The sequence below is a fragment of the Zingiber officinale genome, chromosome 10B, assembly GCF_018446385.1.
Source record: "Zingiber officinale cultivar Zhangliang chromosome 10B, Zo_v1.1, whole genome shotgun sequence".
Taxonomy (NCBI): domain Eukaryota; kingdom Viridiplantae; phylum Streptophyta; class Magnoliopsida; order Zingiberales; family Zingiberaceae; genus Zingiber; species Zingiber officinale.
In genome coordinates this window covers 33,401,826-33,473,914 of record NC_056005.1, presented here as the reverse complement: position 1 = coordinate 33,473,914, position 72,089 = coordinate 33,401,826, and the positions used below count along the sequence as shown (strand labels likewise).

At 36.7% G+C, this 72,089-nt stretch overlaps 3 protein-coding genes and 1 long non-coding RNA gene across 4 annotated transcripts in view; 1 reads left to right on the top strand and 3 right to left on the bottom strand.

Annotated features, from left to right (window-relative positions):
- The window catches only part of LOC122029069 (myosin heavy chain IB-like), an 11,007-nt gene extending 3,011 nt beyond the window's left edge, over positions 1 to 7,996 (bottom strand). Inside the window, exons 1-2 of the mRNA XM_042588027.1 lie at positions 7,881 to 7,996; positions 7,199 to 7,275 (exon numbers count right to left, since the gene is read on the bottom strand). Coding sequence (XP_042443961.1) covers positions 7,199 to 7,275; positions 7,881 to 7,996 — 193 coding nt within the window. The remainder of the gene's footprint in view (positions 1 to 7,198; positions 7,276 to 7,880) is intronic.
- Positions 7,997 to 36,012: 28,016 nt separating this feature from the next.
- LOC122029333 (ankyrin repeat-containing protein At5g02620-like) lies at positions 36,013 to 39,349 on the bottom strand. Its single transcript, XM_042588278.1, has 3 exons — positions 38,394 to 39,349; positions 37,476 to 37,885; positions 36,013 to 37,226 (listed from the first exon to the last, which is right to left on the bottom strand). The coding sequence occupies exons 1-3, from the start codon at positions 38,800 to 38,802 to the stop codon at positions 36,351 to 36,353; spliced, it is 1,695 nt and encodes a 564-aa protein (XP_042444212.1). The 5' UTR covers positions 38,803 to 39,349; the 3' UTR covers positions 36,013 to 36,350.
- Positions 39,350 to 48,338: 8,989 nt separating this feature from the next.
- Positions 48,339 to 49,934, top strand: LOC122029837 (polygalacturonase-like). The gene is made up of 4 exons (XM_042588967.1): positions 48,339 to 48,842; positions 48,928 to 49,217; positions 49,294 to 49,522; positions 49,599 to 49,934. The coding sequence occupies exons 1-4, from the start codon at positions 48,375 to 48,377 to the stop codon at positions 49,815 to 49,817; spliced, it is 1,206 nt and encodes a 401-aa protein (XP_042444901.1). The 5' UTR covers positions 48,339 to 48,374; the 3' UTR covers positions 49,818 to 49,934.
- Positions 49,935 to 61,447: 11,513 nt separating this feature from the next.
- On the bottom strand, positions 61,448 to 62,699 carry LOC122028619. Its single transcript, XR_006124887.1, has 2 exons — positions 62,635 to 62,699; positions 61,448 to 61,650 (listed from the first exon to the last, which is right to left on the bottom strand). It is a non-coding gene; the product is annotated as an uncharacterized LOC122028619 (long non-coding RNA).
- Between the last annotated feature and the right edge of the window lie 9,390 nt (positions 62,700 to 72,089).

Here is a 72,089-nt window from a genome sequence, read left to right as displayed (position 1 = left end):
TTTGACTCCATGGAGCATCTTTTGGTTCACTTGCCATATGAGGCCAAAGTTAGAGGACCCGTCCATTTTCGGTGGATGTATCCATTTGAAAGGTAGAGTGTCTTATTTGTATAATTCGACTGATTGAATGAAAAAAAATACTTCTTATATATATTTAATATAATTTTATATATCTTCAACAGATTCTTATATCATTTGAAGAAAAAGGTGAAAAATAAAGCACGAGTTGAAGCCTCTATTGTTAATGCATACATTGTGGAGGAAGTCACCACTTTTGCATCATATTATTTTGAACCTCATGTTCAATGCAAAAGGCGAAGAGCGGGCAGAAATGATGAGGGTCCTATTGATCCAAATGTTATCTCATTTTCAATTTTTAACTACCTTGGTCGACCAAGTGGACCATGTAAACAAAGATACTTAACTGGTAAAGAATGGCGGGCAGCCCAAACATATATTTTACTAAATTGTCCAGAAGTATCGTCATATTACGAGTAAGTATATATTTTTATTGTTATTTTTTTATTTTTTCAATTGTGTGTGTAACAATATATTTTTTTGAGTAGGATATTTACCAACTTATATTCTGAATTATCGACACAAGAGTTCGATCGATTTTGTGAAGAAGAATTTGCTGCATGGTTCAAATCATATGTAAGTAAAAAATCTATAATTTGTTGATACATATGCATACTTTTAACAATTTGTGTTTTGACCTTAGGTTCAAGCTAATCAAGCTCACCTTGAGCAAGAATGGCTAATCCATCTGTCATGGGGTCCAAATTCATGCGTACGCACTTGGCCAGCATATTTCATAAATGGATATAATTTTCATACTCAAGACTATGGAATGTGCAAGAATACCATGAATAGTGGGGTGTGCGTATCGTCATCCAATGAAGGAGGTGCAAACAATGATTTTTATGGTTTGTTGGATGAAATTATAGAAGTAGAATATCCGGGACCACAAATGAAAGTTATATTATTTATGTGTCGCTGGTTTGACCCTGTTAGAGGGATGAAAGTGCATCCACATTATAATTTAGTTGAAATAAATCATAAGAGATTTTATAAGAGATATGAACCATTTGTGTTGGCACAACAAGAAATTCAAGTATTCTATTCTTCATATCCGAGTTTGAAACGCGATAAGATTGATTGATGGGTTGTTTGTAAAACTAAAGCACGAAAAAAAATTGAGGCACGTTGGGAAAACATTGCATATCAACAAGAGGAAATTTCAAACACCTTTCAGACTGAGGAATATATTATTCCAGCTTTACGAGATCCCAACGGTGTAGTAATCAACGTGGATAGAAGTGAAATTGATGATGAGGAGGAGGAGGAGGAGGAAGAGGAGGAGGAGGAGGAAGAGGAAGAGGAAGAGGAGGAGGAAGAGGAAGAGGAGGAGGAGGATGATAATGACAATGATGACTTTGATTTATGATGATGGGTAAGTTTTGTTAGCTTATTTAAAGAAATTTCCCATATTTTATTGTATATACTGTCTCTTTTATAATTTGATTTACTTTATCTGTTAACACATTGTATTTGTTCCTACAGGTAATCAGAGGTCACATTTCATAAATTTCCCCTCCACCCTTTTCCATAATCTTTACATAATAATGGTAAGTTTTAAATTATCCTTTGTTATGTATCAGTTCTGTAATTACCTTTATTAAATTATTGAAATTTCCAGCATATATTTCGACGTGGTGGACGTAGACAGCGACCACAGGACCAGACACGTCCATCACCTGCCAGTGAACCTATGCCACCCCCTACTCAGGCAGGCCCATCCCATGTGTCTTCTCCACCGGCATCATATTCCCCCGCCAGTGTACCTATGCCACCCCTTCATCAGCCGGGCCCATCGCATGTACCTTCTGCACCGGTTTCATATTCACCACCACAAGTACCTTACCCAGAGCGATTACTGTCCACTCAGATCCTCCTGACTCAGCAAGAAACTCATTTGCTGAGTTTAGGAATGATAGAGCTCCTTTAGTCCCCATCGGTGATTCGTAAGTACTATAAAATATTTTATTTGCTAGACATATCTTAATTATTTAACATCGTTATTTTGTAATTTAATGCAGCTTTGAAAATCCGGTACTAGTTGTTCGAGAAATAAATAGAATCGTGAACAACCATTAGGGAGGGGAATCTTTGACATATTCAAGCACTCCATCGGCCACAAAACAACTTTGGTGGAGCGAGTTCAAAGTATATTTTCTTGAGTTTACTTCAATTTTACAGTTTTTATATAATAAAATAAATTTCTATTTCAGCACTTAAATAATTGGGACCCGAATGACGAAATGGAGATACGAAGAATATTTAAAAAGAAATGTGGCGATCACATTAGACATGTACTAAGTCACGCAAAGAGTCGGAGGAAAAAGCCAAACTTCATCACTCAAGAAAATTGGGAGAGGATCACTTTATTTTGGGCAACGGAGGAAAGTAAACAAAGGAGTGACCTGAATAGAATGAATCAATCTCACAATTCTGGTGAATCAAGTGCTATATATGCGGGAGGCTCCATTAACATAGATGAGCATAGACGGAGAATGGTAATTGTTTCACTCTTTCACAAATTTTTAATATATATCAAATTATTTCATTATTTGAAATAATATTTTTAGACCAGGAGAGAGGGAAGGAGCCTTCTTTCATTGATACTTTCACTGCACTTTTAAAAAAGGGATAACACATGGAGTGGGGCGAGAGCAAAAGCAGTCAAGGTTGGATTTAATATTTATTTTACCTTAATATATGATTTAAATTTAATTAGTTACCTACCATTATTGTCTTAATATTATATGTGTTTCTATTATATCTAATTAATATCGTATGTGTTTTACAAAACAGGAAAAATATGATCAACTCGAGCTAGCCCAAACATGCTCACAAGCTGGTAACGATAGTCAGGGGTCTGAGGAGTCTGTTGGCAATAATTTGAGTTTATGGTTAGAGGCCAGTGGAGGACCAAAAGGGGGAAGGATATTGGGGATGGGTTCCTTGAGTAGAACCCAAAGATTAGTTGGAACTTCTTCCTCCACATCAGCACTTACGACCCAAATAAATACCTTGACTGATGAGGTTAGTCATCTGAAGGAAATAATATCACAAAGAGACCAAGAAAGGGTGCAAAGAGATAAAGAACGGGCTATTTTGGAGAAATATATTAGAGATATGCGCCGACAACAAGAATTCATCATGCAACACCTTCAGTTGAGCTCCGTTCAAAGTCAGAATCCTCCCAATGACGATGATGATGCCTACGATGATAACGATGATGGCGGTGATGATTTTTGATAATTTTAATAATGTATGATGAATTTTTTTCTCATGTTTACTGCTTTACACATTAATCAATGGTTTTTTAACTTTTCAACTCTGCCATTTGTAGGTTAAGTCTTGCACTATTCCACTGTCAATGTGTAACGACCCACCTTTCTACACTACTACTACTCTCTAAAGGTGACCGTTACTTGACTACTAACTCTACTTAACAGGTACGCTACTTAACTTCGAGAAATCCCTACCGAAAAATTTCGGCAGAGTCTCCCCTGTACCGGTGACCCCAAACTGGGATACAAACACTATATACACAGCCACAGGCGGCTGGAACATATTTTTCACAACCACGCAGAAATAATAACACGACACTAAAAAGAAACTATTCTAGCAATAGGAAACTATATAGCTCCAACAATAGGAAATAACTCAACTAACAATGCGGAATAGACTCAATTAATCAACATAGACAAAGGAAACAACTAATACAATCTCTATCAACTTAATAACTGAAAGAAAACTCAAAAGGAGTCTTGACAGTTTCCTTAGCAAACTCATGATCTCTCCATAGTCCTGGCATCACACACCGTCACAGCATCTCCTTGTCGCCTTCCTTTCATACTTTAGCTTTTCCTTTATCTGCAGTAGGAGGAAATGCAGTCTATAAGCATAAAGCTTAGTGAGCGCTATCTACTTACAAAAACTCGATATGCATGTATATGAATAAAAATATGCTAAAACTGAATGCTAACATGTAAAGCTACTCATGCTCATAAATAGCAAAGGAACTAACTGAAAAGCTAACATGTAAAGCTAATCATGCTCATAAATAGCAAAGAAATCTAACTAACTGAAATACTAAACATGTATAGCTAATCATGCTCATAAATAGCAAAGAAATCATACTAACTGAAATACTAAACATGTACAGCTAATCATGCTCATAAATAGCAAAGAAACTAACTAAAAAGCTAACATGTAAAGCTAATCATAGAACTATCATGTGTATCAATAAGAAACTGAATTGATACCTAAGCTAAACTAATTAATGCTAAACTGAGTCTAACTTTTATTCACATATCTAATTTGTGAAGTTTTGAAAACTATTTACATAATAGATTAAAATAATAATCATGCTGCTGATGGGCCCGGCAGTGCGCGCATCCCTAACTAAACCCGGGATTGCAAGTTCCGAGTCTAGTAGGGTTTACTAGGTTATCTAAACCTAGGGACGACTGTGGGAGCCCAACCCAATGGATATCTATTCCAGTACAGTGCCATTGCTGAAAATAAAATACTGATTTCATAGCTAATTTTCTTATCTTGCTTTTACTAGGTTATCTGAACCTAGAACTAGGTTATCTGAACCTAGAGGCGACTGTGGGAGCCCACCCATTGGACCGTAGTCCCATATAAGCTGAAGCAAGACTAAATAAGTTATTTTAAATGCTTCTACTGCATTAACTGAGCTATTAAAATGCCTACTGTAGCATTATATTGAGCTAAGCATTTTATCAAGCACTTGGTGTGCACTAGAACACACCCTGCGTACTGAAAATCTGTATACAAAGCTTAACATAAATCTGCATGCAAAGCTTAACAAAAATCTGCATATTAAGCCTATCACAAATCTGCGCTAAAATGCTTAATAAATCTATGACAAACTAAACTGAATGCTTTAAATCTAAACCTGCAATACAATTGGAAAACTGCAATGCCAAACAAAACTAAAACTGGAATACTAAACATAACTAAAACCAAAACAGTAAACTCCAAGGCTGTTCATGTCCCCTTTTGTGGCACAAACTAATTTGAAACTTGTTGGCATTTAAGCCTTTGTGAAGCTTGCTGGAATCTTAAACAAACCTATGTAAAACTAGTTCAAACTTGTACTTTTATAGAGCAACAAAAACAAAACTGCAGGTCTAATTACTCTACTAACTAATTACTCTATTAAAGGTTCTAACCGAATGCTAACCGTGAGGAAGAAAACAACTACAAGCTCAAAATTTATCCCAAGCTATCTCATGTTCATCGCCTACTGCATATACCAATAAGACTAACACACTTCTGTTCAGTATTGTGGCAAGGAACCAAAAACCTAGCTATTCTGTATACCCAGTGCCACGGCAGGGAAAACTCAGACCATATGCCAACACTATGCAATTCGTTTCCCTTCTTTGAAAGTCACAGCATATCTTATTAGGTCAAGGAGGTGTAAAACAATATCAAGAAACATTTTGAAACTCTTTTCCATATCTGTATCGAGACCCAAAGGAAAACTCACGGCAATAGCATAAAACCAAAATCCCTAGCTAAATTCTGAAACTTGTAGGGCTCATGTGTAAACCGAACATACCAATTAGGGTAACAAACAGGAAACCCAAATCAAACGCTGAATTGCTAACATCAAAGCTTGAAGAAAACTAAATCCGAAACCTCAATTCACAGCGACAAGGCAGAAAATCCCGGAACAAATCAAAGAAGCTCAGTGAACAACTCCTACTGCAGGTGAGAAGCAACTCACCTCGCTGTTCTTGGACTTACAACCGGAGAGGAGAAATCTAGGGTTTCGGGTGAAGCTTGAAGATCTCGGCGGCTCCCTTGAGTTCCCGAGCTCTCTTCGTCGCGGTGACCACGCACAGGTGAAGGCCGACCGGAAGAAATCTTCGTCGGTCACCGGAGAGAAATCCTAGGTCCAGCGTCGTTTTCGCCCGAGAGCAGAAATCGCCGCGCGCCGTCGCGAGGGAAGGGTGAGGAGAAGTTTTGTTTCGGGAATAAGAAATTAACCCTTTATAACCTAGGTTTTAAACCGAACTATACCTTAAATCAATTTGTTCTCATATCTGGTTAACAAATCGAGCACAGCTCGGTTGGTCGGGCCGAGTTCTGCTTGGGCCGAGGAGCTCGGTTCGAAACCCAGCTTCTTCAACTTATTTTCCTTCTTATTATTCTCCATTACCATGTTCTACATCATATACATTTCATCTCATTTATTATTAACAAAACGTTTCCAGACCAGTTGGTTGGCTAAGTCCGGATTCGGGTCCGGGGTCTTGGGTTCAAAATCCGGCTTCAACATTTTTTTGTCACAACTTCTTTCTTTTGGTAAAAATACCAAACGACCTCCAAAAATTCCATAAAAATACTCTAAAAATTTCTAAAAATCTCTAGAATTTTTCTAAAGCATTTCTAAATTTTTATAAGGACTTTTAGGACTCCAAATCATGAAATTTGGGATGTTACACAATGTATGAGATGACTTATCTTTGACGTAGATTAATCTATATGACTTTTAGTTGTGTACTAGTAACAAAATTAAAGCATAACTAGGCAATATGAATGGAGTCTCTAATAATCTGACTTTATTTTTGTCCTGATTTGATAATGTTGTTTGTGCAGGTCTCAATTTGGTGTGATCTCAATGTAGTTGAAGACAGCTGTATTTGTTCACTTCTTTTCGGTATTCCTAAATTCATTAATATGCATTTACTGTTCTATATCTAAAGTTAGCTTTAAATAATTATGTTATAGTTGTTTAATTATATAAAGTTAACTTTAAATAATTATGTTAAAGTTAGCTTTAAATAGTTGTTTAATTGTGTGCCTTCTTTTTGATAAGCTGCTCTTTCTTGTTTTGTCTTCAATGATAACGATGCATGAAAGTTCTGAATTTGATCTATGTACGGTCTCAAAACTATATAGATACATAAAAGTTCTATATTTCATCTAGAATTACATCGTACTATTCTTAATATTTTTGCAAAGACTTGTTAAAATTGTGCTAAAATTATTCATATGAAATTGTCAAATAATTAACACAATGAAATGAACACTTATTTTAAACATCCTTTAGTTTTCATTAAATACCAACCAAAGACAAAACTATACATACTTGTACTTTTGATGGATTTGGTGTTGCAATCTCCAGATGTTCGATGGATGCCGCACTCGGTGGCGGCGGAGGTGAGGCTTACGATTTCTGTTAGAAAAATATGTTTTTCTTTTGATTCACCTTGCTCTTAGAATTTGACTGTATAAGCTTGGAGAGCCAAAATGGAAGATGAAAAATTGTTTTGATCTTGTGAACATGAATTCATTATCCTCTAATGAATTCAAGTTGATAATTGATTGACAAAGACCTCACTTAGCCAATGGAGTGCGAAATAAATAAATTTCATGACCTTTGAACAATGCATGCATATCATGGGTCTGTTCTCAAAATGTGTATGATTAAAAAAATATGATAACAAATCTTAAAAGAACTGGTGCCCTGCATGAATACTACAAGTATGATATGTCCATGTTTACACAGTAAAACATTGTGTTAATTAATGTAAACTGTGAGATCTCGGAAAATTTAATTAATAGGGTTATTTGAGAAATAGCCTTATAGAATTTTTCCGGAATTTTTAGAAATTTTCTGGGAATTTTTCGGAGCTCGTACGACGAGTTTTGAGGGGATCAATTCCGGGTACGGATAAAGCCTGTTTGGGATACCCGTTTAAGTGAGGAAAAGTTTGTAATTATAAATTCTTTTCCTTTATTTTTATTTCCCTTCCCAAATCGCCGATCACCGAATCCCTTCCCCTCTTCCTTTTCCCCGATCTCCTCTCTCTGTTCTTTCTGTCCTCTCCCTCTTGCGGACAAGCGACGGCGACGGGACCAGCTCCGGCGATTCCTCTGCCGGCATGACGCCTGGTAAGCCCAGATCCAGCCGAGACCTTTCTCATCCTAGCTTCGATCTCTTCTCCTCGCCACTGGTTCTTTCACGGGGATGAGCCGACGCCACTGATCGAGCGAGATCCACCCGATCGCCGGCGAGGGTTTGCTTCCGGAGGTTTGAGAGTAGGGCTAGTTCCACCTGAGCCCTTCTTCCTTGTGCAACCGTGCCCTAAATCCCTTTCAGCGGCTCCGATCAGTCGTCGCAGCGTCGACCAGCCGTGCCCTAGCTACGATCCTGGAGGCAAGGATCGTTTCCTTGCTGGCAGTTCTTGATCTTCTTCCTATTGACCTCACGGGGTCAGATCTTGATCCTCTTCCTTGAGGTTGATTTGGGCCACAGATTGGGCAATTTCTGTTGGAGACAGCCGATTGGGGTAAGGTAGGTTGTTATTTTGGTTGGTGTTTGGATCAATGATCTGTGCTTGATTCCTTCTTGGTCTGGTTGATCCAGTAGGGTGATCTTCTGTGGTATTCTTGATTCAGCACCCTTTGCTCCGGCAGCTACCTTCCGGAGAGCAATACTTCTCAGGGTGGATCAACAGAAGGGAGGGCTAAGCGTGAGGTATGGTGTAATTTGATTGTTCTAGAGGAATTAGTTTTGATTGGAGGTGAAGTAGTGTTCTGTGGTAACCTTGTCCAACAGATCACCTTGGCTTTCCAGCCAGCTCAGTTGGTTTCCAGCAGCTCATTTCGTTCCAGCAGTGGCTGTAAATTTAGGTAAGGATTAGGTATGTTGCGGTACATGATTAGTTGTAGATCATGGTATGATTTGAATACTAGATGGTTAGTATATCATTAGTTGATACATGTTGTATTTGGTTGCTAAAGTGTAATTAGATTTATTTGCCTAGATAAATCTAATGGAATAATTAGGGTTAAGATAATTAACCCTAGTCAACTGTTAGATTTAATTTAGATGATGATACATGTTATGATAGATATATTTGCTTAGATTTAATCTAATGGAATGATTAGGGTTAAGACAATTAACCCTAGTCAACTATTGGATTTAATTTAAGTTTATATATCTGATCTAATTGGTGATTATGGTTTAGGTAACTAACCCTAATTGACCGTTAGGTTTAATTAGATGATTAGGGTTTTGCCCTAATTTAGGTTTAGAGATTTTATTTAGCTATTCATTTGGATTTAGCTAAATAAAATATATATATTGTTTGTTGACACAGGATTACGATTCGAGACAGGCGTCTCGACGTTGAATTTGGGATTGTACCTTCTATTTGAGGCGGGTACCCTTTGACTTATCTTTTGATACTGTCTTATGATATGTATAGTTTATATATAGTTACTAGTGATAGGTGGTAGATTTATTTCTTCCCTGGTCTTAGCTAGTTGATACCTATCGCATGCTTCATCTGTTAGTTGCTTTACTTCAGGATTGGATATTTACCTCTTGCCATGTGTATATATGTTCATTGAGATGCATATCTATAGTGCTCTACTCTACTGGATTGGTTGCTTACATGTGTGATACATGCTCTTGGATTCATGTTACTTACATCATTGTTATATGTGATGTCTTTGGATTTATGCTGTTTTTATCATGGTTATATATAGATGCGTTTACCTTTTGGACACACACATATATGGAGGAGGCTATGTTCAGGTATGACATCTTGTAGCATCATGCACCATACCGCATGATTGCATGCTGGGCGATGGACGACTCCATTATTGTTGAGCTCGTCGGCCGGCTACAGTAGTGACACAGCACTCAGGGTGTGTATGGCAGGTTGCTCGGTGGTGCACCGCCGGGGTGCTCATGGGTAGCACGACACAGCGGGGTTGCAGCCGGGATCCCTCCCCGTCATCGCGTACCGGGAGTTGAGAGCATTGCGCTCCCTCACTATGTTTGAGGTAGGAGGATAGGTGTACTCCGACAGCATCCCGTCCACTCGGTCACTCTTCAGGGGCAGTGATGGCAGAGTGCACGGTGTCACAGCCCTACCCACTCGGTCTCACCATTGTGTGTGAGACGGCTGACTGGTTGACAGGGGTGACCATGTCATATTGCATCATATGCACATATTGCATTTATTGTGATTGTTGCATATTGGATGATGCACTTGGGTGACTGCATATGATTGACATGCATACAGGATACATGCTTATTTGCTCTGACTATCTTTTTCTGTGTATGTCCACAGTCAGTTGCCCAAGCCTCGCAGGTGAGTACAATTTATTTCAGTTATGCATTTTCTTATTATTCTTGCTATAGACTGTACTTTATGCCTATTGCTGGTTATTACAGTTTATTTCAGCTATGCATATCTGTTATACTGTTAGGAGACTGTACCGTAGGTTGTACTGTTAGAAAACTGTACTGTAGGCTCTATGGTTTAGTGTACTATACCGTAGGTTGTATGGTTAGAGAACTGTACTATTGATTCTATGGTTTAGGAGACTGTACCTTAGGTTATTACTGGTGGATATATATTGTTGTACATGTCTATTGGTTTACCTGCTGAGTTCTTTGAACTCACCCCGTTGTTACTATTTTTCAGGTTGAGGCCGTCGGGAGATATTCCAGTCGCTAGCCCCATTATCGCGAGGATTTTCTTTGTCGGATTATATTTTGCTTTTGCATCTTATATACTTGTATTGTGGGTTTGTATTGTGGACTTTATGTCGAACCTTTGGGTTTGCTGCTTTTGTTTTCCGCTGCAGATTTTCACACTACTTCGTGGATTTGTTTTCTTCGTTGTAGTGGAGTAGGATGTGTACGTATATCTTCATTGGTTTTATATCGTTCTTCCTTATTAAACTGCGTGGATTGATTATATGTTGAGCTGTGTGGAATATTGATATAAACTGCGTGGTTTGTTTCTTATTTGTATTGTATTGTTCCGGCCGTGTGTGGTCGAGGTATAGAGATATATGTATAGTGAGATTTATATTGTCCGCCGTACAGTGGAGATGCTGCCGAAATTTCTTCGGACAGGGACTACCTGGGGCGTGACAATTTATTTGGTATCAGAGCATGGGTTACGATGCTCTGTGTTTTCTTTTTATCTGATACCAATTTATTTGGTATCAGAGCTAGGCTCACGATACTTGCTCTTCGTTTTGGATTTTCGAGGTTTATCTGATACCAATTTATTTGGTATCAGAGCAGTTCTGATACTGGTTCTTACGAGTTTTGCGTGCGTATCTGGATATTTCGGTATTTCGGATTGTACGGATTTTCGTCGATTTTCTCGTTTCGGAATTCCGAGGTTTTATTGGTTCTATTTGGGGCTAAGCAGCGACAGGATATCTCCAGACGGCCAATAGGTAATTTAGGTAATTTTTCAGTTCTTATACCTGTAGTGATATCTGGGTAACATTTTCTTTACAGATATGCCACCTACACGTGTACCGGCACCGAGACGTGGTCGCACACGTAAGAGGGCGATAGATTCTCCTGAGACAGAGTCTTCAGAGAGATCCTCCTCAGGTCATTGTGAGTACAGGTGCTTATCGGACCCCGATAGCTCCGACTTCCGAGGTACCTACCTCGACTGTACCATTAGTGGTATTACCTTCAGTATACCCGGCACTCCCTCCAGTCATGCCTACTACTGCGTACTTGAGGTACGAGATGAGGTAGAGATATGGTGGGACACGCAGCACTCGATTATAGGCGAGCAGTATTTTACTTGGATGAGATTTAGGGAGGCATTCGAGAGTCAATATTTTCCTTGGGCGTATCAGTTAACACGTCAGCAGGATTTTCTGAGTCTTCGACAAAATAACCGCTGAGTGATGGAGTATAATGCCGAATTTAATCGGTTGGCCAGATTCTGTCCTGAGTTAATTGTCGAGGATAGATCTCGTATGCTTCAGTTTGTCCAGGGATTGGACGGGCATCTTCAGGTGAAGATTGCTGGTCTCGGTATAGTATCATACACAGAGGCACTGGATAGTGCGCTTATGATTGAGTCTACTCATCGGAGAGTGAATGCAGATAAGAAGAGGAAGCAGACTGATCGGACTTCCGGACAGAGCCCACAGACTCGGGCGGCGATCGAGGGTCAGGTAGGGGCGACCGGAAGTCGGGGCGATCTTCATCGGGCGTTCGGTCTTCGCGGAAACAACCCACCGGTGACACTTGCACCGTCGGATCCGAGATCACATCACTGTGCATGCACCTTGGGACGATCGGTTGCTATTATTATGCTGAGCACTTGAGGCGAAGGCTCGGCATGTAACCGGATTTATTTGGGAGGACAGGTTTGGTCGATCTGGGGCCCCAATCTTATCGTCGTGAGGACAACTCCCCTGCAGCGATTGCATATAGCATGCAGGCGGGAGCATTCCCTTGTGGAGAACCCAGTATTCCACCTTAGTGTTCTCTATTATTCGTCAAGAAGGAGGATGGTACTGAGGTTGTGCATCGATTACAGACAGCTGAATAGAAATAAGTACCCTTGCCCGGATTGAGGATTTATTTGATCGGCTCAGACATCATTGTATTCTAAGATTGATCTACGATGCGGATATCATCAGTGAGAGTTAGATGACGATATTCAAGACTAGATACGGACATTACGAGTTTTGGTAATGCCATTTGGGCTTACCAATGCTCCAGATATTTATGGATCTAACCGTATCTTCGGAGTACCTAGATCGGTTTGTTATTGTGTTTATCGATGATATATTGATCTATTCGCGTTAGAGGAGGAACAGCGCAACATCTTCGCATAGTCTTGGAGACTCTTCGGCGAAGTTCAGCAAGTGTGCGTTTTGGCTTCCTCGGTTGGTTTTCTAGGACACGTGGTGTCTAGCCGAGGTATTTCGTGGATCCTCAGTAGCTGGGAGCAGCCGAAGTCGATCCAGGAGATCCGTAGTTTCTTGGGCTTGACTGGATATTACCGACGATTCGTTGAGGGCTATGCCATTGACACGTCTGACTAGGAAAGGCGTGAAGTTCACGTGGTCGAGGCTTGTGAGACCGACTTCCGTGAGCGGAGATTGCTCCGGTTTTGGTTTTACCTTCGGTGATGACGGATTCGTACTTTACAGACGCATCTCTTGAGGGTTTGGGCGCTGTTTTGATGCTGACAGTAGGGTAGTCTCCTATGCTTCTCGTCAGTTGAAGGAGCATGAGAAGAACTACCCAGTACATGATTTAGAGCTAGCCGCTATTATCTTTGCTTTGAAGATTTGGCGACATCATCTTTATGGTATTACTTTTGAGATTCTTACTGATCATAAGAGTCTCAAATATATTTTCACCCAGAAGGAGCTCAATCTCCGACAGAGGAGATGGATGGAGTTCCTGAAGGATTATGATTGTACTATTAGCTACCATCCGGGTAAAGCTAATGTGGTTGCTGATGCACTGAGCAGGAAGTCCAGAGGGACTTTAGCTTGTCATCGAGTTACAGTCATGGACTTGATTCAGGGATTCGCCGAGTTGGGCCTTGAGGAGCAGGGACGGACAGAGCAGGGTATTCTTGTTACCATGGTTGCTCAGTCGTCGATCAGGATGAGGATTCGAGAGGCCCAGGCCGGAGATCAGCATTTACAGTTCATTAGCAGCCAGATAGCTTCCGGACAGCAGACCGAGTTTACACGAGATGACGAAGGTATTGTTTATTTCCGAGGCAGATTATGTGTACCTCAGTCTCACCCGGTCATGGAGGAGTTACTTCAGGAGGCTCATCGTTCTAGATTTGCTATCCACCCAGGTGGGACTCGTATGTATCGCGGTTTGAGACGTTCCTATTGGTGGAACGGCATGAAGAAAGACATCGCAGATTTTGTAGCTAGATGTCTTGTTTGTCAGCAGGTGAAGGCTGAGCACCAGAGACCTGCTGGTTTACTTCAGAGGATCCCTATTCCAGAGTGGAAGTGGGAGCATATCACTATGGATTTTGTGGTAGGATTGCCTAGGACTCGACGAGGTCATGATGCGATTTGGGTAATCGTTGACCGATTAACCAAATCCGCACACTTTTTAGCGATCCGGAAGACTGATTCTCTGGATCGATTAGCTGAGTTGTACTGTCAAGAGATTATCAGATTGCATGGAGTTCCGTTGAGCATTATATCTGATAGAGACCCACATTTCACGTCTCGATTCTGGCAGAGTCTGCAGCAGGCCTTGGGCTACGGCATTCCATCCGCAGACAGATGGGCAGTCAGAGCGGACTATTCAGACATTGGAGGACTTGCTGAGGTCTTGTGTCATGGACTTCGAAGGTAGTTGGGAGGACCACCTGCCATTAGTGGAGTTCGCCTACAATAACAGCTATCATTCGGCTATCCAGATGGCACCGTTTGAGGCGTTGTATGGTAGGCCTTGTCGGACACTCGTCCTCTGGGAAGAGGTTGGGGAGGCTCAGTTGGTAGGACCTCAGAGAGCTCAGCAGGATGCAGGGTTCGCACTATCGACGGAGGATGTCGAGGCCCAGGGCCGTCGGAAGAGTTATCTTGATCGAGACGGAGACCCCGGAGTTCTCCATTTGTGATCACGTATTTCTTAGAGTTTCACCCACGAAAGGGTGAAGAGATTTGGTCTCAGAGGTAAGCTAGCTCCCGATATATTGGACCATTCCGGATCTTGGAGAGGATTGGAGCGGTAGCTTCCTCATCTCTAGTCGGCATTCATGATGTATTCCATGTGTCTATCTTGAGGAGATACGTATCCGATCCGGCACATGTTACGTCGGATATATCTGTTCCTATTCAGCCTGATGTTACTTACGAGGAGGTTCCGGTGCGGATTCTGGACCACAGGGAGCGTCAGCTACGGAACAAGACTGTCCGACTGGTTAAAGTCGGATGGCAGCATCATTCTGACGAGGAGGCTACATGGGAGCTGGAGGATACGATCCGAGCTCGATACCCCCATCTTTTGACTTGAGGTATGTGGGTTAGAGTTTCTTTCGGCATTTATACTGTTTGGTTATATTTTAGTGTTTGCTGTTAGTTATAGCGAAATTTGGGGACCAAATTTTTATTAGTAGGGGAGGATGTGAGATCTCGGAAAATTTAATTAATAGGGTTATTTGAGAAATAGCCTTATAGAATTTTTCCGGAATTTTTAGAAATTTTCTGGGAATTTTTCGGAGCTCGTACGACGAGTTTTGAGGGGATCAATTCCGGGTACGGATAAAGCCTGTTTGGGATACCCGTTTAAGTGAGGAAAAGTTTGTAATTATAAATTCTTTTCCTTTATTTTTATTTCCCTTCCCAAATCGCCGATCACCGAATCCCTTCCCCTCTTCCTTTTCCCCGATCTCCTCTCTCTGTTCTTTCTGTCCTCTCCCTCTTGCGGACAAGCGACGGCGACGGGACCAGCTCCGGCGATTCCTCTGCCGGCATCGACGCCTGGTAAGCCCAGATCCAGCCGAGACCTTTCTCATCCTAGCTTCGATCTCTTCTCCTCGCCACTGGTTCTTTCACGGGGATGAGCCGACGCCACTGATCGAGCGAGATCCACCCGATCGCCGGCGAGGGTTTGCTTCCGGAGGTTTGAGAGTAGGGCTAGTTCCACCTGAGCCCTTCTTCCTTGTGCAACCGTGCCCTAAATCCCTTCCATCGGCTCCGATCAGTCATCGCAGCGTCGACCAGCCGTGCCCTAGCTACGATCCTGGAGGCAAGGATCGTTTCCTTGCTGGCAGTTCTTGATCTTCTTCCTATTGACCTCACGGGGTCAGATCTTGATCCTCTTCCTTGAGGTTGATTTGGGCCACAGATTGGGCAATTTCTGTTGGAGACAGCCGATTGGGGTAAGGTAGGTTGTTATTTTGGTTGGTGTTTGGATCAATGATCTGTGCTTGATTCCTTCTTGGTCTGGTTGATCCAGTAGGGTGATCTTCTGTGGTGTTCTTGATTCAGCACCCTTTGCTCCGGCAGCTACCTTCCGGAGAGCAATACTTCTCAGGGTGGATCAACAGAAGGGAGGGCTAAGCGTGAGGTATGGTGTAATTTGATTGTTCTAGAGGAATTAGTTTTGATTGGAGGTGAAGTAGTGTTCTGTGGTAACCTTGTCCAACAGATCACCTTGTCTTTCCAGCCAGCTCAGTTGGTTTCCAGCAGCTCATTTCGTTCCAGCAGTGGCTGTAAATTTAGGTAAGGATTAGGTATGTTTCGGTACATGATTAGTTGTAGATCATGGTATGATTTGAATACTAGATGGTTAGTGTATCATTAGTTGATACATGTTGTATTTAGTTGCTAAAGTGTAATTAGATTTATTTGCCTAGATAAATCTAATGGAATAATTAGGGTTAAGATAATTAACCCTAGTCAACTGTTAGATTTAATTTAGATGATGATACATGTTATGATAGATATATTTGCTTAGATTTAATCTAATGGAATGATTAGGGTTAAGACAATTAACCCTAGTCAACTATTGGATTTAATTTAAGTTTATATATCTGATCTAATTGGTGATTAGGGTTTAGGTAACTAACCCTAATTGACCGTTAGGTTTAATTAGATAGGTTGAGATTGCTGATTAGGGTTTTGCCCTAATTTAGGTTTAGAAATTTTATTTAGCTATTCATTTGGATTTAGCTAAATAAAATATATATATTGTTTGTTGACACAGGATTCTGATTCGAGACAGGCGTCTCGACGTTGACTTCGGATTTGGGATTGTACCTTCTATTTGAGGCGGGTACCCTTTGACTTATCTTTTGATACTGTCTTATGATATGTATAGTTTATATATAGTTACTAGTGATAGGTGGTAGATTTATTTCTTCCCTGGTCTTAGCTAGTTGATACCTATCGCATGCTTCATCTGTTAGTTGCTTTACTTCAGGATTGGATATTTACCTCTTGCCATGTGTATATATGTTCATTGAGATGCATATCTATAGTGCTCTACTCTACTGGATTGGTTGCTTACATGTGTGATACATGCTCTTGGATTCATGTTACTTACATCATTGTTATATGTGATGTCTTTGGATTATGCTTTGTTTTTATCATGGTTATATATATATCGTTTACCTTTTGGACACACACATATATGGAGGAGGCTATGTTCAGGAATGATTAGTATCATGCACCATCTGCATGATTGCATCTTTGGGCGATTGACGACTCCATTATTGTTGAGCTCGTCGGCAGGCTACATGAGGGCCTGCCACAACGTGTCTATTGCATGGGTAGTGGCACAACACTCGGGTGTGTATGGCGGGTTGCTCGGTGGTGCACGGGTGCTCATGGGTACGACACGTGGGGTTGCGGTAGGGATCCCTCCCGTCATCGCGTCGGAGTTGAGAGCATTGCGCTCCTCACTATGTTTGAGGTAGGAGGATAGGTGTACTCGACAGCATCCGTCCACTCGGTCACTTGAGCGTGGTGGCAGAGTGCACGGTGTCACAGCCCTACTCGGTCTCACCATTGTGTGTGGGATGGGGCGTGAGGGGTGACCATGTCATATTGCATCATATGCACATATTGCATTTATTGTGATTGTTGCATATTGGATGATGCACTTGGGTGACTGCATATGGTTGACATGCATACAGGATACATGCTTATTTGCTCTGACTATCTTTTTCTGTGTATGTCCACAGTCAGTTGCCCAAGCCTCGCAGGTGAGTACAGTTTATTTCAGTTATGCATTTACTTATTATTCTTGCTATAGACTGTACTTTATGCCTAATGCTGGTTATTACAGTTTATTTCAGCTATGCATATCTGTTATACTGTTAGGAGACTGTGCCGTAGGTTGTACTGTTAGAAAACTATACTGTAGGCTCTATGGTTTAGTGTACTATACCGTAGGTTGTATGGTTAGAGAACTGTACTATTGATTCTATGGTTTAGGAGACTGTACCTTAGGTTATTACTGGTGGATATATATTGCTGTACATGTCTATTGGTTTACCTCTGAGTTCTTGAACTCACCCCGTTGTTACTATTTTTCAGGTTGAGGCCGTCGGGAGATATTCCAGTCGCTAGCCCCATTATCGCGAGGATTTTCTTTGTCGGATTATATTTTGCTTTTGCATCTTATATACTTGTATTGTGGGTTTGTATTGTGGACTTTATGTCGAACCTTTGGGTTTGCTGCTTTTGTTTTCCGCTGCAGATTTTCACACTACTTCGTGGATTTGTTTTCTTCGTTGTAGTGGAGTAGGATGTGTACGTATATCTTCATTGGTTTTATATCGTTCTTCCTTATTAAACTGCGTGGATTGATTATATGTTGAGCTGTGTGGAATATTGATATAAACTGCGTGGTTTGTTTCTTATTTGTATTGTATTGTTCCGGCCGTGTGTGGTCGAGGTATAGAGATATATGTATAGTGAGATTTATATTGTCCGCCGTACAGTGGAGATGCTGCCGAAATTTCTTCGGACAGGGACTACCTGGGGCGTGACATAAACTATGCATATCATGGGTCTTGTTTCCAATTATTCTTGTTACATGGCCATATCGTATAATTTTTAAAAGCTTTCTTGTTACACTTGATCTGGTTTATTTGTTTGTTATTATGTAGGCAAAGGAGATTTGATGGGGATCAAAGATTTTTGTGGCACACGAAGATGACTATATGTATTCTTAGTTTTCTTGGATGGATGATGGACTTTTAAAACATTGGGTTGTTGAACTTTGTATCATATTTTCTAGTAGCTTGGATGGATGATGGATCTTGTAAACTTTGTATCATATTTTCTAGTAGCTTGGATGGATCTTGTAAACTTTGTATCATATTTTCTAGTTAGCTTGGATGGATCTTGTAAACTTTGTTGAAATGTAAACTTCATGGAATCTTTATATTTCTTGAATTATGAGTTGATGTGTTGAAATGTTAAATTAGGATGTGTTGAAATGGTAAATTAGGATGTGTTGATGTTAAATTAGGATGTGTTGAATGCATATTATTGTTATTTGAATTTGTTTATGTATTTATGGATTGTATTGTAGAAATAAATTGAAACTGGAAAAAATATTTGATATAGGGACGAATTTGGCAACGAAAATTATTTGAGCCAATTCTATCGTAATTTGGGACAAAATTATTTTCGTCCCAGAATTCGTCCCAGAATCTGGGACGAATTTTGTGGATTCGTCCCAAAATTCGTCTCAGAATTTGGGACGAATTCTGGGACGAAAATTTACCATACAATTTTCAAAATAGTGGACATGTTTTTGTTGCCAAATTCGTTGCCATATTTGCAACAAATTTATTATTCGTTCCAAATTTAGGAACAAAAATGGCAACAAAAAAAATTTTGTCACCGAATTTGTCCCCAAACTTGTTGCAATATTAGGGACAAAATTGGCAACAAAATATAATTTGTCACCGAATTCGTCCCCAAATTTGTTGCAAAGATAGAGACAAATTTGCCCATGTGAATTCGTCCCCAAATTCGTTCCTAAGTTTGCAACAAAAACAATTTCCTTTGCAAATTTGTATACTTTTTTGCAACGAATTTGGGGACGAAAATTTTATTCGTCGCCAAATTCGTCCCCAAATTCGTTCCTAAATTTGCAACAATCCATATTTCGTTCCAGAAGTTGGCATCAACCAGTTTGGGACGAAAAAAATTTCGTCCCTGATTTTGTCCCAAAAATTTTTACAACGAATTTTTTTTAAAAATTCGTCCCTAATTTTGTCCCAAAATGCTTTTTTTTGTAGTGAAAGGAACAAACCATTGGAAGGTCGTAGTGTAATAGGTATTAGTTTATCTTAACTATATAATTACACTAGTACATTTAAAGTGTATTGAGTAGGACCATTAGAGGTCGTTTCTTTTATACTGACTTTATAAAGGAACAAAGACCTCAGTTATTATGGAAGTGTGTGCTCTTAATCCTAATATAATAACAAGCACATATATTTGTTATTTATTTCTTTAATTTATCAATGGGTGAGATTTATTTCGATAAATCAATAAGCCCGATAAGTTGGGAAATGATATCACTTATAGTGTGTGTTGTTGATTATAGAAGGAAACTATGTCTTAGTAATCTAGGTTGAGAATGTCCCCAAGAGGAGCTCATAAGGATTGTTATGTTAAACCCTACAGGTGGACTTAATCCGACATGATGATGAGGTTGAGTGGTACTACTCTTGGACTAAGATATTAATTAAGTGAGTTGTCAGTAACTCATTTAATTAGTAGACATTCGACATCTTAAACACAGGGAGACTGACACACTCATAATAAGAAGGAGCCCAAAATGTAATTTGTGATTGGTGCGGTAGTTCAATAATAGTTCTTTAGTGGAATGAATTATTATTGATGAAATTAAGTTGTGTGTTCGGGGCGAACACGGGAAACTTAATTTCATTGGGAGACCAAAACCAATTCCTCCTCTCGGTCCCTATCGTAGCCTCTTGTATATAGAGATTTATACCAACCACAAACCCACCTTCTTACACATCCAATGGAGCCGGCCAAGCTAGCTTGGAACCCAAGCTAGGGCCAGCCAAGACCAAGTGGATGAGCCAAGTTGGTGGCCGGCCAAAGCTTGGGTCCCAAGCTTAGGTGGCCAGCCACTATAATATTAAAAAGGATTTTTATTAAAATTATTTCTTATGTGGATATCATGTTTTTAAAGGAGAGGTTAAAAATTAAAAATTTCCTTTTATAGCTTTCTACAAAAGATTAAGAGAAGAGATTAATCTCTTTCCTTATTTGTAGATTAAAATGATGGTTTTAATTTTTGGTAAAAACTTTCCTTATTTGTAAATCATCTACATGTTTAAAAGAGAGTTTAAAATTTGAAATCTTTCCTTATTTGTTGATTAAAAGGTGGATTTTAAATTTTAAGAAAACTTTCCTTTTTAACCATGTTCATGATTTAAAAGAGAGTTTAAAAATTAAATATTCTCTTTTATAAGTTTCTACAAGAGAATAAGAAAAGATTTGATATCTTTCCTTATTTGTAGATTAAAAGAGATTTTAATTTTTAGAGATAACTTTCTTTTTATCCACATATTTAAAAGAAAGATTTTAATTTATAAAATTTCCTTTTTACCAATCATGAAGGGATGAAAATTATTGGAGAAATTTTTTATAAATTTCTGGAGATAAATTAGAAAGTTTTAATTAATTAAAATTCTCCTTGTTTGTAGCTTTAATATGGTCGGCCATTATAATTGATGAGAAGAAAATTGTTTTTAATTAAATAAATTTTCTTTTTCAATGGCAAAAGAATTAAGGAAGTTTTTATTAAATTTTCCTTATTTGCCAAGACCAAGGATTATAAAAGAGAGGGTAGAGGAGGCTTCATGGTGAACGACTTTATTCTATTTTTCCTCTCTTTTCTCCTTGGGTGTGGCCGGCCTCTCCTTTTCCTCTCCTCTCCTTTGTGTGGCCGAAACCTTCTCTTGGTGGAGATAGCTTTGGTGGTCGGATCTAAGAAGGAGAAGAAGGAGAGAAAAGAAGTCTCTTTTCTAGCATCCCTTGGAGCATTGGTGGTGGTTGAATCTCTTCATCCTTGGAGGTGCTCATGTTGTGGCCGAACCTTGCAAGGAGGAGAAGAAGGTGCTTTGGTGGTTTCTTATCTCAGAAGATCGTTGTCCACACAACGTCCGAGGTTAGAAGAGGAATACAGTAGAAGACCTAGAGGTTTTTGCTTGCAAAAGAAAAGGTATACTAGTATTTAATTTCCGCATCATACTAGTTTTATTTCTTTGTAAAAAACCAAATACAAGAGGCATGCGATTCTAATATTTCGAATTAGTTTTCGATGTTGTGTTCTTTTGTTTTTCTTTTCCTTGTGATTTGATTGTTCTTTTTGGTTGACCTAAAGTTATTTAAGGAAATTAAATATTAGCTTTCCTTAAAAGGCTTTGTCTAGAAGGTTGTGGTTGTTCTCATATCCAAGAAGGTCATGTGCCTCGCCATGCAGTCTTGGAAGTCAATTTTGGAAATTAATATTTAATGGAATTAATAACTTAGGTGATTTGGATCGAACGTGTTAAGTTCCGCAGGAGATCCAAGTCTAAACCTAAAAGAACAAATAAATTAAACTTAGGATCAAAAGTATTAAGTTCCGCAGGCGATCCGAGTTTAATTTAAAAGAACACATGGTAGCTAGGAAAAGGTTCAAACCTTTGTACAAAATTTTGTACAGTGAAACCATTAGGTTTTCCGAGTAGCAACCAATAATTGGTATCAGAGCTAGGGTTTTGCCTCTGTGTATTTGGTATTAGTTTAATTATGCACATGTCATACATAATTTAGGCTGAATAATAGTAGGATGTGCTAACTTTGTGGATGCAGGATCCAACTATTATGGCTTATAGATATTGTGTGTGTGATTTGACCCTTGGACATGTCAAGGGCATTTTATTGTGTGTGCATGATTGTATTATAAAATACAGTAGGAGTTGTATTTAGTTTTATTAGGATTTTATTTTTTGATCTAGATACATGTACATTCCTTCGAGGAATATAGGATCGAAAAATGTAAAATTCTATTTATGTCGCGGATCGAATCTTGCAAGGCGTGGAACCTTTTGAGGATCAGAGGAGCAGCGGAATAAGGAGCAAGATGGATGCGACAACTAGACCCGGTGGCGGTGGCCAAAGATGGCAGCAGCTAGGGTTGGCGACACACAGAGGACAGCAATAGATAAAAGTCATAATAGTTGAAAATTAGTTTTTCTATTTATTGCTTTTTATGTTGTGCTGTGTGTGCTTGTTAGTATGCATGTTAAGTAGGCTAGCATAGTCAAAATTCCTCACTTTAAATAACTAAGTGGGAGAGGGATTTATTTTTTAATAAATTTCACGGTCTCCATTACTAGTTTATAAGTGATGCAACAAGCTTGCGCGTTGGCTCTGAGTGTCTTCCTCCATATCGGATGTGCTTGTTTGCGGATCACTAGATTAAACTTCCATTTTGGATGACTATAGGAAGTTAATTAAGAGCGTGTGATCTTCCCCATCGGAAGGGGAACAATCTTATTAATGGACTTAGTGTCAAGTAATGGTATACACTTAGGCACGTCTAATAGTATCCTCCCCATCGGAGTCACTGCTATTATTTGTGTGACCGAAGAAAACCAACTATTAATTTGTCAAATAAATAGGTTGACAAGATAATAAAATTAAAAACTCCTCTTACAAATGTTTGATTTTGTATACGTCCACACTATCGTGGCATACAAAATTCACGGTGTTTGAGGTAATTTTATTTTGTCATAAAGATTTATTGACAAGATAATTAATGGGTAAACCCCTCCTCTTACAAATGTTTAATTTTGTATACGTCCACACTATCGTGGCATGCAAAATTCACGGTGTTTGAGGTGTTGGTGAATTTAAATAATATTGTTTGAGGAATCAATGTTATTTTAAATTCAAAAGTTTTGACCAAATATTTGATCAAAGACAGATCAACTATTAATTTTATTCGTCATAAAGTAAAGTTGACGAGATAATAAAATTAATAAATAAAATCTCCTCTTTGATTTTGTATACGTCCACACTATCGTGGCATACAAAATTCATGGGGATTTTAAGGAATTGATCTTGCCCAAATATTTTTGTGATTCTTAGGATTTAAAATGTTTGTCAATTCCCTAGTTGTTATACTATAGAAAAGACTTAGTAGTCCCAATTGTAATGATTGGAAATAGGACTTGGACATTAAGGTAGACTATCTTCTTAGAACTAAGAACAATATAGGTGTATTTAATTCATTAGTTGAAACATGTTTAGTGGTGTTATCTACTAGAACCTGGAGTGTATATACATATGCCATTAATCATGTCCGCAATTCATTGCAGGGTTCCAGGAAACCCGACAACTAAATGAAAATAAAAACACCGTCCACATGGGCACTGTTGTAAAAGTGGCAGCTGTTGCAGTGGGAGATGTTTATCCTTTGATAAGAATAAAATATGGATTTTAAGTAATTGTCTTTACGTACCAAGTTTAGAAAGAACTAGTTTTCAGTTTCTAAACTATTCAAAGAACTTGATATTCTGCCTCTTTTAAAGTTGTTAAGAAAAAGAGGGAAGTTATCTGTTCTGGTACGTTGGTTGGCAATTTATAAATCCAATAAATCCCACGATGCAACAAATGGAAATTAGTAACACATCTTCTAACTATAAGAGAAAGCAACCTTCGGAAATGAACCAATTATATCTTTGGCATCTAAGGCTAGGTTATATTAACTTGAGTAGGATTCATTGGTAGCTGATGAACTTTTGGGTTCATTAGTAGTGGAAATCTTTCCAACCTGCGAGTCTTACTTGGAAGGAAAAATAACCAAGAAGCTTTTAAGACTAAGGGGTATGGAGCCAAAGATATGTTGAAATTGGTTCATTCTGATTTGTGTGATCCTATGACTATCCAGACAAGAGGAAGTATAGAATATTTCGTCTATTTTATAGACAACTATTCAAGATACAAATACATTTACTTAATGTGTCACAAGACTAAGTGCTTTGATTAGTTCAAAGAGTACAAGGCTGATGCGGAGAAATGTTAAAGTAAAAGTATCAAGTCACTATGGTAAGATCGTAGTGGCAAGTACTTCTTTGGACAATTTAGGAGTTACTTATCAAAAGAAGGGATTCAATCCCAACTAACTGCACCTGGTACACCCCAACAGAATGGTGTAGTAGAAAGAAGGTATATGACTCTTATGGAAATAATTAGATTGATGATGAGTTATTCAGAAAATTACCAAGTTCGTTTTAAGGATATACTCTGAAAAAGAAAGTGAACATAGTACCTTCCAAAGTCAGAACTCTCTACTCATATAGAATTGTTGAATAGGCGTAAGCCTATTTTGAAGCATATTCGGATTCGGGTAGTCCAACACATATGCTGAAGAGAGACAATGATAAGTTGGATAGGAATTCACTTGTTTATGGGTTATCCTAGAGAAACGAAAGTAGGTTTATAGTCTTAAAAATCAGAAGGTCATTGTTAGCATCAATGACTAATTTTTAGAAGAGGACTATATAATGAACCACAAGCCCATAAGTAAATTTGTTCTTAATAAAAGACACGTCTAATCTAGTACCAACTGTACAAGATGAAATATCATAAGAAACTGCAACACGTATCACAATTGATACACAATTATAGACATTTCATCATCATAGTGGGAGGGTTGTCAACCAACCTAAAAGATTCATGTTTTGGAAAAATCTTTGGACTTGATCCCAAATGAACATGAGCCTGATCCCGGACATATGATGAAGCACTCCAAGATAAAGATGCAGCATCTTGGCAAAGAGAAATGAATACAAAATTAGAATATATGTATTCTAATCAAATCTGGAAGCTTGTAGAACCACCAGATAGTGTAAAAGCCATTGGGTGAAAATAGGTCTATAATAGGAAAAGATGGATAGACAGGAAGGTGGAAACTTTCAAAGCAAGGCTTGATGAAAAAGGAAACTTTTTCACTGGTAGTCATGCTTAAGTCTATCCGGATTCTTTTATCTAGTGGATGTCAAGACAGCATTCCTTAATGGAAGTCTTGAAGAAAGCATCCATATAAAGCAACTAGAAGGGTTCATTGCAAAGGGCAAAGAGCATCTTGTGTGCAAGCTCAACCAGTCTATGGACTGAGGCAAAGCTTCAAGGTCTTGGAACATCCGGTTTATCAAAGTAATCCAGACCTATGGATTTATTTAGTAATCGGATAAGTCTTGTGTATACAAAAAGTGTGATAGAAACGTGGTAGCATTTCTTATACTATACGTAGATAACATTTTTGGTAGTTGGAAACAATATCAAAGTGTTGTCATAAGTAAGGGTATGATTGTCCAAACAATTCGATATGAAGAACTTAAGAAAATGTGCACACATTCTTGGGATCAAAGACATAAGGGATCGCAAGAAAAGAATGTTGTGCTTATCCCGAGCTTCATACAATCCTTGCTTGTTTAGCATGCAGAACTCTAAGAAAGGTTTCTTACCTTTTAGGCATGGAGTATCTTTATCTAAAGAGATGTCTCCGAAAACATCAAAGGAGATAAAGGACATGAAGGCAGTTCCTTATGCTTCGGTTGTGGGAAGCCTAATGTATGCAATGCTGTGTACGAGACCAGAAATATATTTTGCCAAGGGCATAGTTAACAGATATCAAAGTAACCCTAGACAAGGATATTGAACTGCAGTAAAGCATATATTGAAGTACCTTAGAGGCACTAAAGATTATATGCTAGCTTACAAGGCAGTTAATTTGGTCCCTGTAGGTTGCACGGATTTTGACTTCCAATCGGATATGGACAATAGTAAGTCAACCTCGGGGTTTTGTGTTTACTTTAGGAGGTAAAGTCATAACTATGGAAGAGTGATAAGCATAAGTGTTTTTTTTTGGACTCCACCATAGATGCTGAGTATATGGCAAGCCTCTGAGATAGTCATAAAAGCTGAATGACTTAATAACCTCAAGATAGACTTAGATATGATTTCTGGTTTGTCCAAAGATTATTACAATTTATTGTAATAATAGTGGTGCAGTAGCAAACTCGAAGAAACCATGAGTCTATAAGGTAAGTAAACACAATAGAGCACAAGTACCACCCAATACGAGAAATCGTATAAACGAGGAGAAGTTGTTGCTACCTAGATTGCATCAGATGATGACCTATAGATCTTTTCACTAAGGCTCTTAAGGCAAGAGCTTTTGATGGGCATGTTGAAGGGTTGGGAATCAGATGTATGGCAGCAGATATGGCAGCTTAGTCTTTTAGTATAAGTGGGAGATTGTTAGGATGTATACTAAAAGCCTAGCTTTTGGTATAAACATTTATCTAGAAATAAAAATCACATTCGTCAAATGACTACATTTATGATAAATGTAGTTGTTCAATTAATTTATATTGTAAATAACATGGCGTGTGGTGTCACACACAGAGGATCATGTTATCAGTACCTTATAAATTATAAACAGTAGCTCACGACCAAGATGGAAAGGAACAAACCATTGGAAGGTCGTAGTGTAATAGGTATTAGTTTATCTTAACTATATAATTACACTAGTACACTTAGAGTGTATTGAGTAGGATCATTAGAGGTCGTTTCTTTTATACTGACTTTATAAAGGAACAAAGACCTCAGTTATTATGGAAGTGCGTGATCTTAATCCTAATATAATAACAAGCACATATATTTGTTATTTATTTCTTTAATTTATCAATGGATGAGATTTAGTTCAATAAATTAATAAGCCCGATACGTTGGGAAATGATATCACTTATAGTGTGTGTGTTGATTATAGAAGGAAACTGTGTCCTAGTAATCTAGGTTGAGAATGTCCCCAAGAGGAGCTCATAAGGATTGTTATGTTAAACCCTGTAGGTGGACTTAGTCCGACATGACGATGAGGTTGAGTGGTACTACTCTTGGACTAAGATATTAATTAAGTGAGTTGTCAGTAACTCATTTAATTAGTGGGCATTCGACATCTTAAACACAGGGAGACTGACACACTCATAATAAGAAGAAGCCCAAAATGTAATTTGGGATTGGTGCGGTAGTTCAATAATAGTTCTTTAGTGGAATGAATTATTATTGATGAAATTAAGTTGTGTGTTCGGGGCGAACACGGGAAGCTTAATTTCATCGGGAGACCAAAATCAATTCCTCCTCTCGGTCCCTATCGTAGCCTCTTGTATATAGAGATTTATACCCACCACATACCCACCTTCTTACCCATCCAATGGGGCTGGCCAAGCTAGATTGGAACCCAAGATAGGGTCGGCCAAGACCAAGTGGATGAGCCAAGTTGGTGGCATGCCAAAGCTTGAGTCTCAAGCTTAGGTGGCCGACCACTAGAATATTAAAAAGGATTTTTATTAAAATTATTTCTTATGTGGATATCATGTTTTTAAAGGAGAGGTTAAAAATTAAAAATTTCCTTTTATAGCTTTCTATAAAAGATTAAGAGAAGAGATTAATCTCTTTCCTTATTTGTAGATTAAAATGATGGTTTTAATTTTTGGTAAAAACTTTCCTTATTTGTAAATCATCTACATGTTTAAAAGAGAGTTTAAAATTTGAAATCTTTCCTTATTTGTTAATTAAAATGTGGATTTTAAATTTTAAGTAAACTTTCCTTTTTAACCATGTTCATGATTTAAAAGAGAGTTTAAAAATTAAATATTCTCTTTTATAAGTTTCTACAAGAGATTAAGAAAAAATTTGATATCTTTCCTTATTTGTAGATTAAAAGAGATTTTAATTTTTAGAGATAACTTTCTTTTTATCCACATGTTTAAAAGAAAGATTTTAATTTATAAAATTTCCTTTTTACCAATCAATCATGAAGGATGAAAATTATTGGAGAAATTTTTTAGAAATTTCTGGAGACAAATTAGGAAGTTTTAATTAATTAAAACTCTCCTTGTTTGTAGCTTTAATATGGCCGACCATTATAATTGATGAGAAGAAAATTGTTTTTAATTAAATAAATTTTCTTTTTCAATGGTAAAAGAATTAAGGAAGTTTTTATTAAATTTTCCTTATTTGCCAAGACCAAGGATTATAAAAGAGGGGGTAGAGGAGGCTTCATGGTGAACGACTCTATTCTATTTTTCCTCTCTTTTCTCCTTGGGTGTGGTCGGCCTCTCCTTTTCCTCTCCTCTCCTTTGTGTGGTCGAAACCTTCTCTTGGTGGAGATAGCTTTGGTGGCCGGATCTAAGAAGGAGAGAAAAGAAGTCTCTTTTCTAGCATCCCTTGGAGCATTGGTAGTGGTTGAATCTCTTCATCCTTGGAGGTGCTCATGTTGTGGCCGAACCTTGCAAGGAGGAGAAGAAGGTGCTTTGGTGGTTTCTCATCTTAGAAGATCGTTGCCCGCACAACGTCCGAGGTTAGAAGAGGAATACGGTAGAAGACCTAGAGGTTTTTGCTTGCAAAAAAAAGGTATACTAGTATTTAATTTCCGAATCATACTAGTTTTATTTCTTTGTAAAAATACCAAATACAAGAGGCATGCGATTCTAGTATTTCGAATTAGTTTTCGATGTTGTGTTCTTTTGTTTTTCTTTTCCTTGTGATTTGATTGTTCGTTTTGGTTTACCTAAAGTTATTTAAGGAAATTAAATATTAGCTTTCCTTAAAAGGCTTTGTCTAGGCGGTGGTGGTTGTTCCCATATCCAAGAAAGTCATGTGCCTCGCCATGCAGTCCTGTAAGCCAATTTTGGAAATTAATATTTAATAAAATTAATAACCTAGGTGATTTGGATCGAACGTGTTAAGTTCCGCAGGAGATCCAAGTCTAAACCTAAAAGAACAAATAAATTAAACTTAGGATCAAACGTGTTAAGTTCCGCAGGCGATCCGAGTTTAATTTAAAAGAACACATGGTAGCTAGAAAAAGGTTCAGACCTTTGTACAAAATTTTATACAGTGGAACCATTAGGTTTTCCGAGTAACAACCAACATGTGTACCTGCATGTATCTCCTTCCATATTCGTGGGACTGACACTAGCGGATCGTTAATGTAACGGATCTACATTTTAAGAGGTATAGTAATATATTTAAAATTTATATTTAAGAAAATATTGATTTTTAAAAAAAAAAAAAAAACACACAGTATGATCTTAACTTTTTTTAAAAAAATTTAATATAAATTTTTTTAACCCTCTACCCTAGGATGACTTTCTAATTAGATTATAGTGGTCAAGTTAACAAGTTTTAAGGTTTTATTTCTATGATGGGGTTTATTCCATCATGTGTCTGATGCCTGTGTAGTTTGTATATACCTTCCTCTATATTTTTGGGGTCGGTACTAGGGGATCGATAATGTAACGGATCTATATTTTAAGAGGTATAGTAATATATTTAAAATTTATATTTAAGAAAATATTAATTTCTAAAAATAAAAAAAAATAAACACACCGTGTGATCTTAACTTTTTTTTTATTTTTTTAATATAATTTTTTTTTAACTTTGTATCCCTTGGATGAATTTAACAAGTTTTAAGATTTTATCTATATGATTTAGATTTCATATAGATTTTTTAATTAGAATATAGTATTTAGTTTTAAAAAAATTAAAATAAAAAAATTGATATTTATGGGATGTAGTAACGTGTTTACTGAATATACTAATATTAATTTTAAAAATTTTAAAAGTTTATATGATATTTTCTTACTTTGCACGGACGTCCGCCCGTATGAGTGGAGGGGCTCACATTAGGTATATGAGATACGGGGGAAGAAAAGCACATGAGCGATGGGGACGAAACATAGCAGAGAGATGAGGTCACAGTTCCAATGCAAACGAAATCCAAAGCTGGAAGAAGAAGGTGGAAGACAGATGGAATCTTGTTACTTTTTCTCATTTGTCTTTCTTTTGACCAGTTTTATTCTTTCTTCTTTTTTTTTTTGTTTTTAAAGAAATTATTGATTTTATTACCACAATTGAATTCATGCCCTCCGAATGGTACTTGCTGCTGTTTGATATTAATTGTCTCCTCGGAACGGTGCGATGATTAAGACATGGGGAGTTATCATATGAAGTCTTAGGGTCGAAACTCGACATGACCGAGCATAACCTCCCCCATGTCTTAGTCATTTGCACTAATAGCTAGGGACGCTGTGGGCGAACGAATCACCTTTTGCCACATTTGTCACATGGTGTTTGATATTAATTGATTGGTGTGGGCTAAAGTTGTCCTTTGCATCATTATTCTCACCCGGAGATAATCCGTATTTATTTATTTTTTAATATATATAAATTGATCGATCATATCGGAATACACATGTCATCACCACATTTAAAACATCAAAATATAATATAAATAATATTTCATATATTTACATTTTAATCATATGTATTTTCGAGATTCAAACTCTTATCTTATTATAAGGACTGTATTCAGCATTAACCAACTCAACACTATTCAAATGTTCATCATTTCATCTCTGATTCTTATCTAACTTTTAATATCCCCTCATCCAAAGATATCACATTTTAAAAACAAGTGTTTCAAAATTTTCATGTTCATTTTCATTTTGTAAAGTCCTGGGCTATATTATTTATATTATAATCTAGCTTAATTTTTTATTAATATCTATATAAATTTTATTAAGTATTAATTTTTTAATAAAATAAATAAATAAATGATTTGAATAATACAAATATAAAATAAAAGTAGTCATTTAAAATTGAATTATAGTCAAACCAGATAAATACAAAGATAAAGAGTATGTTAATTTAAATCGGAGTTGATTTAAATTTGATTTCATACTACTGAACTAAATTTAATTAAATTTAATTAAATTATTTTAATTAATCTAAAATGAGTTTGAAAACTTTTATATAAACATAATCAGTTCTCTTATTGTTTTTTCTCTTCCAGGTAGACAGCCTCACACGTAAGCTTCCAAATGCCGACTTCTTCTTCTTTATCTTTCCCTTCCATTTTCTTATTTTTATTCCGTCCTAACTAAAACTTAATAGCAACAACCCTCTTTCTTCCCTTTTATTATTTTTAATGGACTAATAGCATTCCTAATTCTTCTTCCTCTCTAATGACATTCCTAATTCTTCTTCCAGCCGTTCTTAGTTTTTTTTTCTTTTTTTTTTTATCATCAGAGCTAGCTGAAATAGTAAGCAAGCAAGACTTTACATCTATATATATAATTGTTTTGATAAAAAGTATAATATAAAATAATATTTTTCATTATATACATAATTTATTATATTTTTATAATAATATAATTCCCGGATCGGATAACAATCATATGCCTTCACAATATTAAAATCTAAACTATTGATCTACCTTACTAGGAGTTGAGCTTTTGAAATATTTGCCCCTGCAAGGACGGAGCCACGTTCTTAACTATTCGGATTATAGTCCAAGTAGCCAATAACAGTGAGAAAGAAAATTATAAGGGAAGAAAAGGGAAAAAACGAAGAAAATGGACGGCTAACCTGGGGTGTTGATGTCTGCGTCAGCCGCTAGCCCGAAACAACGACGTTGACGATTTTTAGGTCAACACTTGTGAACCACATCTTAAGATCAGCCCAAATAGTTCACCCAGGCCAGCTCCACAATTGTGCCCTTGCAATGTCAGTTATCATGTTTCAAATTGTAGTTATTTGCTTGATTCCAAAAAAATCTCCTACATTAACTATCCTCTTAGATATCATACCTAAGTGACATATTTATATAATCAATGTTTTAAAAAGCGCGAAGCGCGACGAAGCGCCGAGTCCAAGCTTCAAGCTTTATAAACTTAAGCGAGTTTAGGACATTTTTAAGCGTAAGAAAGCATTTTTTATTTTTAAATAAAATTTAATTATTTTAAACAAATAACTAGATCAAATAATACTTAAACATGATAAATTTAAGGTTCATACATAAATTTCTCACATATTTAGAAAAGCAAAAGTCACAAAGTTTATAATATCCATTAGTTTTCAGTTTTCAGTTTTCACAATAAAAGAACATTAAAAACTAGATATTATCTAATTCCTTGTCTGATTCTAATTCGATCTCCTCAATTTTTCTCGATAGCAGACAGATAGGGGGTTTATGACAGATTATGACTTTTCTCTCAAGAGTTGAGAGACGTTGTGTCTCTTCGTTTTCTCTAAATTTTTTTCCTTATGTTCTTTAAAAATTTACAAATCAATTAAAATTATAAATAAAAAATCGTGCTTAAGCGCGCTTAATCATGCTTAATTTGGTCAAACATACTTTGACCGCTTTTTTCCCGCTTTCACCTAAAGCAAAGCTTTTCTTCCTCGCTTCACGCTTAAGCGGCGCTTAATGACGCTTTTTAGAACACGGATTATAATAGAATAGTGATAAATTTTTAATAGATATATATGCTCGGAGAAAAAACTCCTCCCATCATCTAATCATTTGATGATCGTTGACTCCGTGATTTATCTTTTTTCACATAATCTAGAGACAGATTGTAAAGAACGTCTGAGATGAACATAATCATCTTTGATTACAATATATATATCCATTATATCCATTGAGATGCATTTTAAGGGCATTTGTTCAATGTGATTAATTCCATAATGTTGATTGTCAGGCTCCTTAGTATTTTTCAAATTTATTGTTATGGTCAATAAAAAAATTTTCATCAAACAAAAATATATAGATATCCTTCAATACTACTAGTATATTTTTAATCTATTTTTTTTTTAATTTAAGAATCACTGCCCTTCTTATTTTTTATTCTCAACCCACATTTTTTTACAAAAATCATCTTTTGAGTTTCTCTTGAAATAACTCATTCTTTTACTAAAATTTAATTAAGCACTAAAAGAATAAAACATTTTTTAATTATTTAAAACTCTTAATAAATTTCTAAAAAATTATATAATATATAATAAAATTTAATAAATAAATATAGCAAACAAACAATTTAAACAATGACTTATAATAGAGTTAAATATTAGATTTATATACCAATAAATGATTATATGATTTAATTTATATTTTTACATTAAAATAAAATTAGAATTCTAAGAAGACAATTACTCTTTTTATCCAAACGAGCTGAGGTCCATAGAATCTAAATGTGGGCCCAAATAAGTCGAATATAGGAGCACCTAATAATGACCCGATCCGCTATAAATTTAATCCCGGTTCGGCCCAATATAATGTGGTTCATATATTTGATATATATTTGAGGAAAACATTATTTTGCCATCTATTTTCATATATTTTTGATAGACGTAGAATATAAAATGTGAATCATAACTTTTAGAGCAAAAAGTTATCTAGTATCGTCGATTTTACGGTAATATATTGACAACTAAATTAATATGATATTTTGTTCTAATATAGCGACAATCAGTATCATCAACTTTACGGTACATAAGATACAGAAAGTAAATCACAGATAATACTTTACCTAGTGTAATGGTCTTTGTATGAGAAAATCAAACACCAAACAAAATATTTTACAATTAACTTTAAGATTTATTAAAATAAATATTTATATAAGTATCAACTACGCTGAGGCATGAAAAATGGGAACCATAGCTGATCTTTTATATATATATATATATATATACACAGTGGCGTAGCCAGGATTTTAGACCACGAGGGGTGATTTTATAAAAATTCTAAATATTAGTGTAGATCAATTTTTATCCTCCAAAAGTCTAACTTTCAAATTTAAGGAGTTAAAAATGAACTTAAATTTAAAAATTTGTAGTTTAGTCCTTGATTTTAGTTGAAACAATGATCTATGGATCTTCAGACTTTATCTATGACTTAAAGCCTAAGAATCAATTTAGGTGGAAGAGAGAGTGAAGGGAGGATGTAGTGAAGGGGATGCCCTATTTGAAGTAAGTATATCTCATTTTTTTAAAAAATATTTCGATATTATTATTTCACCTAATTTATCATTAATATAATATTTTAGACACATAATCACTTAATTTAGTGACTATTTTTTTAACCATTCAAAAATAATAATAAAATTGATAGTAAACAAATAAACATGAATATGAAAAATCGACACTATATTTCTTGACACTTATATCCGTAACGAAAAAGAAAAAAATAAGAAAACTTTACTTCAATCAAAAGGTGTTTGTTGTGGAGTATTGGTGTAGCGACAACGATGACACTGGTAGCAAACAATGACGACACTAATAATAATATCGTGCGGTGACAATAATGTGTATGGTAGTGGCAACGATATGAGACGAAGAATTTTGAGGATAAAATTAAGGTTAGGAAAAAAAATAAGAAGGGGATTAGAGGAGAAAAAAAGAAAATACGGTGAGAGAGGAAAAAAAATAAGAAAAATTAAGGAATAAAATAAAATACAATATTGAAGAAAAATAAAAAAAATGGGAGAGATGGAGGGAGAATCATAGGAGAGAAAAAAATATGGTTGATTTTCATTAGATTTTTTTTATAAAAGTCTATAAAATTTAAAATTTTATAATTAAGTGTTTTTTTTTATTTTTCTTTCCAATGTATATTTTTTTTTCCTCAAATCTTAGGGGTACGTTCGCACCCCCAAAGCTTCACTTAGCTACGCCCCTATATATATATATATAATAAGTCAACTGGTCAACAAAATGATTTTTCGGTTTTGCAAAGAATTTGGTTTCATATGATTTATCAAACATTATTTTCCTGTTAGATTTAAGTATGTCAATCGGTCTATGAGAATGCAATGTCAGCACTAAGCATTCAACTATATATTTTACCTTTCTGCTCTTTCAAGTTCACACAGTTAGAAGTTTATCATTGTTAGATTGAACTCACTGATTGTAGGTTTGCTACGGGATCTTACTGTTCTCATGTCATGACAAGATTCGATAAGATAGCAGATACCTATGGAAGTTTTCATCGATCATCCGAGTAAATTGAAAAGTATTAATGGTAATCTATCTAGACGACCCACTATTTAGTGGAGGAAAAATCCTATACAATTCGTTATAGTTGAGTCTTGACTTTGAGATTCTTAGGATCCATAAGTGAAGGTTTGGTAACCCGTTATTGATAATTATAATAAAAAATAATTATGTTTATTCTAAGTGGTATTTACAATTCATCCTTAAATTATATGAAGAGAGATAAATTATAATTTCAACTTATAATCGATCATCAAATAATTAGAGGATTGAAGAATTTTTCTTTTTTAGGGCATAACCCATTATTGATAATGGGCATAGAAGGTGCTGCATTGAACTCAAAATATTCCTCTATAGTACCACGGCATAGGCCTTTTTCATCGTAAGGCACACCACATGCCCTAAAAAAGCATCTTTTTGTCTTTTGGATGATAGTGTCACATGGTGAGAGGCTTTAAAGTTGGGAGATGGTGTCTAAGTTGATTGATTGAATTGGCCTCGAGTGTTTTTAGATCTTGAATGTATTATCTTATCAAGCATCTAATAAAATTAGGGCAAAGAGTTTGGAGGATTGCAATGATCGTTTGGAAGGAAAAAAAAAAGCTCGCAGAACAGATTCTTGCTGCTCATCAGATGTCTGGTGAGGGCATGTGGCGTGTCTTATAGAACGAGCCAAACCTGTCGCACATGTTGGCATATTGGCAGGTCCATGGATAGGTGTAGAACGCAAAACACTGAACTTTGAGAGATTCTAGTGTCTTAGACAAGACACACATCTCCAATTTTCATCCTCTTTCAGAAATGGGGAATATCTGCAAGGTAGATACAAGTTACCTGCAAATTATCTATCTTAACAAGTTTGCGATATAGTGTAAATTCGACATGAGGAAGAATATGTAAGATGAGCATGCATCAGTTCACAATGATGACTGCAGGTAACTCTTTCACAATGGTGAAATGCTACTGACAAGTTCCCTTGGAAGTGCTGTGCCGTATATATAAAAGCTTAGTCAGGACTTTTGGTAATTCTTCGAGTGGGGGCATCGAAATATAGGATGATATACATATCCATCCTAAAGAGCATACATCTTCTTGAATTCACTATTCAGTAACTCTGAGTCGGAGCCAACTGACATAGACAAGGAGTGAGATCTGCTCGTCGGGTTCCTTCTTATGTTTCTCATGTTCTTCTCTTCGATCCTGTGAATGATTACAAAGTAGATCATTGAGCCCAGAGTGGTTAGCATAATCGTAGCACCAATCGCCATGGTTGACCATGCCAACCACGAATCATGCTTTCCCACAACTACGTATGTAAGAGAGATGAAGGCCACTGATATGAAGAGGCAAGCCAGCCACATCAATTTGTTCATCACGAAAACCATCGTCATCTTTGCATTCTGCTCGACGACTATCAAGGAAGTCTGGACAACTACCACAGCCAGTGAGATGAACAAAGCCAAAGAATCGAAGATCAAAAATATGATGAATGCTGCATTGTCCGCTATGTAGGCTTGTCCAGGAGTAAACCCCTCTTCAGCATCTGAAACAAAGGAGCCTGGCAATTGGAATATGGCTGCGAAGGCCACAGTGGCAATGAGGACAGCAACCACAGTGTTGGAATTGATGGCGTTATTGAGGCCTCCCAGGTGGAGCTTCTTAAGCCTCTTTTTGATCTTCTGCACCTTCATGTCTGTTCGACGTGTTTGTTTGAGTTGAGATTGAACATCGTGTTTTATGTCACTGACTGTTTGCTTCAGTTGCTTCGCAGCAGTTGCTGTATTTGCTGGTTCTTTTGCGATGACTGCACCAAATTCTCTCAGAATGGCAGCAATATCGGCCGCGATATCTTCATTTGCCAATTTTTCAGCAATGCTGAGGGCAGTTTCACCTGCTTTGTTCACTGCATTTACTTCAATTCCCTCAACTTGTAACAAGGTTCCAACAATCTGCAATTCCAAATAAAACAAGTAATGCGTTCCATTCGCAGTTAGAAATGGGTAAGATCACTGAAATGATTAAAAAAAAAATCAACAAACATCCAAAAAATGGTGAGATAAAACTTCCACTATAAAGATGCTGAACAGAAGAATTTGTTTTGAGATTGCATATACAAAAGCATAGACCAACAAGCATGTAAGACAATGCAACTGGTATATAAGAAAGCAGAAATTGAAGTATCACGTACTATCACTTGCCTTTGGGTAGCCCTTCCTTGTAGCAATGTGCAAAGGTCTATTTCCCTTGCTATCTTCCAAATTGACTATTGATTTATCAGGCTCCAGCAACGCCATTAACATTTCAACATTTTGGCCCTTCACAGCCATGTGAAATGCTGTCTGCCCCTTTTTATCAGTCCTCAAACCCATAGTCGGGTCTTTTTCTAGGATGGCCTTCACCACATCGACATGTCCCATTCTTGCTGCTGAATGTAAAGTTGTTTTCCCGTTATTCCTCGCTATCTTAGCAAGGCTTGCGTCGGTCTCTAGCAGCAGATTAACAATGTCAACATGTCCTTGAGTTGCAGCAGTGTCCAAGGCTGTGGAATTTAGTGAATTTGTTGTCATAGCAAGAGCAGGGAAAGATTGCAAGAGATCCCTCAAAACTTCTGCAATAAGTTCACAAACAGTCAAAAAAAAGGCAACAAACTAAGAAAAAGGTCCAACCAGCATTCAACTTAAAACAAACTTAAGTAAAGGAAAAGATCAAACCTTAAAGAAAATTTCAGGGAATAATGGAGGATCAAACTGAGGTTATAGTCCAACATTGCAACTTATATAGTGATCCTAGCAAACCATACTCTTCCTTTTTGCAAGTAACAAAAACAATTAAAACTTGAGTGCAGCTTTTTAATGCAAAAGTTAAACAAGAAACAAGGAAGAAAGTGAAATGCGTCCATATTATTTATTAGGTTATCAGACTCATAGTTGAGATAATGGTGGTTTCTCCATAATTCAGCTTCAATCATCTCTTGCAGAAAGATAGTTTTGCCCAGACACAAAAAGAAAGGAAAAGAGCATATCCTTACATCTCTTCAAAACTTCAAAAACGAAAAGAGAAGAAAAAAAAAAGAAAGACGAAGAAGAGAGAATTCATCAGTGATATCAGTAGCTTACCAAGATGCCCATGCTTAGCAGCAATATGAAATGAATCATAGTGGTTCTTGGCCTTGATGCCAGCTGATTGAATGTCTGAGACCTTCAATATCTCCCTAACAACCTCCACGTGACCCCTTTCTGCCGCGACATATAACGGTATCTCTCCATCCTGGTTCTGCTTGTTGATCAACTTCTTCAACTGCTCCTCACTGCACTCAGCCAGTATCTTTTGCACATGCAATGCGTTGCCAGCCCTGGCAGCGAGATGGAGCTCCAGATCCCCTCGCTTGCCGGGGCTTTCCTTGCTCTTCCTTTCTTTGAAGCTTTGTTGTCTATCTCCCAACCGAAAGCTCTTTTGCTTATCCATGCGAAAGCTCCGCAAGCTCTGCAGTTTCTCCAGTGCTCCGATCTTTGATTGTTTCTCCATTTCCAAAGCTAAATCACATAACAAAAAAAAGAAAGAATTCCGTCCTCCTCCTATCTCATCAGAACAGAATCCAGTCAACTCTTCTCGCAATCACCAAAGGGCAAACCCTAAGTCACCACAGTAGAAGCCCCAAATCAAACCAAATTCCTCTTTTTGTTCCAGATAGACAATCAGACAATCACAATACCAAAAACCTCCCAAACTTTCCAGAAACCACCATGCTTCACTTGTTTTCAGATAAAGGAGATATCTTTACATTTAAAACCAGAACAACAACCAACACCTTTCATGGATTTCTAGCAGAAGAATCGCAGGATCCCCTCATCGCGATCGGAAACTTCACGCATCAGATGCTCGCTGCAGAGGAGAATCAAAACCCCGTCTTTCTTCCTTTTTCCGCCTCCGCGTTCCCAGAGAGTGACCCTTCCACGGCTAGAGAAACACCGAGGTGGTCGACCACCAATCTATTCGCCCTTGTGCTAAATGCGCAAAACATTGCTTCGAGCGCAATGATGTTTGGTTGGTGTCCGTGTCAACACTCTGCTAGAGCATTAAAAGGAAAGCGGGATGGTTGGGTTCGCAGTGGGTGGAACCGCGGAAGTAGCAGACCTCCCATTATGGCGGCTATTGTAGTCGCCATCGAAGAGGGCGCAAGACTCCAAAGAAAGCCAGTGAACGATAAAGATTCCCTAAACAAACTCATGTAATTTTTGTCAAAATTATTATATAAATTTTAAATTTTATTAAAAAATATCTTTAAAAAGTAATAGAAAGTAAAATAATTATAAATAAAAATATTACAGTTTTTTTAAAATTGCCACACAAATTATAAATAAAAATATAAAATATTTACAGAATATTTAAAACAATTATACCATAGTTTTTTATTAAAAAAAATTGTACACCAGGAGGATGAAAACAAAATCTTCGAGAAAATTTTCACAGGAAATTTTTCTCTTATTTACATACTTCAGAAAAAAACATAGGATGGATTATTTTCATAGTGTACTTTTTGGTACTTTGAATTATGAAAATTTTATTTCTCTACTCGTCCCTAATTTAGTTTTGTATTGGTATATAATTTACTGTAGTATAGAAAATTTTATTTTTATTTAATTATTTATAAATTAAATTATATTTGCTATTCTTATATAAACATATTTGTCAATAAAAGCTAACCAGAATAGAAATTGTGTGTGGAAAATTTAAAACTGATTTGATTTTGATTTTTTTAAAAGTTAAAAGTTTACAATATGATAAGGTAATTTCATATATTATATTTTTAGAAAAAATGTAGCCCATGAAGGCATAAATCAATAATAAATTAAAAAAAATGATATTTAGGTGTAATTTCTTTCTCTATATATATATACTTATTTAATCGGTTAAAATTTTAATTTTGATTTGATTCAATTCATTTTCAAATAAATGGACAATCTTATTTTAGGAGGATTTCCTATAACAAATATAAAATTATAAGTCAATTCCACAAAATTATAAGCTATAAGGATCAAGATAAAAAAAATCCCATTAATTTATCTTCATATTTCTCATAATTCTCTATAGTGAATTGATTGAACATTTAGTTCGAACAAGTTTTTTTTAAAAAAAATTACTAAACTAAATTCACTTATAATTTTAGAAGTTGTCATTTGAATAATTCATTTCAATTTTAATATCATTCTATCACTTTCAAGTTATTATATTACTAGTTAATCATGATCATAATATATATATTTTTTAAATACTCCTAAAATACCTCATCTTTTATAGTCAAGTATCATCAATTATATTCTTTTTATATCATCTCTTATCCATTATTCAACTATAATTTTTTAAATATAAAAAAAATATTATCATTTTGAGCTCATAATCAATGTTAAATTTGTCATTTGAATAATTCATTTCAATTTTAATATCATTCTATCACTTTCAAGTTAATCATGATCATAATTTTTTTTTTAAATACGCCTAAAATACCTCATCTTTTATAGTCATGTATCATCAATTATATTCTTTTTATATCATCTCTTATCCATTAGTCAACTATAATTTTTTAAATATAATAAAAAAATATTACCAAAAAAATATTATCATTTTGAGCTCATAATCAATGTTAAATTTATTAATTATTTACTAAAATTAGTGACAAATAAATTTAGTACCTTACATTTTATCTTCAAATAAACTAAACCCTATATATATAAATTAATAGGTGATAGTGTGAATACAATTATATGCTAAATTTAAAATTTTAAATAATTATGCTAAATTAATATAATAACTCAAATAATAAAAATAAAAATAAAATAACTTAACAAACTTTCACGTGTGAAATCATTTAAATGTATCGCAAAAATAGACACTGCATGCTTGGAAGTGGTAATCTCAAAACTAATGAGTTAACATCGAATCTGGAATGATCAATTTGTTTCTAAAGAAATTTTTCATCAACCACTAGAATAAATCAGAAAGACTTATACAAATGACCCATAAACCCAGTATCTCGTAATTGCATGTCCTATTTAGAGAAAAAGTCTTTATAAATGCATCGTAGCTAGGAATCAAATCATGATTGTCTGGGTGACAATATGATGCCCTTCTACTGCACCATAACTCCAATGACAAGTTGTAATCTTTCAAAAATAGGAGCGGATCTAGGTGAGGACTAGAGTGGGCTGAAGCCCTTGTCAAGATCCGTTAGAGAAAGAAGAGTCATGGAGGTTACAATAGGGCTGACTACTCTTAGCTCTCACCGAGCAAGGGAGTCCCAGCCATGAGCGATGAGCCATGACCAATGTCTAAAGAAATGAAAAAGAAAAAGATAGTGTTTTTACCATCTTCATCCTTTTTTTCATTATTTTGTTGAAGAGTTAGTGGATCCTTCCACTTACTCTTATAAAAAAGGGTCATCTTAATATTATTAACTTTATAGCCGGCAGTTTTATTAGATGGCCATGAGGTCCACGGTCAACACTAATACGTCATCGAGTGTTTACTAATACTTCGATAAGTAAGAATCTAATAATAGTAATTTTGTAATTTAATATTTTTCCTTCTTGTGTATGATGTTGAATTAAACTTTTTTGTTATTAAATATATTTATCATGTTAAAAGAAATTATTAGCCGTCGCCAGAAATTATCTTTGGATCCGCCCCTTCAAAGACATAAATTGAAGTTGTCATCTACCATTATATTCTTATAATTAATAGCAATTGATCAAAGGTAATTTCTAAAAGGCAAATCTAACGTTTAGATTTGGAAACAACCCACTTATTTCTCATTTTATCTCTTCTATCAATTATGGTAGTGTTAGATTTCAAATAATAATAATAATAATAATAATAATAATACATTGTAATTGGGAATTGATATAAATTCATCATAGCTAGGAATCGAACTGTGGATGCTTGAGTGACAACATAGATGTTCTACCGTTACACCATAACTTCGGGAGTTAAAAAAATGATAAACCTAATTAGTCCTGAAATAACCTGTCCGGCACGACTCGAAGAAATTTTCATACCAAATGAAAGTATCCATGCACCACCAACATTCTAAAACCAGTGAAGTTAAAAAAAAAACCAACATACTAACCCATACTTCCCAAAAATAATACCTAATCATTCAAACTATATTTTTCTCTCAAAAAATCTCAAAGCAGGAATCATAAAATAGTTTTTATCATTATTATTTTTTCCCTGCAGAAGCTACAAGGCCTTCGGATGTGTAATGTAAGCCCAGTTTAGTCAAATGCTAATGCCTCCAACTTACACATTTTCCTCACCTACATCTATTCAAACTTAGCGAATTTAACGACTCAGTACGTCCTAATCATGATATCAAGTACTGTATATATAGGCACATGCATCAATAAAAACATTTTTATTCAAATTACATTTAGAAAAAAAAAAAAAACATGAACATATCCATTTCTATAATTTATTAAATTCTCGAACGTCATATATCATTAAAATCATCGTAACATTTAGCATAGCCTTCAATATTTATTATAAATTTTGTTAGGGAGATATTTGATTATGAAAGTGACTAGTTATCATCATTTATCATTTATTCTTTGTTCGATTGATCAATCTATAAAATCATGAAATTTGACGACGGGACATGGACAACTCTTGCCATTAGACCATAATCTAATATAGAAATCCGATATTAAGATCCTTCTAAGACTTCGTCTTTAAATAAGGTCCCTCTGGAACTTTAATCCTTACGATATTTCTATTAATCATTATTTGATCACAACCATTCATATCCTTCAATATGTTTTTCATCCTTTTAAACACTTAAACAAATAACTGACATTTTCAACATTTCCTTAAAACAAGCATGCATCTTAACTTTAGCATGTATTATTATAAATTCATAAAATTTTATAATCATAAAAAAAATTAATCACTTTTATCATATATGTTATGATTATTCAAGACACTACAAGACTTAAACTCTCCCAAGCATGAACCCGAACCACATGACTTATTTTCGTCATTCAACTTGAAACTTAAACCGTAGTCTCGTCTTTTAATCCAAACCGATTCCAAACTTAATAGCTTCTTTACCAATCCCAAACCATGACTCGACTAGATCCTTACTAACCATGCTAACCCATGGCCCAACCCCTATGCTCAGAACCCTAACCACCTAACCCTCTGCACGAACAATCCACACTGCCCCTTCCGTGCGATCCTTGCGGCTCAAGTTTCATCAAGACGCCTGAGTCCAGCTTATGCCTAGCCTGACCCTAGCCCACTTGACTCCCTTGTAGGACCCTACTGGACCCCCATATATGCCTGCCACTAGTCTGCACATGGCCCACGACCAGCCCTCTACTCACTCATCTCTAGACTCCTAACCTTCCCTTAAACCGTGACCAAGCCCTGCTACACACCGTTCGCGCTGCCCAACCAAACCACGCCCGAGACCCCGGTGAGTACAGTTCTTCTCCTCTTATATAATTTTTCATTTTCTGTTATTAGTCAAGAGATTGTACTCCATGATTATTATTGGTAGCTATTTCTTACTATGCATGTTAGATTGATACCCGCTGAGTTATTGAACTCACCCCGTTGTATTATTCCTATTACAGGTAGATGATTAAGCAGTTACTTGGATGTATCCTATTTACCGATCCCTCGTCACATCAAAAGACGGTTTTACTTCACTTTTTTTTTCTTTTATATATATTCTTTAATATTTTAGCATTATATTGGTGTCAAGGTTTTTATAATTACATTGTATTGGTGTCAAATCTAGTTTGGACATTTAACATATGAAATCATTTAACCCTCTGTTTGGATGGAGTGAGGGAAGGGAGGGGAAGGAAGGGGAAGTGAGAGGAAGGGAGGGGAAGGAAGGGGAAGTGAGAGGAAGTAAAATATTTAACCTCTCATTGTTTGGGAGGGAGGGAAGGTTCATTAACGTAACATGGGTTAATTTGTTTGAGAGGAAAGGAAGAAAAATGAAGGTTAAACAGATAAAGTTATAAAAATATACTTACTTTTTAAATTAGACATTTTTCATAATATTAATATTTATTTTATAAATATAAATTAGATATTTTTAGTGATAAAATTAATTTTTATAGTATCATTTAAATTAATTTTTTAATAAAAAATTAATTTTTTTATACTATTCATAACGAAACAATGAATTACTGATAATCAAGTAATTAAATGAGAAATAATGAAAATAATGATTTTAGAAATCTTAAATAAAAAACTTTAAAAGATAACACTGTTAACGAGAATTTTTATTTTTTAAAAATTTATTAAATTTTCCCTTCAATTCAGTTAGAAGACGTGTCGAATCCCCTCTTCTTATGATCTGGCAGTAAGCAAGCTGTGAAGAAGGCAAGGAAATTGGACTCCGGCGACATAGCAAAATTAGAAATTAGAAAATTTCTTAAACTATTAAGAACGGGGATAAAATTGGAATAAAAAATCTTTTATTTTACCTTCCCCTTCCTTACACCCCAATTCGGGGTGTAAGAAAATCTCTCTTTCCATGGATAATAAAGATTAAAACTTACCCTTCCTTACCTTTCCTTTCCTTCCCCCACTCCTTCCCAAACAAGGTTCAAAATTTTCCTTCCCCTTATTTTTCCTTCCTTCTCTTTCCCTCACCTCCTCCCAAACAGACCATTAAATGTGTCGCAAAAATAGACACTGCATGCTTGGAAGTGGTAATCTCAAAACTAATGAGTTAACATCGAATGATCAATTCGTTTCTAAAGAATTTTTTCATCGACCACTATGATTAATTAGAAAAATTTATACAAATGATCCAGAAGCTCAGTATCTCATAGTTACATATCTTATTTAAAGAAAAAATCTTTATAAATATATTCATGTTTTATTTAAAGAAAAAATCTTTATAAATGCATTGTAGTTGAGAATCAATTCGTGAATGTCAAAAAAAGCTGACATTGTGATGTTGTATTTGGTAACTATTCATCACAATGTTAAAATATTAAAGAATATATATAAAAGAAAACTAGATTTGGCTATATTCTTTAATATTTTAGCATGCTTGGAAGTGGCAAACCACAATGTCACTGAACTTAGGTTTATATATAAAAGAATATATATTCAATGTCAAAAAAGCTAACATTACGATGCCTCGTCACATCGTAGTTGCCTAACACTAGTAACATATTCATATTATTGTTCAGTGAATATAATAACCTAAGTTCAATAGTTAATTTGTGCTAAAATTATACTAAGTTATTAAATTTAAGAAACTTATAACATGTTATCTAGGCTATGAAATTAAGGTTTGAGGGCACGGTGAACTTCAGAGGCTCATATGAGTGCATTGGTCATGACTTAAGTTGACTCTAATATTTCTAAAGTTTAGTGATTTTTGGCTAAAATTCATTTGTGATTGTATAATAACTAGATTTTAAATTTTTAGGTATAGTAGGAGTTAGGGGAATTTCAAGGACACATTCGTTGATTGAATGTGATAGCCTAAATCCAATAATGAGTTTATGCTAAAATGATATAAAAATATATAAATTTTAAAAACCTACAACATGTCATTTAAATTTAAATTGTGGAATTAAGGCTTGAGGGCATTATGAGATTCATGAGGTTTTTACGAGTGCATTGGTCTTAATTTGAATTGATTTCATCCTTGAGTTTGAGGTAAAACTCATTAATGATGATATACTGTTTAAAATTTAAAATTTGGAGTATAGGTAGAGTTAGGAGAGTTCAAGGAATTAGTATTATTGAGTGAATATGATACGTCAAAATCTAATAGTGAATTTGTATCAAATTTACTTAAAATTGTATAAATGGTAGAAACTCACAATATCCTATCTAGGATGTGAAACTCAAGTTAGAGGCTCCTAAGGTTACGTTAGTCATGATATGAGTTGATTCAAATGTGGCTAAGATCATTAGTGATTCTTAGACAAAACTAGGACTTAGACTTATAGATTGAATGTAATCATGTTCTCTAATCTTCATTTTACCTTGTATTTAGCCCAGTAAGTAATTCGGATAAGCATGTATACAGATGGAGCGATATTTTAGGAAAAATTTAATAATTATGGGGATTATTATTCATTAATTAGTATCCAGATTCATAAATTAGACTTGGTAATTAAGAGCACATCAAGCCTATGCAGTAGTTTAATGTAAGGGTGACCCTTGAAAACTCAAGGATAAACTATTATAACACTCTCCTTCATAAAAAAAAAAATAATTTAATATCACATTTAATCTTAATAAAAAAATTAAGAAAAATATATTTTTTAATATTGTCGACTAAAAATATTTATAGAACTTTCTCTATTCATGATGTTACTAATCTTAGTGGGATTAAAGAAAATCGTAAACTTACATATTTTTTATATAAAATAATAAACAAAATTACTAATAAATTTCAAAATTATTTTCAATACAAAAAATAATATTAATATTATTAAAGGATTATTCTTTTAATAAAATAGTAAGATATATTAACCTTGCTCTTGTGACCGATGCCGCTTATATAGTCCCCCGACCTTCTTCTATACGTTGACACGTTGTTGCCTTTAAAGGATATAAAACAACTTCAATGTCATCATCCCCAATTCTCCATCCCATATATGAGATGGCGGATGGCTTCCATTCCATCTCTTTCTCTACTGGATAGAAATTTGAAAAATTATTTGTTTAGATAGGAAAAAATGGGTATAAATTAAAAAGAGTACTTTTTATTTTTATTTTTATTATTATAAAAGACATATTTCTATTAAAAAAAATATCAAAAGCAACTATTAATTAAAACTGCTTAAATATTACTAAAACTATTCTAATTTAATTTTAAATAGACAAATATTATTATAATAAATTTAATTAAAACTGCTACAATAGGAACAATTTTGACCAATATTTTTGATAAAGCTATTACAGTATTTATCAAAATTATTCGGAGCTTCCAATGACATGACGACAGATATATGTTTACTCAAAGAGGAAGGATGCTGGGGCCTGAAGAACCTGAAAAGCTGGAATGCCCCATTGCTTACCAAGGTGCTATCGAACATTCATTGCGAAAAAAATTTATTATGTATTCGATGGATACAGAGGAAAAAAAAATGACGATTGTTGGCGAATGATCTAATTCACTACTTGGAGATACATCTTACATGGTTGATGTGACTTATATGGTTGCCATATGGAAAACCATTCACACCTATTCTTTTAGGTGTGATTATTGCAACAAAATATGGGAATATATCAAGTTGTGGATGGAGATTTTAAGACGAATGACAACTCTCAAGAGTGCCTGCAAATGGATGCTCAAGGAGGCTTGAAGGGAGATCTTTCGAAGCACATCGTATAAAAGATCTTTCGAATGAAATTTGAAAATCCGATGGAGGATAAATACGGAAATAAGAATGAATATAATATTTGAGGATGAAGATCGAAGAATATGAAATTTACATCCATTATTATCCCTATCCGTCACCTTGCTTGCAAATTATCACAAACTTTCCATTTGTGAGGATCAATCGATCCATCAGACAAATTCCATCCTCCTCCGTCCAGGGCTTCTGTAAAGTTCTTTAATTTTCAATATTAACGGTATCATCGTTCTTTATAACCATGTATTAAGATTTATGAAATTTTTATGTGGTTTTGAAAATCTTTTACTGGCAAATTAATATTTATAGTGAATTTGAACATCTGATCTTGCACAGAAATCCGAGGCGTGTTCCATGAAATTCAGTTATATATTTTTAACTGGAAGACAGGAAATCTCAAATCGCCGCCGCTTTCTTCTCCGCGTTCCACTCCATTCAAAGACTTTTATCAACAAGTTCATTTCGCCTCCAAACTTTCTGAGACAAGACACATACCGGTTAACTAATTTAAAGTCAAACGCAAGCTTTTTTCACTGCACTAAACCTGCAAGAACTCTGACTCGCAACGTGCTTTTCTTCTGCAACAAGTTCATAATCTGAGTTCAGTTATCATAAATCTCGGCAGAGTTTGCTTCACTTTTCACCTAAAACCTCACATGGTTTGATCTTATAAATACCGATCGTACCATCTGAGACATGCTCAAAACCAGATCCATGGCCTTAGTTTTCATAGCTGAACTCAACGCGATGAGCTCCACCATTACCATTCTTCTCCTCCTCGCACTCGTCCTCTGTTCTCCTGCTGACGCCGCGTTCAACATCGCCGACTACGGCGCCAAGTCCGATGGCCGGACGGACTCCTCCGAGGCTTTGCTCAGCGCGTGGCAGGCCGCCTGCGGCTCGACCGGCGCGGCCACTGTCTACGTGCCGTCGGGTTCATTCTTGGTTCGGCGAGCCGAATTCAGCGGCCCTTGCAAGAGCAACAAGATCAAGTTTCAGATTGACGGCACCCTCGTCGCGCCGTCTGGCTACGGCACCGCCGGCGAGTGGCTCTTGTTCGACCACGTGGAGGGCGTGACGGTGTACGGCGGCACCATCGACGGCCGCGGGTCGTCCCTGTGGGCGTGCAAGGCCGCTGGCCACGGCTGCCCCGCCGGCGCCTACGTAAGCTCGATCGCCCACCACGTTTCTCAAAGATTCTTAATTTGTAATTCATTGACTTGTGTGACTGATTGAGATGCGGGCGCAGTCGCTGGTGTTTAGGAACTCGAGGGGCATCATGATCAGCGGAGTGACTTCGGTGAACAGCGAGCTGTACCACATTGTGATCGACAACTGCGATGGCGCAACGATCCAGGGCGTGAGGATAACGGCGCCGGGAAACAGCCCCAACACCGACGGCATCCACGTGCAGATGTCGAGCCACGTGACCATCACCGGCGCCGGCATCAGAACCGGCGACGACTGCATCTCCATCGGGCCCGGCAGCACCAACCTCTGGATCGAACAGGTCAACTGCGGCCCCGGCCACGGCATAAGGCAAGCAAAATTCAATCAATTACGAAACATATGAAGCAGAGTAAGCGCTAACGATGGATTGGTGCCCGGCCCGCAGTATCGGGAGTTTGGGGAAGGGGTACGATGAGGCCGGAGTGGAGAACGTGACGGTGAAGACGGCGGTGTTCACCGGAACACAGAACGGGCTGAGGATAAAGACGTGGGGGCGGCCGAGCGAGGCGTTCGTCAAGGGGGTGGTGTTCGAGCACGCGGTGATGCAGAATGTGCAGAACCCGATCATCATCGACCAGAACTACTGCAACGGCAACAGAGGATGCCCCCACCAGGTAAATTAACTGATTCATCACTTCTTTTTTTACCATTTTTTTTTTCTTTACGCAAAAATTGTGTATATATATGCAGAGTTCGGGGGTGAAGATCAGCGAGGTGACGTACAGCGACATCCATGGGTCGTCGGCCACGCAAGTGGCGGTGAAGTTGTTGTGCAGCCCGAGCAACCCGTGCACCGGAATCGGGTTGCAGGACATCAAGCTCACGTATGGGAATATGCCGGCGGAGTCTTCGTGCGAGCACGCCGACGGATCTGCTTCCGGCTACGTGGTGCCGCCGAGTTGCCTTTGAGAATTAAACGGCGATACGTAGATAGTACTACTGAAATGCGTACTAAGGTTGGAGGAGATAGTTGATAGATGTATGGTTTCAAGCTTTTTCGTGCATGATTCAGTAATTTCTATGGCATCGATCGTCTTCCCAGCTCTATCTCGTGCTTTAACTCCGGTGATCTCCTCCGAGCTCCTGGGCCGAAAAAAAAAGTCCAAAATAAATTTGGACCCCAAATATTCAAGGTCCCAATTACATGGCTAAAAAGATAAAAGTAAAAGACAATATCAAAAAATTCTGAAATATGAATTTGGGGCAAACTATTCAAGGCCCCCAATTACATGCCTATAATATATAATACTAAAAAAAAAAAATTTGGACCCACTCAAATTATGGATTCAGGGTCATCGTCCAATGCCGCCCTCCTCCAGGGCCGGCCCTGTCTCCTCCTTTTCCTCATCAAGGCATCCTGATAACTGGAAGGAGTCCCAAGATCTCCCACTTCCCAGTTCTTACAAATTGGGCAAAATCTGGCTTAATGAACTATGCAATCTAACTTTGTTAAGGCTCAGCCCTAGTTGAATTGAATTGCTCTTAATAGGCAATTGATCTATCAACGTTAAGGGTCATCCACGATTTATCTGGATAATTGATAAAAAATTTTCATATTGAATTGGCCACTTTCAAAATTAATCAACCATATCCCGTGACAAAAAAAAAAAAAAAACAAGACTAGTTTAACTGAACTTACGAATGGATATGGCAATGAGAAGCTTCATCGGTTCTTACCATAGAAGTGAAGTTTCCTCAGTTGAATTATTTTTGTGTTGTCTTGCAATCGATTTGTAATTGCTAGATTAATGCTTGCAATGTATTATTATTATTATTTTTTTAAGTTGACATTAGGCATTCAGTTTATGCTGATAAATTTTGAGGATCATCAATTTAATCCTACGAAAATTTTCCACCAGACTATTAGGATAAATCGGGAAGCATTCAAAACAGACAACCCATCAACCTAGCATTTCTTAAGTCAACCGCCCACATAAAGAAAATTTATCCACTAATTTATAGAAGTTGATATTCAATCCTTAGACATTTGAGAAACTAAAAAGGTATCCTGCCACTGCACCATTATCTTAGGGGCAAATATGGTGTTGTTGAGATTTGAATCCTAGTCTTTTGAAGGAAAACCTACACTAAAAAAAGTTGTCATTAGTGCGGAATTAGTGATGGAATTATATTTCCGTTTCTATATTAGCAACAAAATTATATTTTCATTGCTAATTAGCAATGACATTATAGTCATGTCGCTAATATAATGACGAAATTATAATTCTGTCGCTAATTAGCTATGACATTATAGTTTCGCCACTAATATAGCGACGGAATTATAATTCCATCGCTAATTAGAGAAGAAAATATAATTTCATCGCTACAATGGTCGTTAATAATAAAAGAACATAGTATTGGTGAAATTTGTAGTGACGGAAACATAATATTTGTTGCTAAATAGCGATGGTAGAGATGAAAAAAAATTCTTTTGCTATTTTGGGAATCAAAATTAGGGATAAGCCTTGATCTCACATTATTCTTTGATCTCACGTTCCTCGATTTCTCTTGCGTTCTCTCCGATCTTCAACATCCTCCCGTCTCCGATCTCCGGCATCCTCTCCGATCTCTAGCGTCCTCTCTATTATAATAGTCGACAGGATATATCAAAGGTCACTAACGACTCTCTCAACCACGAATGAAAGACAATGGTTGTTAGGATATAATAATGTAACGGTAAGAAAAAAAATGAATAATTACATCCAATATAATACTCTATAACCATATATCTGTCTAACCTCACTAGCATATATACATGTGCCTAAATAACAAACAAGAGTCTAGTAGGATACATGATATCTTACACTATAGTTGATCTAACTAACAATAAGTATAAGTTCAAATCATTAATCAAGGGTCTAGCAGGATACTCAACATATTACACTTACCTAATCAACTTAGGTAATAATCAATTTATGAAATCAGTAATTACCACTAACAACCCAACTAATCACTCTATAACTTATTATAAGTGAATAAGCAATTTAACTGATTAATCAACTCATTATTCAAATTAATAAATCTATTAACAAGCTAATCTGTTAATTAATCAACCTATCTTTAAATTAAACGTTAATCTTAAATAATCAAATACCCTTTTAATTAATCAACCAAATTTTGATTAATTAACTAACCACCTATTAAATAGATTAATCTAATTAACCCATGTAATCAAATTCAAGCTTAATTTAACAAATTTACCCCAATCTGTGTTGGCAGCTTCAACTCCGACGGAGGCTCACGATGGCCCGATGGTCGGCGATGGCACCATGTCGGGAATAATCATAGGCGGGTGGTGGTGACTGTAACCGTGGTGGCAGGGCAACGACAACCGCGGTTCACTACCTTCTAGTGGTGGCAGTGAGCATGAAAGCGTGCGGACTGCTTGGAGAGAGCCACGATCGACGACGACGTCGGGGAAGGAGAGGGAAGAGCCCACATTGGCAAAGAGAGGTGGTAGCCGCGGGCGACGACGAATGCTCACAGGACTGCGTCGGTAATCGCACGGATACAGTGACTGTCATACGGATGAGAGGAACGGGAGGGGGAAAAGCGGTACTGTGCTGGTGCTTGGACTCAGCGACGGTCGGCTATGGCCGACGTCGACGTTGGGGGCAGAGAGGTGCCAAGTGATGCCATCTTTCTCATGGCAGAAACTCACGTGTGTGGGAGCGATGCGAACATGAACAGGGAAGGATTTAATTAAAACCTAGCTTTTAATCAACGAAATTTAGGTTTGTATCAAAATCAACAACTACTTTAAATGAGTATTCTAAACAGTTTTCACAAAGCCCAGCCAATTTATCCCATAGAAATTCAATTTAAATTCCAAAATAAATTAGAAAAATCACAGCAAATTTCTAAAATTTACCTATACTATTTTATATTTATCTTTATTTATTATTAATTATTTTATATGTATTTTCATTTATAAATTTTATTAGATCAAATTTTAATCGTTTTAGTTTTTCCCTCCTGGACATTAAACATATATATTTAGTTATATTTAAAATATATATTGGATATCTTACATTGATCCTATCTGAGATATGCGAAGATGAACACTGGTTCTGATAAATGATGATGACCTTCGATGCAGATGAACTCTGAAGATCTGAAGAGACTCCTCAACGCTCCTACGCACAGTGAGATGAGTCAACAATGTGTTAGTGGCATAAGACCGGAGTGAGAATCTTTGGCTAGATCCTCCGACTCTCAAGTCAGTTCCTCTTAAAGATGGAAGAAGAAGAAGAAGAAGAAAAAGAAAAAGAACAGTAATTGAAGTGAAAACAAAGTTTAGATGCTAGAATTTGTATACCTCACCAACGGAGAAGATCCCCCTTTTTATACCACCTCACGTGACATCCGTAGTCATGAGGTGGTCCCCGGTTCGTTAGAGTTTGTTAGGAGATGACATTATCTTCGATACTTCATGCAATAATCCTTTAAGGAATTTTTTCTATACCCCAGATATACTCGTTTTGTCATTTATGACACGTCATCATAATTGAAGAACCTTCTAGAAGATATTTCCCGTCAAATATTTCATTAAGCATGCATGTTTCGGTCGGTCGTTCAAGCTGGCCGCATATACTGTTGAGAATGCTTTCTGTTAAATATGTCTCGGTCGGTTGTTCAAGCCGGTCGTATATATTATTTAGAATGCTTCCTATGGAATATATCTCGGTCGGTCGTTCAAACCGGTCATATATATTGTTAGAATTATCTTCTGTTGATCCTTTCTTTATCCTCGGGCGGGCTTTGCATGGTCGAGCATATATGGGCACGTGGGTGCTCGCTCGGCCTACGGTCGACCTGTAAGATGCTAAGAATATTGTATAAGGCTAAATGCCTTTATGCTCGGGTGGGCTTTGCCCAGTCGAGCATATATGAGCACGTGGGTGCTCACTCGGCCTGCGGTTGGCCGGTTATATACAGAGAATATTATTTAATGTTAAATGTCTTTATACCCGGGCGGGCTTTGCCAAACCGAGCATACATGAGCATGTGGGTGCTTGCTCGGCCTACGATCAGCCGGTAAGATATTGAGAATATTATATAAGGTTAAATGTCTTTATGCTCGGGCGGACTTTGCCCGGTCGAGCATATATGAGCCTGTGGGTGCTCGCTCGGCCTGCGATTGACCGATAAGATATTGAGAATATTATATAAGGCTAAATGCCTTTATGCTCAGGTGGACTTTACCCGGTCGAGCATGTATGAGCACATGGGTGCTCACTCGGCCTGCGGTCGACCTGTCATATTGAAAGAGTATTATTTAAGGCTAAATACCTTTATGCTCGAGCAGGCTTTGCCCGGTTGAGCATATATGAGCACATGGGTGCTCACTCGGCCTGCGATCGGCCGTCCATATGCAGAGAATATTAGTTAAGGCTAAATGCCTTTATACTCGGGCGGGCTTTGCCCGGCTGAGCATATATGAGCACGTGGGTGCTCGCTCGGCTTGCGGCTAACCTGTAAGATGCTAAGAATATTATATAAGGCTAAATATCTTTATGCTCGGGTGGGCTTTGTCCGATCGAGCATATATGAGCGCTGGGGAGCTCACTCGGCCTGCGGTTAGCGAGTAATATATTGAGAATATTATATAAGGCTAAATGCCTTTATGCTCGGGTGGATCTTACCCGGTTGAGCACATATGAGTGCGGGGGCAGTCACTAGGCCTGCGGTTGGCTGGTAAGATATTGAGAGTTATGTATAAGGCTAAATACCTTTATTCTTGGGCGGGCTCTTGCTAGACCGAGCATATATGAGCATGTGGGTGCTCGCTCGGCCTTCGGTCGGCTGGTAATATGCTGAAAATCTTATATAAGACTAAATGCCTTTATGCTCGGGCGGGATTTGCTCAACCGAGCATATATGAATGCGGAGGCACTCGCTCGACCTTTATTCGACCGGCGATATACCTTTCCTATCTTTCTAGACTTAAATCCCTCCTTCGCTCGCTCGGTCGATCTATCATAACCTATATCACTAGCCTCCCCTGCAAGTTTAGTCGAAGGAGATATTGCTGGTTAGTCCTAGGAAGATCGTACCGGTTCCACTATACAAAATTTTGTACAAGCGTCGAACATTTCCTAACAACCTATTATGTTCTTTAGAAATTAAATTCGGAATCGCAAACGAAACTTAACATTATTGATTCTAAATTTAACTTATCTGTTCTTAATGGTTTAGACTTGGATCGCAAGCGGAACTTAACACTATTGATCCAAATCTACCTATGTTACAAATTCAATTAAATATTTATTTCGAAAATTGGCTCTCAGGTCAAACATGGCGAGGCACATGACCTTCTTCGGTATGAGAGCATCCACCACTGCCTCAACAAAGTCTCTTAACGAAATTCAATATTTAATTTCCTAAAATAACATTAGATTAAACCAAAAAGAACAATCGAATCACAAGATCGAAAAAATAAAAAAAAAAGCACAACTTCGAATATCTAATCTGAAAATCTAGAATTATATGTCTCTTGTGTTTGAAATTCATACAAAGAAAAACTATTATGATGCGGAAAATAATTACTAGTTATACCTTTCTTTGTATGCAACGACCTCTTGATTCTCTATCGTATTCCTCTTCTTATCTCGAACATTGTGTGGGCAACGATCTACCGAGATAAGAATCACCCAAGCCCTTCTTCTTCCTCACCAAGTTTCGATCACAAAAAACTCCTCCAAGGATGTAGAGGTTCGACCACCACCACCAAGCAATATCCGGCCACCTTCCCCAAGCAATACCCGACCACCTTCCCCAAGCAATATCCGGCCACCTTCCAAGCTCCAAAGGATGAAGAGTTTCGGCCAAGGAGAAGAAAGAAAAAGGAGAAGGGAGAACTAGAAGGGCCCGGGCACACCACTAAGGAAAAGAGGAGGAGAATAGAATAGAGTTCTTCGCCATGAAGGCACTCCTACCCCCTCTTTTATAATCCTTGGTCTTGGCAAATAAGGAAAAATTAAATAAAATCTTCCTTATTTTCTTTGTCATGAAAAGGAAATTTTAATTAATTAAAACTTATTTCCTTTTCTTAAAACAATATGGTCGACCACCTCATAATCCCAAACAAAGAAAGTTTTAACAAGAATTAAAACTTCCTAATTTGTTTCCGGAAATTTTAAAACAAAAATTTCTCTAATAATTTATCCCGTTAGTTATAAAAGGAAATATATAAATTAAAATTTCTCTATTAAAACATGTGGATGATTTCCAAAAAGGAAAGTTATCTTTAAAATTAAAATTTCCTTACAATCTACAAATAAGGAAAGATATCAAATCTTTTCTTAATCTTTTGTAGAAACTTATAAAAGAAAATATTTAATTTTAAACTCTCTTTTTAAATCATGAACATGGTTACAAAAAGGAAAGTTTTATCAAAATTAAAAACTTCCTTTCAATCTACAAATAAGGAAAGATATCAAATATTTTCTCAATCTTTTGTAGAAAGCTATAAAAGGAAAGATTTAAATTTTAAACTCTCTTTTAAAATCATGGAATCCACATAAGAAAAATTTAAAAATAAAAATCTTTTTAATTTTCTTAGGGCCGACCACACCATGCTTGGGCTCCAAGCATTGGCCGGCCACATACTTGGCTCATCCTATTGGTCTTGGTCGACCCCTAGCTTGGGTTCCAAGCTAGCTTGGTCGACCCCATTAGGATGGGTATAAAGGTGGGTATAATACTTTATAAATAAGATGCTATGATAAGGACCAAGAGGAGAAATTGATTTTGGTCTCCCGATGAAATTAAGCTTCCCGTGTTCGTCCCGAACACCCAACTTAATTTCATCAATAATAATTCATACCACTAAAGAATTATTATTGAACTATCGTACCAATCCCAAATTACGTTTTGGGCTCCTTCTTATTATGAGTGTGTTAATCTCCCTGTGTTTAAGATGTCGAATGCCCACTAATTAAATGAGTTACTGATAACTCATTTTAATTAATTTCTTAGTCCAAGAGTAGTACCACTCAACCTTATCGTCATGTCGGACTAAGTCCACCTGCAGGATTTAACATGACAATCATTATGAGCTCCTCTTGGGGACATTATCAACCTAGATTACTAGGACACAGTTTCCTTCTATAATCAACAACACACACTATAAGTAATATCATTTCCCAACTTATCGGGCCTATTGATTTATCGAGTTAAATCTCACCATTTGATAAGTCAAAGAAATAAATACTTAATATATGTGCTTGTTATTATATTAGGATTAAGAGCACACACTTCAATAATAACTAAGGTCTTATTCTTTTATTAAGTCAGTATAAAAAGAACTTACCTTAAATGGTCCTACCCAATACACTTAGAGTGTACTAGTGTAGTTTATTAGTCAAGATAAACTAATACCTAATTACACTACGACTATTCCAACGGTTTGTTCCTTTCCATCTTAGTCGTGAGCTGCTTTTTATAATTCATAAAGAATCGATAACATAATCTTCTGTGTGACACCACATACCATGTTATCTACAATATAAATTAATGAACAACTATATTTAGCATATAAATGTAGATATTGACCAATATGATTCTTATTTCTAGTAAATGTTTATACAAAAAACTAGGCTTTTAGTATACATTTCAACAATCTTCCACTTATACTAAAAGACTATGCTGCCATATATCCTGCCATACATCTGATTCCCATCCCTTCAATATGCCCACCAAAAGCTCTTGCCTTAAGGGCCTTAGTGAAAAGATCTCCTAGGTTATCACCTGATGCAATCTAGGCGGAAACAACTTCTCCTCGTTATACGATGTAACGACCACCCTTTCTACACTACTACTATTCTCTAAAGGTGGACGCTACTTGACTACTAACTCTACTTAACCGGTATGATTAAAAATCACATAGAAACTCTACCGAAAAATTTCGGCAGAGTCTCCCCTGTACCGGTGACCATATCCGTAAATACATACAGAGTATACTCAGCCACAGGCGGCTGGAACATATAATTTCACAACCACGCAGTATAATAGCACAATAAAAATATGAAACTACTCTAGCAATGGCAAACAACCATATCACTCCAACAATAGGAGGTATCAAACTACAAATGCGGAAATAAACTCAATTTCAATATAACATTAAAAGAGAACTAAAAGAAAAGTCTTGACAATTTTGCCAGTTAATTCTGGATCTCTCCATAGTCCTGGCATCACACACACTGTCACAGCATCTCCTTGTCGCCTTCCTTCTTATACTTTTCCTTTTTCTTTATCTGCAGTAGGAGGAAAATAGTATCTATAAGCTAAAAGCTTAGTGAGCGCTATCCTAATCACAAAAACTCGATATGCATGTATATAAATAAAAACATGCTAAAACTGAATGCTAACATGTAGAGCTACTCATGCTCATAAATAGCAAAGAAATCAACTAACTGAAAAGCTAACATGTATAGCTAATCATGCTCATAAATAGCAGTAAAGGAATCATACTAACTGAAATACTAAACATGTATAGCTAATCATGCTCATAAATAGCGAAGAAACTAACTGAAAAACTAACATGTAAAGCCAATCATAGAACTATCATGTGTATCAATAAGAAACTGAATTGATACCTAAGCTAAACTAATTAATGCTAAACTGAGTCTAACTTGTATTCACATAACTAATTTGTGAAGTTTTGAAAACTATTTACATAATAGATTAAAATAATAATCATGCTGCTGATGGGCCCGGCAACTGTACTTGCTGTGCGCGCATCCCTAACTAAACCCGGGATTGCAAGTTCCGAGTCTAGTAGGGTTTACTAGGTTATCTAAACCTAGGGACGACTGTGGGAGCCCAACCCAATGGATATCTAATCCAGTACAGTGCCACTGCTGAAAATAAAATACTGATTTCATAGCTAATTTTCTTACCTTGCTTTAACTAGGTTATCTGAACCTAGAACTAGGTTATCTGAACCTAGAGGCGACTATGGGAGCCCACCCATTGGACCGTAGTCCCATATAAGCTGAAGCAAGACTAAATAAGTTATTTTAAATGCTTCTACTGCATTTACTGAGCTATTAAAATGCCTACTGTAGCATTATATTGAGCTAAGCATTTTATCAAGCACTTGGTGTGCACTAGAACACACCCTACGTACTGAAAATCTGTATACAAAGCTTAACATAAATCTGCATGCAAAGCTTAACAAAAATCTGCATATTAAGCCTATCAAAATTTGCATACTTTACTTATAAAAATCTGCATGCTATAAAAATAGAACTGCTCATGTTATTCCAATAGCAAATAGGAAACTAGAACAACTTAAGCATGCTGTGAAAGTAAAACCAATTCAACTACTAAGCATGCAATAGAATCTAGAAAATAAGGAATCGTTGTTGTATGGAATTAACAGAATATCATGCTTCACGGAACTTAAACTAGCTTCAAAGGAACTAACAAATGAAAATCTAACTCTTCTCATATCTAATTTCCTTTATGCAGAATTACGGCAGGTTGAGGAAGATATAAATGAACAATTAAAACCCACAGTAAGCTCCTCTGTTCGTGCCCCTCTTGTAACACAATTTAAGCTATAACCTACTGGAATTTAAGAGAAAACTAGGTGAAGCTTGTTCACAATAATTCTAACATACATAAATTTGTGCACAAATTTATAGCATTCACAACTCTGTCACAAGGTTCAGCAAGTACTAACTCGTTCATAAAAACAATTCCAGTATGTTAATCTGTTCCAGAGATTTCAGAACAATAGGAAGCTTAAGCATTATCTATCAAGACTAAATCCCCTAGCAATCTGTCCAAAACTTTCGGGAGCAGTGGGAAGGATCCGAACATCACCAAATCCCAAAGAATCCATCAACCTCTTGATCCAGAATCCCAAACTAATTGAAGGAAAATTGCTACTGAAAACCTAAATTTTATAACTGTTCTTCATGCTTAAAATCCTTATCTTCTTTCTTTAGGGTTCACGGCAGTAAGCATCAAAAACAAAACCCCTCAAACTTGCTTCGAAATCCAAAAGAAAACAAGAATCCGAAAGCCATGAAAACGAATCAAAGCTCGAAACAACTCCTACTGCAGGTGAGAAGCAACTCACATGTGTTCCTTGGACTTACAGCCGAAGAGAAGAACTTCTAATTCTTCTAGGGCTTGCGGCGAGCTTGAAATCTCGGTCTTCTTCGCGCCTTCGAGTTCTCCTTTACGAGAGGAGCTTGGATCGGTGAAGAACTCACGGAAGAAGACGCTCGCCGGCCACCGGAGACGAAGCCCTAGCCTCGGCTTCGTCTTCGCCCGAGAACAGGAAATCGCGGACGCCGTCGCCGAGTGCGAGAAGAGAAATTTTGAGGGAAAAGAAAATAATTAATCCCTCTCCTAACTTATCCTTTTATAACTACAGCTTAAGACCAATTCGTTATGAATCTGTTTACGAAATACCCGCTGGCGCGCTTGGTCCGCTGGAAAGATAAGTTCCCGAAGGTCTTGGGTTCGAGCCGTCCTCGGCTCCTTTTTAAACGGAATTTTTTATTTTGTTTCTTACAACTACTTAACTACATTTAATTCCCTTATATTATAACAAAACTTGCTTAGCTCAGTTGGTTGGCTGACCTTGGTTAAGGTCTAGTTCGGTCTAGGGTTTAGGGTTCAAAACCCAACCTTAACACTTTACTTTTTTTTTTTTAAAATTTCTTTTGTTTGGTAAAAATACCAAACGAACTCCAAAAATTACATAAAAATACTCTAAAAATTTCTAAAAATCTCTAGAATATTTTAAGGGTATTTCTAAATATTTTTGAATTATTTTTGAGACTCAAAATGAGGAAATTTGGGTCGTTACATACGATGTCTCGTATTGTGTGGTACTTGCGCTCTATTGTGTTTACTTACCTTATGGGCTTGTGGCTTCTTCGAGTTTGCTACTACACCAAATAATTTTGGGCAAACCAGGAATCACATCTAAGTCCATCATGAGGTTACTGAGCCATTCAGCTTCTATGGTTGCTTCTGAGGCTGCCACATACTCAGCTTCTATAGTGGAGTCCAGAAAAGCACCTATGTTTAATACTCCTGCATTGTTATGGCTTCATCTCCTAAAGTAAACATAAAACCTCGAGGTCAATTTACTATTGTCCCTATCTGATTGAAAGTCCACTACAAGAAAAAAGCCTAACAACAACGGTTTTTCACCGTTGTCGTAACCTCTTTAGAACTGTTGTTAAATGCCGTGTTGTTAAAAGGGGTTCCCAAAGACAACAGTTTTTAACCATTGTATTTGAAGGCAAAGACAATATTTTTACAACGGTGAAAAACTGTTGTCTTTTCCTTCAAAGATAACAGTTTTTCACCGTTGTCTTTAAGCGTCTATCTTTAATAGTGGAGTCTTCAACAACAGTTTTAAACTATCTATGACAACGGTAAAAAACCGTTGCCTTTTTTAGATAAAAAATAAAAAAAATTAATACATAATTTTCCAATATTATAAATCATTCAAAATACTAAATTTCAAAATAAAATTTAATATACAATTTTCTAACATTCAAAAATAATATCTATAACATTCTGAAGAAATTTCATAAGTAACCAACAAAATGATAACACTATTAAAATAAAGGTAGAACAATATAACACGAGATTTTCTACTTAGATGTTGATGAAGAGGAGGGACTGCAACTCCTAGTACTCCTTAATTTGTTAAAGTCTCTCCATTTTTTTGGCTTGTCGGCATTCTTCCCAGTACTCTTGAGGACACCTATTCGAATAAAGATATATATTACAAATTAGAAACTAAATTGTACGCGTGATTCTAATTGCACTGTATAAATGTTACATAACTATAAAAACCATTTTATCTAGTCATCTAATAGAAGTGCAAAAAGTGTTATCTATGTAATATAAATGGTAACCTCTTGAAACAATATGGTGGCTCTTAAAGTCATGAACACGTTAAGGTTTTCACCAACTATAGTAGGAATGGCCGCAGTAATTACTTGAAACAACATAAATCGTTAGTTTTGAAGGCAGAGTAGAGAGACGTCATGCAACTTTTAGAAATCAATGCAACATAATCTTAAAGAATAACATTATAGCAGGATAAAGATGCCAAAAAGAGTAGTAGATTGAAACTAAAAAAACCACCAGAGTCTTTAATATGTACAAAACACCTTTTAGCTTCATGTTGAATACAAAGTGAATATAATCGAATGAATCGAGATGCAAATATTGCAAATGTAAGTTAGAAAAAAAACTAAGAAATGATAAAGTAATTGTAATTTAATCTAACTTACGATTTAATTCTAGATTTGGAGAAGTAAGAAGTGTAAGCTTTTCTAGATCACCATGTACAGGAACTGAAATATTAATAGGGTCATTACTTGTCAACACATGATGTTCCTAAGAGGAAGAAATGAACTTTAGAAATAAGACCAAAGAATAAATACATTAACTGCAAGCATAGAATATGCGTGGATGATTACATCAAAGGTAGATTATAAACATTTTTAATTAAGAAAATGAGGAAGGAAATGAATGGAGGAAATGAATGAGATTTTCTACTTAGATGTCGATGAAGAGGCAGCACTGCAAATCCAAGAGACGACACTACAGATATTGCAATACAACAAAATGTAAATTCTTCTTTCTCAAACTAGTAAAGGAAAATAAAAGGACTAATGATCTATAAGTGTGAAGGTCTAATATGAGATTTAATGTTCACAGATTGCAATAATAACTTCACCTTGCTTGGTGGCTGAGGAGGGAATGGAGTATATGGTTTCTTCTCCTTAGCCTTTACTTTCCTTTGAACATTCTTCCTTGATAATGATCTTTAAAATTATATTAATTGTCAAGATGCATGCTATAAAATTGTTCAAACAACCACTTTTCACAGATAGTTTGTCTGTAAAAAGAACTCGACTCCAATAATAAAGCTAACTTAACATGGTAATTGGTACTGAAAGAATTTCTTCTATAAAAGAGCTAAACTCCAACAATAAAACTAGCATACATAGCAATTGGTATAGAAAGAATTATAGAAAAACTAAATCTCCAGCATGTTGCATTAAATACTAAAGGTAGTTTTCTATTGGATCAGAATTAACTTTAGAAGGAAGAACCACATAACTTTATATCTGCTACTAAAAGAGCTAAAAGTGAGGTTGATGATTCTATCAGTACTAACATTCTAATTGGTGCAAAGGAAAGATAAGTAAAACAACTAACAATTAACTCTCAATAGTAGAAAGAACAAACATTCTTCCTCCAAAAGCATACGTTCACACTTATCAGAAGTTGGTAAAAACTCTTCTATAGGTGTAAATACCAAAACATCCTTTACTGAACCTATCTTAGCATTCAATTAGAACACAATGACAACATTATGTTATAGCATCAAAGCAACTCTTTCTTTGCACTTGTTACTTCATTCATAAAGGTACCGTTTGCCATATACTTTAGAAATCGGAGAAAAAAACAATTCCATCAATAAAGAAAAGAATTAATCCATTGACCATATCCCTAGTTGCAGAATACACCTAGCTAACAAACAATACCACCCATTCATAGTTAACCACTAAAGCCCAGAACATTATCAACAACCCTTCCTAAATTTGGCCACAACCCCATCACCAATTCCAAACAACCTTCCAGCAGAACCAATACTTTGGTAAGAAAGGAAGCCCAATACAGCAGGAGCATCAAGTAAGCCACCTAACAAAATTCGTTCAAAGAATCCGATCAATAAAGAGTTCCATAAATGGAAAAGAAAAATAGATCTCAAAATCAGGAAGCCGATCCATCAAAACACAGTCGAGTTATCTTGCATACCACCTTCAGTTATCCAAAACCAAATCCATTGGTGTACCGATTTTCATACCAGAACTATGCAATCCACAAACACACACAGGTACAAAGAACCCTTGCCGTAAATCACACAAACTCTTCACAACAAAATTGAATAACTGTTATAAGAATTCAAAACAACCCAAAGATCCCCAATGAGCATTCACTCCTGCAAAGTAAACTTCGAAATCTACTGCAAAAATCCGAGAGAAAAGAAGTAAAGCACAAGAACAACAGATTAAACAAGAACACCTCAAACATCCCAAATCGCAGCTCAATAAAACCGAACATCCTACCAATAAACCCTAGAATCAATCTTCCCTATTATCTATCCAGTCCAGCCAAATCCCATACCCATATAAGTAGAATGTACTTGCCTTTTCTCCTTCAATGTCTCTGCCGGAACTGATCTGCACCTTGCGCTGCCTAGCCGGAGCGTCAAGCGCTTGCGGATCGCCGCTTGGTCACGCTGGCGGAGACGACGAGACGAAGCGACATCTTTGCAATAGGAAACTAGGGCACGAGAGAGGGGAAAGGGCGGCGGTGACTGGGAGTAACCGGCAGCACCCTTGACGGCTGGCGATGGCTGTGGCTTCAGGAATGTGAGGGCAGCAGCGACTGCATCGGAGGTCAGCAATGAAGAGGAGATCGCGGTGATAGTGAGATCGGCAGGAGAAGAGGAGGAATGGGGAAAAAACATGAGATTGTTTAGATTTATATGTGTAGGTTATTAAATAAATAAACTCCCACTTTTAAGATTCAACAACATTCAATAGACAACAGTTTAATAAAACTGTTATATATTATCACATAAGCAACACTAAAAGACAATAGTTTTTTTAAAACCGTTATCTTTGACACACATTAGACAACAGTTTTTTGAAAAACTATTGTTATTTAAAAAACATTATGGTGAACAACAACAGTTTTCAATAAAACTATTGTTAAATGGAAAAAAGACAACAATTTCTTGAAAAACTGTTGTTTATTAGGTGTGGTTAAATCCAAAATTTCTTGTAGTGGTAAAAATCCGTGTAACCCACAGGGATCAAATTATCTGCCTTGTAAACTAGCATATAATCTCTAGTCCCTCTAAGGTACTTTAATATATGTTTTACGGTAATCTAGTGTCTCGGTCCTGAGTTACTTCGATATCTGCTAACTATGCCTTGGGCAAAACAGATATCCAGTATCGTACACAGCATTACATACATTAGGCTTCCGATAGCCGAAGCATAAGGAACTACATTCATGTCCTCTATCTATTTTGATGTCTTCGGAGACATCTCTTTAGATAAAGATTCTCCATGCACAAAAGGTAGAAAAATCTTTCATGGAGTCTTGCATGCTTAAACGAGCTAGGATAGTATGAAGCTCGGAATAATCACAACATTCTTTTCTTGTGATCCCTTTGATCTCGAGAATATGTGCGCACTCTCCCAAGTCCTTCATATCGAATTGTTTGGACAACCATACCTTTACTTCCGATAACACTTTGATATTGTTTCCAACTACCAAAAATGTCATCTACGTATAATACAAGAAATACCATCACGTTTCCATCACACTTCTTATATACACAAAACTCATCCAGACACTGAATAAATCCATAGGTCTGGATTACTTCATTAAACCAGATGTTCTAAGACCTTGAAGCTTTGCTTCAGTCCATAAATAGACCGATTGAGCTTACATACTAGATGCTCTTTGCCCTTTGCAATGAACCCCTCTGATTTCTTTATATGGATGCTTTTTTCAAGACTTCCATTAAGGAAAGCTGTCTTGACATCCACTTGCCAAATCTCATAATCAATATGAGCAACAATAGATACAAGAATCCAGATAGACTTAAGCATGACTACTGGTAAAAGGTTTCCCTTTTTCAACAAGCATTGCTTTGAAAGTTTCCACCTTCCCGTCTGTCTCTCTTTTTCTATTGTAGACTTATTTTCACCCAATGGCTTTTACACCATTTGGTGGTTCTATAAGCTCAGTATTCATTGCTCTTTGCCAAGATGCTGCATCTTTATCTTGGAGTGCTTCATCATATGTCCGGGAATCAGGTTCATGTTCACCAGGGATCAAGTCCAAAAACTCTCCCAAAACATGAATATTTTAAGTTGCCTAACAACCCTCCCACTACGACGAGGCACTTTGTCCAATTGTGTATCATTTGTGATACATGTTGCAGTTTCTTGTGATATCTCATCTTGTACAGTCGGTACTAGATTAGACGTGCCCTTTATTATTTCCTTAAGAACAAATTTACTTATGAACATGTGGTTCATTATATAGCCATTTTCTAAAAATCGGGCATTGGTGCTAACAATGACCTTCTGATTTTTAGAACTAAAACCTCCTTTCGTTTCTCTAGGATAACCCGTAAGCAAGTGAACTCTTATTCTTAATTCCAACTTATTAGTGTCTCCCTTCAGCACATGTGCTGGACTACCCCAAATCCGAATATGCTTTAGACTAGGCTTACGCCCATTCTACAATTCTCTGGGAGTAGAGGGTTCTGATTTAGAAGATACTATGTTCACTTCTGTTTCCAGAATATATCCTCAAAACGAATTTGGTAATAACTCATCATCGATCTAATTATTTCTATAAGAGTCCTATACGTTCTTTTTGCCACACCATTCTGTTGGGGTGTACCAGGTGCAGTCAGTTGGGATTTAATCCTGACTTCTGATAAGTGTCTCCTAAACTCTCCTAAGAGGTACTTGCCACTACGATCTCACCACAATGTCTTGATACTTTTACCTTGACGTTTCTCCGTATCAGCCCTGTACTCTTTGAACTTATCAAAGTATTTAGACTTGAGGCGCATCAAGTAAATATACCCGTATCTCGAATAGTCGTCTATAAAAGAGACGAAATATTCGAAACCACCTCTTGCCTGGATAGTCATAGGTCCTCACAAATCAGAATGAACTAATTCCAACACGTCTTTGGCTCTATACCCCTTAGACTTAAAAATCTTCTTGGTTATTTTTCCTTCCAAGTAAGACTCACAGGTTCGAAAGATTTCCACTATCAATGAACCTAAAAGTTCATCGACTATTATCCTTTGAATCCTACTCAAGTTAATATAACCTAGCCTTAGATGCCAAAGATACGATTGGTTCATTTCTGAAGGTTGCTTTCTCTTATTAGAGTTAGAAGATATGTTATTAATTTTCATTTATTGCATCGTGGGAGTTATTGGATTTATAAATTGCCAACCAACGTACCAGAATAGATAACTTCCCTCTTTTTCTTGATAACAACTTTGTTATTAAAAGAGGCAGAATATCAAGTTCTTTGAATAGTTTGAAAACTGAAAACTAATTCTTTCTAAACTTGGTACATAAAGATAATTTCTTAAAATCCATATTTTATTCCTATAAGAAGATAAACATCTCCCACTGCAACAGCTGTTATCTTTGCAGTAGTGCCCATGTAGACGGTGTTTTCCCTTTCATATAGTTGTCAGGTTTCCTGGAACCTTGCAATAAATTGCAGACATGATTAGTGGCTCCCGTATCTACACACCAGGTACCGATAGATAATACCACTAAACATGTTTCAACAACTAATGAATAAAATACACCTATATTGTTCTTAGTTTTGAAAGGACAACCCATCTTAATGTCCAAGTCTTATTTCTAATCTTAATTGGGACTATTAAGTATATTCTATAGTATAACAATTAGGGGATTGACAAACATTTGAAATCCTAAGAATCATAAAAATATTTGGTAAATACCAACACATTAAAATCCCCGTGAATTTTGTATGTCACGATAGTGTGGGCGTATACAAAATTAAAGAGGAGATTTTATCCATTAATTTTATTATCTTGTCAACCTAACTTTATGACAAATAAAATTAATAGTTGGTCTATCTCTGATAAAAAGTTTGGTCAAAACTTTGAATTTAAAATAATATTGATTCCTCAAAACAATATTATTTAAATTCACCAACACCTCAAACACCGTGAATTTTGCATGCCACGATAGTGTGGACGTATACAAAATCAAACATTTGTAAGAGGAGGGTTTTACCCATTAATAACCTTGTCAATCCATCTTTATAACAAATAAAATTACCTCAAACACCATAAATTTTGCATGCCACGATAGTGTGGACGTATACAAATCTAAACATTTGTAAGAGGGGTTTTACCCATTAATTTTATTATCTTGACAAATAAAATTATCTCAAACACTGTGAATTTTGTATGCCACGATAGTGTGGACATATACAAAATCTCAACATTTGTAAAAGGGGATTTTAATTTTATTATCTTGTCAACTTATCTTTATGACAAATTAATAGTTGGTTTTCCTTCGGTCACACAAATAATAGCAGTGACTCCGATGGGGAGGATACTATTAGATATACTTAAGTGTATACCATTACTTGACACTTAGTCTATTAATTAAGATTGTGCCCCTTCCGATGGGAAATATCACACGCTCCTAATTAATTTTCTATAGTCATCCAAAATAGAAGTTTGATCTAGTGATCCACAAACAAACTCATCTGATATGGAGGAAGGCACTCAGAGCCAACGCGCAAGTTTGTTTGCATCACTTACAAACCAGTAATGGAGACCGTGGAATTTATTTAAAAATCTCTCTCCCACTTAGTTATTTAAGGTGAGGAATTTTAACCTAGCAAGCACACATCACACACATCACAGTAAATAAAAGCAATAAATATAGAAATTAATTTTTCAACTATTATAGCCTTTTCCATCACTGTCTTTCGCGTGCTGCCAGCCCTAGGGTTCATGCCGTCAGGTCCATCGAGCTTCCTTTTCCACTGCGCCTCTGGTCCTCCAATAGCACCACGCCTCGCAAGGATACAATCCGCGACAAAAATAAAATTTTACATATATCGATCCTATATTCCATGAAGGAATGTACATGTAATTTACATCGAAACAAAAATGTAAAATCCTAAAACTAATACAGCTCCTGCTGTATTTAATAAATACAATCATGCACATACAATAAAATTCCCTTGACATGTCCAAGGGTCCAATCACACACAATAACCATAAGCCATAATAGTTGGAGCCTGCAACCACAGAGTTAGCATATCCAACTATTATCCTACCTAAATTATGTATGACATGTGCATAATTAAACTGAAAACTAAACACACAGAGGCAAACCCTAGCTCTGATACCAATTGCTGGTTGGTCCTAGGAAGATCGTACCGGTTCCACTATACAAAATTTTATACAAGCGTCGAACCTTTCCTAACAACCTATTGTGTTCTTTAGATACTGGTAGCTCGCATTCTTTTATATCTCGAACTTTTATGCGGGAGATTGGTAGATTACCCACTTACAGACCCCAACGATTGATTGTCTCTCTACCGTCCGGTGATACCTTGGACGTCACTCAGGAGGTCAAAGTTGCCCATTAGATTTTGGCAATATGATACTTACGGTAGATCTGTTAGTATTGGAAATGGTCGACTTTGATATTATTCTTGGCATAGATTGTTTGTCCCCATATCATGCCACTGTTGATTGTCAGACGAGGGTGGTCACATTCCGGCCATTATGAGTTTTTGGTAATGCCATTTGGGCTTACCAATGCTCTAGCGGTATTTATGGATTGTTGTGGTGGAGCATTGCTTCCACATGATATGGATGGGGTTGTGGTGGAGTGTTGCTCCCACATATTGAGGATTTCTTGTGGTAGAGCGTTGCTCCCACATATGTAGTATTTCCTGTGATGGAGCATTGCTCTCACACTAGAGGATTTATTCTTTGGTGATTTATATTGTTGGTGATTAGATTTCAGACTTGTTGTCGGGAATCTTGTAGTTGAGTATCCTATTGTACGGGCATTATGAGTTCTAGGTTTTACCATTTAGGCTTACAAATCCCTAGATGTTTTCATGGACTGGATGATTTCGGTATTCCTAAGTTGTTTGGATCGGTAGCTCGATATCCCCATCTTTTCACTTGAGGTATGTGATTTAATTTACCGTTCAGCATTTTGTACTCTTTACATGTTGTTAGTATTTGCTGATGGTAGATAACGAAATTTGGGGACCAAATTTTTATTAGTGGGGGAGAATGTAAAATACCGAAAAAATGACGAATAAAGATAAGGGCATTTTCTGGAATTTCTGGGAATTTTTCCAAAATTTTTCGGAGCTCGTATGGACGAGTTTACGGAGATAAAACGGGGTTCCGGAAAAGCCTGTTTAGGCTGCCCATTTAAGCGAGGAAATGTTTATATTTATAATTCCTTTCCCGTTTCTTTTTAGTTTTTATTTCTTTTCCTTCGTTTCCTTTCCTCGCCGAAACCCCCGCGCGCCCCTCTTCTCTCCCCGTCGCAACCTGTGCCCTAACCGTCGACCGTCGATGGTTTTCCTCCTCATATTCCTTTTCTTCTTCACATACAGTCTCTTCTCACCATGCCTAGTCTTCTATTCATCGCGCTACCGCTCGACGCCGCACTCCTCTTCTCCCAAGCGCCGACGACGAATCTGCCACCACCGACCTACTGTCAGCCTTGTGTGCCGAGCACCGACATCCGAGCCCTAGCCGTCGTCGTCGCACGGAGCAGCGCTACCGACCTCCCTTGTCCCCTAGTGCTACTGTTTCCCTCTGCCCTAGTGATGACAGCCGACCGCCGTCGCCCCTTTCTGGCGCCCTCCTTCCTTCCGAGCAGTGTAGATTGGCCTAGGGCTTGAGTTCACCTGCATACTTCCTGCCGTGTCTAGTAGTGATCCTTAAGGTAGGTGGTCTAACTTGATGTGGAATTAGGAATCATGTAATTGATTTCCTTGTGATCTTCTTGCTATTCTGGACCGGAAGGAGAATCTCAGATCAGTTCTTATTGTGTTTCCAGATCAGAGCTTGGATATTCTTGTCTGTTCTTGATCATCCCTTCCTTGAGGTGCATTTAGGTCACGGTTGAGGTAAATTGAAATTCGGATGATAGTGCATTTCAGGGATAATTTGGCTAATTATGGATGTTGGTGTTGAGATGATGAAGGAACAGTGAACTCTTTCTTCACAGATCACAGGGGTGTGTTTTGTTGTCCTGCTGCTATATTAGAGGTAAACACTAACTTTAGCAACTGGTTTTGGTACTTTGGCTGTTGGATTATTGATGTGGGCAAGTTGGGTTTAATTCGATCAATGAAGGTATTGGAATTTGAGTTAGAATATGTTGGTATGTAGTACTTTGGTTATAGAAAGGATGATGGTGATATGATTAGGGTTTTACCCTAATTTTAGGGTTAGAGGTTTTATTTAGCTATTTATAAGAATTGTAGCGAAATAAAATATGTTTATATGTTTGATACAGGACTTTGACACGAGACATGTATCTCGACTACCAGTTTGGACTTTTCGATTGCAGGCGGATACTTTGACTTATGTATTTTGATATGCATAATAATGTGTTTAACATATAGCAATGATTGTGTTTTCCATTTGTTTCGATTGGTCACTACATGACCTGTTACATGTTTGTTTGTTTACTTATTATGCACTGCATGTTATTATTTACCTGATCATACAGGCTTTGGAGGTAGTGACACAACCATATTATACATTATATTCAGGACCTAGGGTTTATTTGATACCCTATCTGAGCGGTGTACCTTCCATTTGATACATTGTCCTGTGGTACATACTTTGTATTTATTTATATGGTTATTGTTATGCTGTTCATGATATTGCCATGTTTAGTGTCATGCATCATCTTGCATGATTGCATGCTGTGCAATTGTCTGCTCCATTATTATCGAGCACATCGCCAGTTACATGTATCTGTACACACCACCACTCATGGGTTAGTGATATATCAGACAGGTGTGTGGCAGTTCTGCTGTTTGGCTCGTTGGTCTGGTGACTCAGCGTGGTAGCCGGCAGACAGTTCCGCTCTATTTGGCTCCGTTGGTTTAGTGTAGCAGCGTGGTAGCCGGTAGGCAGTTGGACTCTGTTTGGCTCCGTTGGTCAGCTCATGGGTAGTGTGACGCAGCGTGGTAGCCGGCAGAGATTCCTCCCCGTCATTGTGTATCGGGAGATGAGAGCATTTCGCTCCCCCATTTATGATTTGGGGTAGGAGTATGTGTGTACTCCGACAGCATCCCGTCCACTCGGTCACTCATCAGGGGCAGTGATGTCAGAGTGCACGGTTGTCACAACCCTACCCACTCGGACTCACCAGTGTGCGTGAGATAGCTGACTAGCGTCAGGGGTGACCATGTCATTAGCATCATATGCATGATGCATTTATTGCTTGTGTTTGCTGCATTTACTTGCTGCATTTATATGGATGCATATGATTGACATGCATACAGGATTATGACACTCTCGGTCTGACG

Excerpts from the sequence above, each read along its gene's own strand:
- LOC122029333 (XM_042588278.1), bottom strand. The coding sequence starts at position 38,802 with ATGGAGAAACAATCAAAGATCGGAGCACTGGAGAAACTGCAGAGCTTG. Across the intron at positions 37,886-38,393 it reads TGCTAAGCATGGGCATCTTG|AAGTTTTGAGGGATCTCTTG; the intron begins GTAAGCTACTGA and ends AACTTATTGCAG. Across the intron at positions 37,227-37,475 it reads CAAGGAAGGGCTACCCAAAG|ATTGTTGGAACCTTGTTACA; the intron begins GCAAGTGATAGT and ends TTGGAATTGCAG.
- LOC122029837 (XM_042588967.1), top strand. The coding sequence starts at position 48,375 with ATGCTCAAAACCAGATCCATGGCCTTAGTTTTCATAGCTGAACTCAAC. Across the intron at positions 48,843-48,927 it reads GCTGCCCCGCCGGCGCCTAC|TCGCTGGTGTTTAGGAACTC; the intron begins GTAAGCTCGATC and ends ATGCGGGCGCAG. Across the intron at positions 49,218-49,293 it reads GGCCCCGGCCACGGCATAAG|TATCGGGAGTTTGGGGAAGG; the intron begins GCAAGCAAAATT and ends CCCGGCCCGCAG.